Source organism: Gossypium hirsutum, chromosome D08, assembly GCF_007990345.1.
Source record: "Gossypium hirsutum isolate 1008001.06 chromosome D08, Gossypium_hirsutum_v2.1, whole genome shotgun sequence".
In the NCBI taxonomy this organism is placed as follows: Eukaryota; Viridiplantae; Streptophyta; class Magnoliopsida; order Malvales; family Malvaceae; genus Gossypium; species Gossypium hirsutum.
Window position 1 is genome coordinate 61,761,228 of NC_053444.1, and position 70,214 is coordinate 61,831,441.

The window sequence follows — 70,214 nt, forward strand, 5'->3', positions numbered from 1 at the left end:
TAATATTTTTTTGTTATAAATCTTTTATTAATTTATTTAATTGAATCGGACGAATGAATCAGTTGAACCAATTAATTAATTTGACCATATTTCGAAAATTTTGATTTTTACACTAAATTTACTCAAATTATTGGTAGAATTAAAATACAAAGCCTAAAATTTAAACAAATATAAAGTATGATTGAAATATAAATTGAATTCTTCATGAAACAATTTAAAGAAAAGTAGTAAAAAAATTAAATCCCTTTTTTAAAGAAAATAAAACCAACTCTATTAAAAATTAAAATAATGGTCTTTAGTACACCAAAAATTAGTCTAGAGCTCATCATTTTACATGAAATTATTATTATCTTTTAAACAATTTCATTGTAATTTTTAATTCTCGAAACCATTTTTTGAAAACAAAAATTAGTTGTCGACTTTAAAATAAAATAAAATAAAACAAAAATTAGAGTCGCCACCGATCCTTGATTGAGGTGTGATCGGCTCACCTTAAAAACCATTTTGGTCTACGAAATTCAAGAAAATAGGTTCGGGAGTCAGTTACGCACAAGGAAGGGTTAGCACCCTCGCAACGCCCAAAAATCGGTACCGAATTGATCGTTTAATGTTTGGTGTTGAAAATTTAAAAAGATTTTAAAAGAAAACTTTTTATCTTGAATGAATTAAAAAAATAAGACGTTCTTATTTCAAAGAATTTAAACGTCACACCCAGTAAGTTAGGGCGCAACATTTTTTAATCTTCAAAATTAAGTTTGTCTTTTGATTTTTAAAACTCGTGCATTTAAACCTAAGAAGAATATTCGGTTATTTAGGTAAAATGAAGAAAATCGAAACCCAGTAAGTTAGGGCACAATTTCTCAAAATTCCAAATACCGAACATTGCCTTTATTTATTTACTTTTTTTAAAAATTCTTATTTCGAGATGACAAAATGTCATGTCCAGTGAGTTAGGACCCAACATTTTTGAATTCCCGAGAATAAGCTTTTATTTGAATCAGTGTTATCTTATTACAAAATAAATACTCGGCTCTCTAAATTCATCGAAAGAATCGAAGCCCAGTAAGTTAGGACACGATTCTTCTCGAAAAACGTGAATGCCAAATATTTAAAAATTTAAGAAATAAAATGATTTTCATGCTTCAATAAAAAAACGAAACATTTTTTAAAAAACAAATACAATCATATTTTAAAATGCTAAAGAGAATAGCACGAGCACAATCCAATAGAAGATAAAAAATAAAAAATAAAGCAACATAAAATAAAAAACGAGCCAACTAATGTAAAAAAACAGTAAAAAAAACGAGTTGAATTAAAACTTTTGTAATTAAATGGGTATAAGAAGATAGACATTTTGCGAAACAACAAAACCATGAAATGTATGAAAAATTTAATATACATATGTATGTGTATGTACATAAAATATGAGGAATATATGTAGGTATATATATTTTAAAATTATGAAACAAAAAAATATGTAAGTAAGTATATTTATAAATACGGTTACAAAAATTATGATATTTAGAAGTATATAAAAGTATGTGTATTTTAAGATATGTGCATATATATATTTACAAAATATATAAAAATGTATAAGTATAATATATAAATAAACTACGAAAACATGTATATATATGTGTGTAAAAATACGTATGTATATATATAATATATAGAAAATGAATACGTATTATAAAATATATATTCATTTATATGGTATAGTGTATATGCGTATAAATATATGGCTATAATAATAATAATAATAATAGTGTAAAAAAACAGAAGGACTAATTTGTAATCCAAATAGAAATTTAAAGGCAAATTTAAAATAAACATAAATGCGCGAGCCCCATTGAACACACACACAACAGATGGGGACCAAAAGGGAAATTAATCCATTCTCTCTAAACGCTGCGTTTCAGTAAGGACCAAAGTAAAACAAACATAAAACAGATGGTTAAAATTGTAAATATAAAAAATAAACTGCAATGAAAGCAACCCATAAGCAGAGGGACCAATTGCGCAAATGACCCATTTTAAAGAAACGTGCGGACCCCCAGGTCGGATGGGGTCGCGGGCACACCGAACCTTCAAACTTTTTTTTATTCTCTCTTTCGTATTTTCTTTAACTTTCTTTAATACAATATTTTGCTAACCCCTATTACAAATGCCTTAATCGGTTTTTATAGCTGAATCTTTACACATAAAAAAACCTCTTTTTTCTCCCTCTTTCTGTTCTCTGATGCTGTTCGTGGTTTAACTTGTCGCAGGTACATGGAAAACGGGCGTTGTGCAAGGCTGTTGAACGTGGGTGAGGCAACGTGGGGCGACGTGGATGAGGTTGCTGCTGCGGCGCTGGGCAAAAGGGCTAGGGTTTCTGGAAACAATTTTGGGCTGTAATATTTGGGCTCAGTGGGTTAGGGTTTGTAATGGGCCCTGGGTGCAATTTGGGTTTTGGGGTCATTAATTGGGTCTGATTTGAATGGGCCGGGCAAAATGGGCTATTACATTAATTATATCTGTTTTTTATGACATAATGTCTAGAACTAATTATAGTCTCTCTCCAATCCATAAATAGAAGGATAATGCATTTCAACGCACTTCAACGCACTTGAACCCACATCCTCCTGTATTGACAACAATACATATACTAATCGAGTTAAGACTCAATTGACAAATTTATATGAAAACAGCCATCTGATTTTTTGATTTTTTTAAAGATTTACTCCTTATATTTGAAAAGTTAAAATTTAAGTTTTCCTACATTTTTTAATTTAAAATTTTCAGTTCGATCATTACAATCTTAAGTATTTTCTGTTAAGATTTGTCAAATTAAAATTTAGATTAGATTGTTCTCATATAATGATAGCAAGATCAATTCTTATTTTTGATATATTTATTTTTGGCTAATTATCAAATAAAATGCCATTTAATTTGAGTTTTTCTTATCAGGAATGAAGTTGGTGTGTTGAATTCAAACTCTTACAAAGATGGGCTAAATTGGAACAAAAAGTAAAGAGGAGGGCTTGATTGAAAGATTGAAGATTTAAAGATGGCTAGATAAAGATTGAAGGGTTGAAGATTTGAAAAAAAGTGTTTGAATAAAAATTGGATGATTTTTTATATTGTTAAAATTCTGTAATTAGTTTGAATTTAATCTCTAGTTTAAATTTGATTTTTAAATTTTTGATTTATTTAGTGATAATATTTAGGAAAAATCTAGCTAAATTTTTAGCAGTGTAAACATATATAAATATCTAGTGACTACAACTAATTAAACACACGCTTTGACCTTTGGCAGTTAATAAATTTTTTTTCTTTCAGCGTCATATATTAAGACATTTTATTGTTAAAAAATAAACACGATAAATTTTAAATTTTAAATTAAAAAAAATCTAAGGACTGAATTCCAAATATTGTATAAATACATATACTAACCATATATATATATTTAATATATCAGAAATGGGAAACGATGAAATCAAAGAACTTGACTGCCACGGGAACACAGTCTATGAATCCAATTAAAATTTCTTTAAAAAAAATAAATTTAATTAAAAATTATTATAAAGTCAAACAAAGCGAAACACGAGGAACAAGAAAACATTTTTGAAACCTTAACCTAACAGTGCAAAATCCACGTTGTCGTTAATTTAAAAAGGAATAATATAATATTTAGCCCCTAAACTTTATAATTAAATTTATTTTGGTTCTTATATTTTTTCACTTTTGGCACTTGAACTTGACAAGTAGACTTATTTTGGTCCCTGAACTTGAAATATAAAAAAGTTTGATGATGTCGCACGTTAAGATTATTCCACATCATAACTTGAAAAATAATATATATATAATTTTTCAGGTGATGGTGTGGTATAATTTCAAAATGTCACATTTAATGTTTTAATAACTGGACTAGTGGTTGAGCAGGATAGATCATAAGTTCCTGATTTAACTAGTTTGGCTATTGGAACAACAATAATTAATTAAATAATTAAAATTTCATAAAATTTTTAAAAAATTATTAAATCGATTCAACCAGTTCAATTGTCAATTTTTGTCCCATTTTTTTTTACCAATTTCAAGCAGTTTTCAAGCTAACCGGTTCAACCTTTTTATTTGGACCGCTATATCAATATATAGTTTTCAAGTTAACCGGTTCCAATAACATTGATAACATTATCAAATCTTGACATAGTCTAAATTTGGGACCAAAATGGATCTAGTTGCCAAATTTAAATATAAAGATATAAAATGGACCTAAATGCAAAGTTGAAGAGCCGAAAATTATATTATCCCATTAAAAAAATATGAAATTTACGTTAGGAGCTTAAGCTTATGATTTAAGATTTAAGTAAAAAACTCTTTAAAAAAGAAAAAAAAATTAATTGCTTAAAATGAAAAAATATAGGGACTAACTGAATCATTTAACCTAAAATTTTTGTTTGAAATGATAATTTAATGTGTCACGTAAGTTTACCATTATACCGTTAACGTAAGTGACTAAAACGTAACATTTAAAACATAAATTATTAAAATATAACATGAAAAAAATAAAAATAACTATTTTAATAGTTTATCCGAATGTATCTAATCCATCAATTCTAGTAAATTTGAAAACTATATAGTAATATTAATTACGTTATATCTATATGTCATTAATATATTTCCCTTCTTTCTATTCAAAGTGAATATTAATTACGAATAAATACCCAAAAGGTAGAACTTTGAATTTCATCTTTTAATTTGAAAAGTGAATTTTCTATTTTAATTTATCAAAATTTGATCTCGTATTTTATAAAAATAAAAAAAATCAGTTAAATTTTTGTTAAACGCATCAATTTAAACAACTAGTTTTATAAAATACGAGAATCAAATTCTGATTAAAATTTTAATTTTTATAAACTGCAAGAAATAAAATTCTATTTTCCATTTTTATTTCTATAGTTAATATTATAAAGGTTAAAATATTGAAATTTAGTCCTCCTATTTTTAAATTCAATTGCTAACATGATTAATTTTTTTATTAAATTCAAATACATTACAGCGGTTTCTCTTTCCTACATGGATATCAAATAGGTATTTTTAATATTTCAAAAGGTTTAAGGACTAAATTCCTAAAAATAAAAGTAGGACTAATTTTAAATATATGAAAAGTATAAGGACTTGGAGCACATTTTAACCTATGGAAATATACACATATACAGTTTCCTGTTTTCTTGGTATTTGTACTTTGCCCGTCATTTTTTGTTTTCATTTCTTCTTTGATAGCCTTTCTAAAGTAGCACTGAAAATCCAGCATGCTTAAAGCAACCAAAAACATCTGAGAGAGAAAAAATAAATAAATAAAGGAGAGTTCTAGCATAGAAAGATTATTCAGAAATGGGTTGACACAAGAAAAAAGAAGCAGCAAAACCCTTCTTTTTCCTCTTTTTTTTTTTTCAATAAAAGCTGCTTGCTTATTATCAAAAACCAGAACCATACTTCGGTTTTTTTTTTATTTTAATTTTATGGTAAGCCTTTTTTGCTTATAATTATTATTATTCATGTTCGAATTATCATGTCTGTTGAAGTAAATGGTTTTTTTCATATCATTTTCTTTAGTTCTATTCTTTTTTCTATTAATTTGGTGTGCTTTTTTCAGGTAATTTTAGTTGTTGAATTAAGTTTTCTTTGAATAAAAATTTTGACTAATTTTGTGCTGATATGGTTCTTGTTGATGATTTTTGTGCTATGTTGTTGACTGTGAATATACAATTTCCTTTTTGTTTTGTTTTGATTGATCAGATTCCTACCTTTCCTTTTTCAATCACCTGTTCTAAATTCTAATCATGTGTTGTATTGATTTTATTTTTTTGTATACATATTTAGGACCTTTGGATTATCTTGATCAGGTTATTTTGTGATCTTTTTTTCATGTTCTTCATCATATGATCGAAGGTGTATTTTTTCCCTTCATTTTAAAACTGAATTCAATTCTTTGGATTTTTTTGTTTGTTGATATCAGGGATTAAGGCACAAGCAGTGAGAAAATTTTTGAAGATTTTCATATTATTTCTCAACATCAAAAGTTAGTTTGTTGTAGTCAATAAAAAAGCCGGTTCCGTGTTGATCGGTGGCGACTTGTTTTCATAATTAAGATTTTGTTATCGGCGGTCAGAATCGGGAAGCAGTGGTGTCGAGGACTGAAGCCATGGCGACTGTTAAGCGTTCGAATTCGAAAGGCATGTACTCGTGGTGGTGGAACAGTCATATAAGCCCTAAAAACTCTAGATGGCTCCAAGAGAATCTAACAGGTATTTGATCATTGCTATGCAATTCGAAATGGATCCATATTATTGCCATTGTTACAACTATTTGGTTTTTGCAAGAATCAATTATGTGATGAACTGTAAGAAGTTAACATCACTGAAAATGAGCATATAACCATGGTTTAGAAGCTTGATAAGTTATGTGATACCATGTTATACCACCATGTAAAGTGTATATTCATCTTTTTTTGGTGATAATTACTGTGTATTTTCCTCGGGTTTTTATAATATGCCTGATTGCGGTATTGAAATTTTCAATCTTTTGCGCCTGTATTTTGACTACTGATATCTTCTGCTTGAACAGATATGGATACTAGAGTCAAGCAAATGATCAAGCTCATTGAAGAAGATGCTGATTCCTTTGCTAGGCGAGCAGAGATGTATTACAAGAAGCGGCCGGAGTTGATGAAGTTGGTAGAAGAGTTTTATCGAGCATACCGTGCCTTGGCTGAAAGATATGATCATGCAACTGGGGTGCTTCGTCAGGCGCATCAAACCATGGCAGAAGCATTTCCGAACCAATTTGTAGATGATACACCAGGAGGTTCCGCTGCTGAAGTTGATCCCTCTACTCCTGAGATGCAACCATCCGTACGTGCATTTTTGGAGCCTGATGAGCTGCAGAAGGACACTGTGGGACTCTCTTCACATGCTATCAAGAGAAATGGAGCGTTCACAGAAGAATCTGATTCAGCAAATTTCAGAAAGGGTCTTAAACAGTTCAGTGATTTGTTTGGTTCTGAAGAAGCTATAAACCACGTCAAATTTGCAGAAGGAAGGGCAAGAGAAGACCTCAGCTTTAATGATATAGAGAAGAAAGAGAAAAGTCCAGGATACAATGGGGGCTCCAATCTCCGAGAACGAGCGAGTAAAGCTGAGATGGAAATTGCAACCTTGAAGAAGACTCTTGCTAGGTTAGAAGCTGAAAAAGAAGCTGGCTTACTTGAGTACCAGCAGAGTTTGGATAGATTGTCTGCTCTTGAGAGCGAGGTCTCTCGTGCACAAGAAGATTCCCGGGGCCATAGTGAACAAGCAAGTAAAGCTGAAGCTGAAGTTCAGACTTTGAAGGATGCACTCACCAAACTTGGGGCTGAAAGGGATGCTAATCTTGTTCAATACCAGCAGTGCTTGGAGAAAATAAATGATCTTGAGAACAGTATTTCTCATGCTCAAAAGGAAGCAGCAGAACTGAATGAACGAGCTAGTAAAGCTGAAATCGAAGCTCAAGCCTTAAAGCAGGACCTTGCTCGTGTAGAAGCTGAAAAGGAAGATGCTCTAGCTCAATATAATCAGTGTTCGGAGATGATAAGCAATCTGGAAGAAAAATTATTGAATGCTGAAGAAAGTGCCACAAGGATGACTGAACGAGCTGAGAAAGCTGAAAGCGAACTAGAAACTTTGAAGCAAGTAGTTATTGAGCTGACAAAAGATAAGGAAGCAGCTACTCTTCGATACCAGCAGTGGTTAGAGACGATTTCCAGCCTGGAAAAGAAACTTGCTTGTGCCCAGGAGGAGACTCAAAGGCTCAACAATGAGATAGATGATGGGGCTGCGAAGTTAAAAGGTGCTGAAGAAAGGTGTGATCTGTTGGACAGAACGAATCAGAGTCTGCATGCTGAATTGGAGTCTATGGCACAAACAATTGGGGATCAAAATAGAGAACTAACAGAGAAGCAGGAGGAGTTGGGGAGACTTTGGACCTCCGTACAAGAGGAACACTTGAGATTTATGGAGGCCGAAACAGCATTTCAAACTCTCCAGCATCTGCACTCTCAATCTCAGGAAGAACTAAGAGCTATGGCCGCAGAGATTCAGAATAGGGCTCAAATTTTACAGGACATTGAAACTCGTAATCATGGTTTGGAGGATGAACTACAGAGAGTCAAGGAAGAGAATAAAGGCTTGAATGAAATCAATTTAAGTTCCGCAATGTCCATCAAGAATTTGCAAGATGAAATCTTAAGCTTAAGGGAGACTATATCAAAACTTGATGCTGAGGTTGAACTTAGAGTGGATCAGAGGAATGCTCTTCAACAAGAAATTTACTGTTTGAAAGAGGAACTCAATGACTTTAACAAGAGACACAAGGATATGACAGGGCAGTTGGAATCAGTTTGCTTAAGTCCGGAAAACTTTGCATCATCCGTGAAGGAATTGCAGGAAGAGAACACAAAGCTAAAAGATATCAGCAAAAAGGACGGTGATGAAAAGATGGAGCTCCTAGAGAAGTTGAAAATCATGGAGGAACTTAATGAGAAAAATGCCCTTTTGGAGAATTCCCTCTCGGATTTGAATATTGAGCTAGAAGGTGTTCGGGGGAAACTAAAGACATTGGAAGAATCTTATCAATCTCTTTCGGAAGAGAAATCCATCCTTGTTGTAGAGAAGGACACACTCATTTCTCAGCTACAGATTGCTACTGAGAATCTGGATAAGCTTACAGAGAAGAATAACTTTATGGAGAATTCCCTTTTTGATTCTAATGCCGAACTTGAAGAATTGAGGATAAAATTAACAGGCTTAGAAAATTCATGCTTGTTGCTTGGCAACGACAAGTCTGGCCTGATAACGGAGAGAGAAGGTTTGATCTCTCAGTTGGATGTAAGCCAGAAAAGGCTGGAAGATTTAGAAAAAAGATACCAGGGATTGGAAGAAAAATATGGAGGTCTGGAGAAAGAGAGAGAATCAACAGTTCGTGAAGTAGAAGAGCTACAAAAGTCTCTTGAGGCAGAGAAGCAAGAACATGCTAGTGTTGTGTGTCTTAATGAAACCCAAGTAACTGCTTTGGAATCTCAGATCCATTTTCTACAACAGGAAATTCAGCGCTGGAAGAAAGAATATGAAGAGGAACTGCACAAGGCCATGAATTCTCAGGTAGAAATTTTCGTCTTGCAGAAATGCGCACAAGACCTGGAAGAGAAAATTTTATCCCTTTTGCTCGAGTGTAGGAAACTCTTGGAAGCTTCCAAAGTATCAGAAAAACTTATCTCAGAATTGGAGCTTGGAAATTCCGAAAAGCAAATAGTGATACAATCTGTATGTGACCAAATTAGCTTACTCAGGATGGGGCTTTATCAGATGTTGAGAGTTCTTGAGATTGATGCTATTTATGGCTATGATGATGAGACCAAACTAGACCAAACAGTTATTGACTGTGTATTTGGCCGACTCCACGAGATGCTAAATTCACTTATGAAGTCCCTAGGTGAAAATCAACAATTTGTAATTGAGAATTCGGTTCTTATTGCACTGCTCAGGCAACTGAAACTAGATGCAGAAAATCTTGTTACTGAGAAGAAAAAAGAGGTTGAACTTTGGGAAACTCAGGCCATTGCATTGTTTGGTGAGCTACAGATTTCGGCTGTCCGTGAAGTATTTTTCGAACAGAAGGTTCACGAGGTCATTAAGAAATGTGAAATCCTTGAAAGTAGAAGTATTTCCAAAGCTGCGGAGTTAGAAGCGCTGGAAAGAAGTGTTCGAACCATGGAACATGAGAACGGAGGGATTGAAGCGCAGTTGTCAGCATATAAATCCACTATTGTTTCTCTTTTGGACAGCGTTACCTCTTTGGAGACTCGAACTCTCTTGCATCCTAAACTTCCCACAGATTGTGATGAACAAGTAAAGGTAATGACTACAGACTGTTTGTTTGCATATGACTTCATAATCTACTTTATAACTTTTAATAAACGAAAGCAAGATTGCCTTCTTCGTGCTATTTGATTGAATAGCCTCAGTTTTAATCCAACTACATATTCTTGTGACCTGTATGAGCATCCAATGGTTTATTTAAACTAGCAATTGATCTTGCTGCTTTCCATGGTTTTATATTCAACTTTTGACTGCAAATATACGTCTCTAGTTCTCCCAATTCGCATCAGTATGCATTCTTAGTATGATTTTATAAAACTTCTTGTTTCCAATGAGAAAGCTATTTAGTATTTATGTTGAATTAATGTTGGATACCACTTTTGCTGTTACATTTTTGGGGCCCTGTTAGTCACTACCGTGCAGTGAATTTCATGTGCTTTTTAAGTACTTGTTTTCTTGATCTGTGTTAATGGAATATGCGGTTTCGGGTTTTGTTTTTTGCTTCTGCAAGGCCTAGATATTGCGTATAGTATTACCAAGATGTTTTGCAATATAAATGAAACCTCCTTGTCTGTAAATTATTCATTTGTGTTAATAGTACCATGGATCTTGGATGGTATCAGCTGTGATGCTCGTACTTATAATTGTCTTGTTTTCCAGGATTTGAATCTGAGGACTGACTTGCATGCTGAAAACTGTCAACAAGCAAGTGAAGATCAAATTGCCTTGGTTCCGGATGGCTTTTCGGACTTGCAGGGTATCCCTACGAGAATTAGAGCTATTGAAAAAGCGGTGGTGGAAATGGAAAAGGTTGCAATGCTGGAAAACTCGAATCTCAATTCCAAACTAGAGGCTGCAATGAAACAGATTGAAGAACTAAGCTCATGTCAAGAAAGCGTCGGAACAAAGAAGCACATGGATGCTAGGCGAGGAGGGAGGGAACTTAGCCATGGACTCGGTAACAATGTCAGAATGCCGAGACCAAAAAGTGAAATATCTGAAGAGGACAATGATATGATGACAAAAGACATAATGCTTGATCAGATATCCGAGTCCACATCCTATGGGTTAAGCAGGAGAGAAACAGAAGAGACATTCGAGTCATCGGAAACCAACAAACATGATGTTAGAGCTGACTCGAAAGTTGGCAAGGCTCGGAAGGGACACAAGGGCAAAAGTCCTACTGAATCACTTGTGAAGAAGTTGATTGTAGATAAAGTGGGTTCTAAGAGCTTTAAAGAACCGAACCGACAAGGAAGCAAGAGGAACATTTTACAAAGACTCGATTCCGATGCACAAAAGTTGGCTAACCTTCAAATAACCGTACAGGATCTAAAGAAGAAGGTCGAGATAACCGAGAAAGGCAAAAAGGGGAAAGGAATTGATTATGGTACAGTCAAAGAGCAGCTAGAAGAAGCTGAGGAAGCCATCACGAAGCTTGTTGATGCCAATCGCAAATTAATGACGCAAGTTGAAGATGGTTCTCGATACCCTGATGGGAAATCAGCATCAGAATCTGATGAGAGTGGTAGTGTTAGGAAACAAAGAGTATCAGAACAAGCTCAAGGAGGGTCTGAGAAGATCGGGCGGTTGCAGTTAGAGGTACAGAAACTACAGTTTCTCTTACTGCAGCTCGATGATGAAAAAGGAAACAGAGGACAAGCCCGAGTCACTGATCAGAAAAGACGAGTTATATTGCGGGACTATCTTTACAGTGGGGTAAGAAACATGCAGAAGAAGAAGAAAGCACCCTTTTGTGCATGTGTTAAACCCGCAACTAAAGGAGATTGAGCAATGGTTCATATCAGTAGAGAGAATTTAATTGCATTGTCCATAAATATATACCTTTCTAGTTTTGTTGTTTCACATATTTCTTTTGTTACAGAGGCTTCGTTCTATACTTCATAGATTCTACTGTATATTTCAGGCACCATCTAATAGAAACAAATTGCACTTTTATAGTCTACAATTTCTGTTAAAGTTTACTACAAGTCCCTATACTATATCAAGAAGTTCATTTCAGTCCCTGTATGTTTGAAAAGCTAATATTTTAGTTACACGTTAGCCTTGTCATTAATGGAATGTCATGACTTAACAGTGGTTGACATGACATTAAATCAAATTAAAAATGCAAAACCAGTTTCTTATCTCTAGTCACTTTTCAAAACTGTTTGTTTGGTTTTTTAATTTAGTTTAATTTAATATTTGATTTAATGTCATTTTTAAACCAAGTCATTACATTAACATCAAAGTTACTGTACAATGACTAAAATATCAAAATTTCAAACGTACATAGACTAAAAAGTTTATTTTAATAGTACAGGAACTAAAATAAACTTCATGATATGGTACAAGGACTTCTAATAAACTTTTAACCCTAAAATTTCTTAACCTCTTATACCTGGATTTCTGTTTGATATCAATTTGCCATTGTGGTAAACGATACAAATTCATCTTTGCGGCTAAGCTATTACAACGGAAAATAACATTAAGATATGAAATACGAGTCATAGAACAATCATTAGCATGACCAAAATCTGCTCTAATGTCTGCAAAAAACAATGGCAATTTGTATGTGAAGGATACTTCATATTGTGAATGAAAAAAAAATCATAAATTCTTCTGTTTACTTTTGCAACAAGTATTTGGCTAGAGTTTCCCGCACAGTTTCACCCATTGGATCAATCTGCTTACAGCATTGCTCGCCGTAACCGGAATCGTGGTGTCCAGATAAAGCAACATCGGGATGTAACTGATCTCCATTATCAATGATGATATTATGAAGCAAACAACATACCAAAATGATACTTGGCAATTTCCGTTTATCTGGTCTCCACATGACTTTGTTAAGAATTCTCCAGCTACCCTTCAACTGCGAAAACGCCCTCACCCCGAGTGACCTCGCATCTTCATGCTTGGCATTAAAATTAGTACACATTGAAGAAGAGAGGTTGTTGTTTTCGTATGGGGTTATAAGCCAGGGAAGAAGAGGGTACGCACCACCACCGATTATGAATTCTCTCGTTTCTAGTCCTTCTGATAATGTCCTTATACTTCCATTCAAACGATCCCCGGCTTCACAGAGCCTGAAAAATCCTGAACATTTGAGTAATCTAGACACACTCATACCACCAGGCCAACCAGTTACGATATCGAGAAACCGCATCTCGTGGTCAACGATTCCCTGCAAGAACATACTGTAATTGCTCTCTTGGTCACACCAATCATCTGAAGTTTCAACTGCCGGTAGAGTCATGATAATATGTGTTGAATCTATAGCTCCACAACAATTAGGCAACCCGAATAAAGCTTCGAATTTCAATTTAATTTGCTCCATTCTATCGGAATTAGGCCATTTAAGATGGTGCTTAGCACGTTCTTCTAACGCTTCGATGAATCTCCAAGTCACTTGAGAAACTGTAGATTGACCAACACCGAACGAAGCTCCAACCGATACCTGTGACTCGCCGGATGCTAACCTTCGAAGGGCAATTGCAACTTGTTTTTCAACACTTAAAAGTCTTCCTTCAATGTTAATAAGCCCTGATGGTGGCCTTGACACAAGGTCTTCTCTCACAAGGGAACAAATGTAATCAAATGTCTTCTTTGCAACCCTAAAGAAATACTTGAACCCTTCTTCCTCATTTGATGGAATCAAAAGACCTGCCATAAAAAAAATGAACATTTCATTTCTGATTGAAAATCAGAAAAATATCAAATACTAAAAAAATATTTTGAGTAAATTACATCCAAAGTAACTAAACTATTAGGAAATTTAGATTTTCATCATTCTAACTTCAAAAAATTACAAAATAATCGCTCAACTACTCTTCTTCCTCCTTCTCTACGGTTCAAGTTTTTCCTATAGATCTTAAGAAATCTGTGAGCCAAAATTCAAACAACTTTCTTCTCTAATCTCCAACACAGACCATCATATCAACTTGAACTTAAGATATGTTATTTTACTCGTCAATAGCATCCCATTTGCTTAAATAAAAATTTTCAAATAGTTCAACTACCATCTTATACCGTTTGAAAGTTGGGTAAGAAAATGTAACCCAAAAAATTTTCACTATTGCTCAAATATTATCCCTAAATTTCATATCTTAGAACCCATTTTTCAGCTTCAAATAAATGGGAAAAGTAATGCAAGCTGAAAATATGATGCGCAATTCAGCTTCAATCTCACATTTAACCATGTTAAAGATGAGCAATCTAGCTCTAGGTTTGAACACCCATTACATCATAATGACATAAAACAAAAGCTATCTGCAAAATTAAATGAAATTGGAAAAACATAGAGCTTGTTTTTGGGGGTGTTAGGTTGAAAATTTTTTGAACCTGTAGTAGAGTTCTTGTGCCAAAAACTATCCCACCAATCGGGCTCGTTAACTCTGCGTTCCACTGGAACCACGGAAACGCTTTTGTTTTTCTTCAATTTCTTGGACGATTTCTTCGTTTTCTTGGATTTTTTGAGCGGAGCCATCGGTTTTTCTTTGGCTAAATTGTGTACGGAAGTTAACAATGACTGGGTTTCACTGTTTCAACTGACGTTTGGTGCACGAGAAAGTAACAGGAAAATATGTCGACCTCAAGCAAATTACTTTAAATATTTAGATTTTTAATAATTTTATAATTATTTCTAGATTAAAATCTGCCATATGAACCGTTTATAAAATCGAAATTTAATTTCTGTAGTTTTACACTTAAAAAATTTAGTTCTTAATATTTTTTCAGTTTTAAATTTTACATAATTACTAAGTAATTAAATTTTAAAAAATACACTAATAAATTTAATCAAAAATATATATTATATTATTAATAATTGAGCTTAAATTTTAACATCTAAAAAATTCTTAAAAATAAAAATATAAAAATTTATTTTTAAATTTATAAAAAATATAAAAATTTACATGTTTTTTAATCAATCGAAAACTATTTTTACAACGTTACAAAGAAAATTTCTCAAAAAGTAGTTCACGAATTACATCAGTCCATTGTATCAATTTAATTGGTTTCTACAACATTGTAAAATAAATTAATTAAATTCGCAAATTTAAAGTTTTCTTAGCGTAAGTTGGATTTGAGAGGATGAAATTGAGTTTTATATACATTATTTTTTCCTTCATCACTTACAGGTATCACATAACTTTATTATTATTATTTGGATAAATAATCAAATTAATAGTTTAAGTTGCCGTTCGATAATTAAATTTTAAAAAATTCAAGATGATCACTAATGTTATATTTATTATATTTTCTTATCATTTTACTTTTATTATTAACTGATATGTTACGTTATATCATCATTTTAAACTAAAATTTTAAATGTAATAGTACAAACTAATCCTTATACTTTTTCTTTTCGTATAATTTAATTCTTTTTCTTTTTAACTTTCTAATTTTTTCCTTTTGCTCTTTTCCATTTTTTTTCCGTTCTCCCTTCCATAACCCTAACCAAACTCGAAATAAGACCAATCAAAACAGACATAAATTTCCGAAAATTTTAAAATTTGAAGAACAAGCATGTTGCTGGGACTTTCACCAAAATGAAAGTGAGTTCATTTTTGTTAATTTTGTACCCCAAGACAATGTTGCAAAGAAACTTTGGATTGTACAGGAAATGGTAAATAACTTTTTTGGGGGGGAGTTTCAGATGTGGTTTGGGAAGTGTGCACGGACATGCCAGCTTATCCAGGAAGAATAAAAATACCATGAAAGCCCCTATACAGGGGTCAACTTACATTTTGCCCCCTTTACTCAAAAGATGAGTAAACTAGTGATTTTTGCTAAAAATTTCATCTATTTCCACGATTAAAAACTGGCTTGACGTGTACCTCATTTTGACATAAGGACTAGCTTTTAACAGTAAAAATGGATAGAATTTTTAACAAAAGAACTAATTTACTCTTTATCTAGAGTACAGAGACTAATTTGCCCATTTTTTTAATAGAGAGGGCAAAATGCAATTTGACTCCTAATACAAGGTCCTCCACGGCACTTTTACCAACCAGGAAGACATTTACTCGATAACGAAGAGCAGTGACTCTACTTTGGATTGAAGACTGAAACAAGAGGGCTCGTAGAGTTCGAGTGTAGGATTCAAAGAGAATACAATCTATGGACACAAGGAGTCTCAAGGCTACTGTAAATTGTTGCTGAAAGAAGAGACCAGCTGATAAAAGGAATTTGGAGTAATGAATCCCACTTTTGTTCAATATTTTGGATATATAATTCCAAGTGAACTCTCAACTCTTCAATCATATAAGAAGACGAAAAGGAAAGCAAGGAATGGCATATTCTAAACTAAGGAACACACTGCACAACTATTGTTCTAATATAACTACATAGTATATGGTGCTATGGCATTTTCAAATTCTTGCCAGGTTGCCTGTCTGTACCGTTATGTGAACATACAAATGCACATGCATGCATGCAAATAAACCAGTCAACCTACGTTTATACAAGCAAGGAAAATAAAGTACCTTCCACACTTTCCTCTCCATCGCCACCCTGAATGTGAAAGATATTCAAATGAAAACAACAGTAACTCCCGTTCTTCTGTAGTCAAAACAGCCAAATTAGAAAACATGAGCATTGATTTTGATGTCCCATACTAGTTAACAAATAGAAGGAAAGAGTTTTGAGGCAGTGAGACAATGCACAATGAAACGTGCAAGATAAATAAAATGTTCCATTTCAGTCAACTGTGATATGGTTTCAGCTTTACAACATAGATTATGGCTGTTTTTACATCAAAGACATTTACCACCTAAAGGAAAAGAAAAAAGATAACAGCAAGCTTTTCAATGATGAATAGGAATTGCTTATAGGCACCATGGTTTCCTTCAACTATCTGCTGCTCTTAATATAGTAAGCAGTGAAAGGAAGAGATTAATTATGTCCAAATAAAGAGCTACAGCAGCCCAAATATATTCATCATAAGAGTAACGCTTGATTAAGTTGTCGGTGTCATATACGATATAACCGCAGAATATGATCGAGGCTAAGCCCCCATAGATCATCACCGATAATTTGCCGAGTGGGAAGAAAATCTGCACCCATGAAGACAAAGACATTCCAGTAATTAGAATTCATTAACTTGTATAAAATGGAGATATATGAGAAAACAATAGCTAAATAAAAATGGCAAGATCAGAATACCTGGATCAGAGAAAAAACCATGAGAACAATGACAGCACCAAACAAGAAAGGACCAAGGAAGTGGAAATCATGGCCTCTCCTTGCAGCCCAGAAAGTGTAGAGAGTGAGAGCCACAACCACTACAGCCGTAAGAACCACAGATTCCAAAATAACTTTCCCTGGTCACAAACAAAATGCACATTAAGTCAATTAATGCAATGCTACAATCAGTAACATCTAGATAAAAAATTAACTGCACTCGCGAAATATACATTGAGTTTAAGCTCCTCCTAATATATATACTTCATTCTTATTGAGATGCAACATATAAATGGCCTTAGATTAGTCACAGATGCTAAGGTAATCCACTGCACTATCCAAATCCATAGAAATAGCAATAACAGCAATTTATTTTCACAAATTGGAAAGAGAAAAATAAAAAAAATGGCACAGAGGAAACCCATTGCTTAATCTGTCAATGGCTATTGATGTAAGAAGTTACATATAAATAATCAAATAACCTATCTAACATGAATTCAACATGCTAGAGAATTACCATTGTGGAAAATGAGAAAAAGACCATAAAAGGAAAGAAGTAGTAAAAATGCATACAATTAGATGGAACAAAATCCCCAAGAAATACCACTGGATCACAGTGGAAGCCTTGATTAACAAAAACACCATTCTCAAAATCCACTAAGCATTTAACTTACCATTGACTATAATCTGTTTAAGTTCATTGATCTGATTCTTAAAAGAGGCAAATTAACAATCTTCTTATGTGAATATACTAGCTCAAAGATGGAGCAATTGCTATATAAATGAAATAGATGATAATAGTAGCTAGCTCGAATTATAAATGAAAAAAAAATAAAAAATCCAAATCTAACCACTGGTAAAAGCGCACGTCAATCCAACAGCAAACGCCAAAGAAACCGTAAAAACCCCAAGAAGAAGATAATTAACAGGATGCCTCTGGTGATAGTAATACAAAGGACAAAGAGCTGCAAAAAGCAGATCGAAAATTGTTCTTTAGTCAACCAAAAGTCAGAAATTAATATAAAGGGGGAAAACAAAAAAAGTACAAGCAGAAACGCACTGATGAAAGGCGTGATGATTAGGACTATGTAAAGTGCAAATCCAGTTCCAGTGCTGACGAAGAAAAGAGCAATCGGATGGACAGTAACCACCGTGGCGGCCACCGCGATTGTGGCTAACAATTGAATGGCGACGATTGAGTAAATTTTCCGGATAAAAGCCCATCTCATCTCCGGCGGCTCTAACATCATGGGGTACAGGGGCCTTGCTCCTGCCTCCGCATCGTCGATTTTCCGGTACGCCTGATTCCACATCGTCCTAAAAGGCTCTACAAAATCAAAATTCAAAGGGAAATTTGTGAACTGGGATTGAAAAAGGAATGAAAGGGGATGGATTTAGGGTTCTGAAATTTTCGAATTTTGGGTTCGTTTTTTCGGTTGGTTGTAAACCCGGCGGTTTTTATGGGGGCGGAAGTCACAGTGATAGGTCTTTGTAACTGCTGTAAAAACGGTGGAACTGAACCTGATGTTGACACGTGGAAATTAGAAAAAAATTAGATAAAACGTGGACAGTCCGAAATAATTTATCCCAATCACGGTTTGATTCTAAAATGCATTTTAGACCCGAGCTTGGGCTCAGTTCCAGTATATTCGTTTCAATAATTCGTTTTACTATTTTAAAATATATTATAATATAATTTTTGGCTGACAATTAGATTTATCTTGATATTTAATTTCTTTATTTTGATAATAAATTTATTTTAGTTTTTGAATTTGGATTCTGCTAAAATTTGATGACATGACTAGTGTTGTTGAAATATGATTAGTGTTACTTTTATATTTTTTAAGTTTAGGGACTAAAATAGAATTTAGTTATCAAGATCAATTACTAAAAAGAAAAAAATATATCAAAGTGAATCTAATTACTAAGTTTAGGGATCATAAATTATATTATCCTAATAATAATAAAGCTTAGACATTTCAAAAAAAATTATTTGTGGTTTGATTCTAAAATGCCTTTATCCAAACTTAAGCTTAGCTCGAGTATATTTACTTTAATGATTCATTTTACTATTTTAAAATAATAACATAATAAAAATACATTTTATATTAATGCTAATATTTTTCAATTAAATCTAATAAATATTTTTAAATTATTTAATTGAAATTTGACGTCAAAGTTGAGATAAACATATTGGATTAAAGAAACCATTCAACCAAGTAACAAGTTTACTAATAAATTATTCTTTTTGATGGTTTCTAATAATGACGTATGCATGCAGATAGAGAATTCAACTCTTAAATTTAGTGATACGAAGTTATCTTTCAATTATTTTAAATATATTTTAAAAAGTGAAATTTATTCGATTTGAACGGGATAATATAATTTTTGGCTCCTAAATTTGGCAATTAGGTCTACTTTGGTACTTGTATTTTTTATTCACTTTGATGCCTGAACTTGATAATCGGATTCATTTTGGTCCCTAAACTTGTATTCCGTCAAGAATTGATAATGTGACTAGTGTTCTTGGAACATGATTAAATTGACTAGTCAGACAGATTGGACCAAGAATTGACTAGTATACTGGTCCAAGTAAAAGAGTTGAAAACTATTAATTTGAGAACAGCTCAAAATCGATAAAAATAAAAAAAAATGAGACAAAAATCAATAGTAGAATAGGTTGAACTAATTTAATTTTTTTTATAATTTTTATGATTTTTAATTATTTATTTAATTATTATTGGTCTAGCAATTGAACTGATCAAACCGATTGAATCATGAACCGGCTGTCTGACTAGTTCAACCACTGGCCAGGTCTTTAGAACATTGTATACGGCACTCTAAAATGGTACCATATTTATCTAAATTTTTTAATTTTCAAGTGATAATATTACACAATCTCAAAGTGTCACATCATTAATTTTTTATATTATCAAATTCAGATACCAAAATGAATCTTATTATCAAGTTTAAGTACCAAAGTGGATAAAAAAACTATAAATACTAAAATAGACTTAATTACTAAATTTAGGACCAAAATTTATATAATTTGTTTTTTTACAATAAAAATTATATAATCCCTATTTGAAAATAAAAGGGTGGCATTTCATCGGCGGGTGTTATGGATTAACGAGGTCCTTTGAAAGTGATATCAGCAGGTGAGCCCAAAAATAGTAAGATCAACTCTCAACCATGGGCCATTTGGTAGAAACCATGCTGCACTGTTGGAGTTTTTTAAGCTATATTGGAAATAAATAAAAATGAAAGTGAATTTGATTTAATTATTTTCAAGCTGATTTTTTTTTTGGTAACAAGAAATAAAAGCTTCAATTACAAGCTAACAATAGTATCTATGTTGGATATTGTAACTTGTCTGTCTGTTCGCAATTGATCTTCAACCTGTGGAGGAGCATCATGGAATATTCTCGAGCTTATAGGAGAACCTTTCATCAACCTAGTTAAAATATCAACAGTCAATTTCACATCTTTTGGTACTTGTTTAAAGAGCACTCTCCATTCGCGATTGCAAAGTTTCTGAATGTGCACAATCAAATATCTATTAGAATGTCCTTTATGTTTTTCATGAACATCTATAATAGCTTGCGCACTATCAGTTTCAATAATAACATTAGCTCATTTAGCTTTCCAGGCCAGTTGGAGGCTACCATAGATGGCTCAAAGGTTAGCTTGTAGTACCCTAATATTTCTTCCTATTCCCCACATCCAATTACCATGCTCACCTTCTGCTACCGCTGCAGACTAAGCAGACCCCAACTTCAGGTTGCGAGCACTATCAATATTTAATTTAAAGAAACCGATGGATTGAGGGGCCCATCTTTGGTTTCTTATTTGATTCCTATTACTCCCTCTCGAATTTATCTGCCGTTGCTTAATGGACCTTGCCCATAACCATGAAGAATGAATCACATTGGTTATGTTGTAATGGCCACCTTGAAACACGCACACATTCCTCTATTTTCAATTTTTCCAACAAACAATCCCAAACAAAGATGACCAATATGCATCCTGAAGAGTGACCTCAAGTTTATTTACCAAGTTAGTAGACAACTAATCCTCCAAAGAGTAACTGAAAAACCGATCTGAAATTTTCAATAGGATTAATTGATTCCACACTTCTTTTGCCTTAGGACAATCACGTAATACATAGAGGCTAGATTCTTGTAATAATATATCAATTATTGAGCTATCTGAATTCAATTGTTGTAATAATATATCAATTATTGAGTTATTTGAATCCAATTGTTGTAATAATAGATCAATTCAGGCACTTCACAAGCATAATCAACGATGATAGATATTGACATTGAATTCTAAGGGATCTAATCAAAATTTTCAAAATTTTTGAAGATTTAATTAAAATTTTTAGAAAATTTAGAAGGGTTAATGAGAATTTTCAAAAAATAATGAGAATTTTCAAAAAAAGATAAATTAGAAATTTTAATTAAAAAATTCAAAAATTTTAAGAAGCTTGATAAGAATTTACCAAATTATTTCGGGCCAAGGGCCCTAACTCTTATAAGTGTCTGTCTTTGATAATCAATCCTTTTTTTAATTTTAATTTTTTTTTGTGGGGGTGTGCCTCACATTTATCAGACTCTTTACAAGCACTTAGAAAAACGATTGACGACCAATTGAAGAATGGCCAAAACAAGCCCTACATCATGGCGAGGAGCGTTGGGACGACGCGATGGAACCCCAATATGAACATGGCATTGATGTCAACAATGAGAGCATGGGTGTCATGACGTCATGACATTTTCCCAACTTATGCAACCCGTTTTAACAGCTCAGCAGGACTCCTTCTCCCAGTCGAACTCTGATTACTCCAGGGATATTATAGTATGATTAGAACTCTAATCTTAGTCTATTTAAAAGGGTCATTGTATCCTTGCTTTGAGAGGCCAATCAAAAGGCAACTAAAAATGAAGTATTAGAGGGCTTTTCTTTTGGGGGTAACAAGATGTAGTCATAGATGAGTTTTGGTGAGAGTTTTCGTGGTAATTATGGAGAGAATTTTGTACCCTTTTTGAAAGAACTTTATGAGAATTAGGGTTTTATTTTCAGGTTTGCTCTATGAGAGTTAGGGCTTTATTTTCGAGGTTTGAGTTTGTACGTTTAGGTTTATTTTCTCCATATTGTACTTTCGTTTGTTTACTCATTTAGTGAAAAGTCGAAATCTCCTTTGCCTGTAGTTTTTATCCACTTCAAAGAAGTTTTTCATGTAAAATTTGTGTTCAATTTCTCTACCTTTTCTATTTCATTGTTTATACAAGTCGATCGCCAACATTTTAAATATTTTAATATTAAATATTTTACCCAAAAAATTTGTATAGGAAATGAGTTTGAATATATAAATCATATTAGTGACCTTGATTAAATTCAAATAGTTTGATTTTTATTTTTAGTTGAATTTGAACTTACACAATAATATTTTATTTTGTATGATGTAATATGTTATAGTTAAAATAGGGGAAACAAATTATGAATACCATATAAAAATTATTTTTCAAAAGAAATATATGTGTGTATATATAAGAATTATTGATTATTTTTTATTTACTTGGAAAAGTATTGTTTTTACAAATATTTATGAAAATTATTTCAAAATTTTACTGAATAATATGCAAAATTCGTAAAATAAAAACTCCACAAGTTGAGTTAAAAATGTGATATGTATCTTTATATATATTTATAATTTTTTAATTTATTTTACTATATTATATAGGACACATGTTAGGGACTATTAGGGGTATGCTTTATCCCCTCAAAAGAAATAAGGAAAATTATAATTTAGTTTCTTAAAAAATGATAAATTGATAAGTTAATACAGAGTAAAATTATATTTTGACCTTTAAAAATTTACAATTCAATTCCTCTTCCCTAAAAAAAATTTGGATTTGCTTCTGCACTTGTCGAATCTAAAGCCCCATAACTTATGTAATGATGTGGAAGTTTGAGATTATATTCTAAGAGTCCGTCCAATCTCCTTGAAGGTTTTTTACTCTTTCTTGCAACCTAAGTAGCTTCTTGTAAGAGTAGCTTTTAGGCCAAAGTTATTGGATTTAAATTTGAAAGTTTCCAATAATGATTAGAGGACAAATCAATGGAAAAAACAAAATATGATAAAAGGTGAATAGTGTTGATGACAAATAATTGAATAGATAGCCTAGCCTCGTTCGGAAAATTTGTACAAACAAAAAATTATATTGACTTTTAGTCAACCCTCTCAATTGACTTTAATTAAATAAGATGGAGTTAAGATGACCCTTCTCTACAATCTTAAAGAATTGAAGCAAAAGTTTTATCAAAAAAGAAATTAATCTTGTAAGAAATTTTTTCATCAAACAATTTTATTATTAAAAATAATCAATATACAATATGTAATGTGATTATAGAAGACAAAGTGTGATATATATATATATATATAGAGGGAGAGAGAGAGAGGCCAAAGATAAAGTAGTAGGAAAGCAATGAAACGACTCTTCTTTTGTCTCCGTACAATTAACTTAGTCATAATCTTACTATTTAAGCTAGATTAAAATAACAATTCGTAATAAATAATTCCTTAAAACAAAAGACTAAATAAATATATTATTGGGATTATATATAATCAAATTTAAGCATTTGAATTGAATTTAATATGATTAAGAAGCTAAACAAAATTCAAAACTCGTAATTCACGTTTTAATCACATCTAGAAAATGTTGTTCACACAATCTTCACTGAAACGACCATATCTCGAGCTCTCAAAGTTGAAATGATGTGATTAAAAGTGTGTTTTGAAGATAAAAGACAATACTTTCATTAGTCAAAAACATCTCAATCCAAAAATAATTGGGTCTCATTTAAAAATACATTTTGGCCCTTTAAAATTTTTAATATTTTAATTTAATAAGGGTAAAATTACACTTTGACCTCCCTAAAAATAATAAAATTTTAATTTAAATATTTAAAAATTAAATTTATACTATTATAAAAATTACAATTTAATTTCCACCACTAAAATGTTTTTTTAACGTGGCGTCGTTTGTGTTGCAAATTTTTCAATTAAAAATGTGGAGCTGAAATGATTGATAACATGAGGTGAACACAAATATCTTATCATCATGGAACCAATCAGAAAAATGTGGAACCAAGAAGAAATTTCCACGACGGAGAAATGTCGAAATATTTCATGAGAATATCGTTCTTTTTCTAATATATTAAAAAATACTTTAAACTACTATATTTTATTTAAATAAGTCCTTGTATCATCTTTTTAGTTAAATAAGTTTTAAATCTAAGATTTTTATCAAGGAAATTAGTATTGCATCGGTGAATATAAATCATTTCATATCTTGATACAGGTATTATTTCGATTTTATCGATTTTTTAACATATTTTTTCACATGTATATTTATCGATTTTTTCACAAATATATTTCAATTACATCCATATAAATGTAAGTTTTAAAATTATTAATTAATTTAATTTAATAAATATTAATTTTAAATGTAATTGTAAAAAAAATAAAATAGTTAAGATAAAAAAATCTAAAAGTTGATTTAAAATATCAAAATTTTGTAGTAATTGGTACGGGCCATTAAGCACTGATACAAATCGATATTGACCAAAACAGGCTGAAATACACCGAAATAGTCGAAGCACACCAAAATTTTGACTCGAATGAAACATAAACTACTTGATATTGGTTTGGATCAGGACGATATGTACCGGCCTATATAATTGGTATCATCAACTACCATAATTTTTACCCATGAAAACTTTTGATTTTAATATTAAAGTAAAAAATATTTTAAATTTCTAATTAATTTACATTTAATGTTGATGTAAATTTAAATAGTTTAAGAGCTTATATACATAATTTAAATAGTTTAAGAGCTTCTTTAAAAAAGTTGTAGTACTTTAAGGATTTTATATCTCTAGGTAAGATGATTTCACCTATATCCGGTAATTTAATTATTTAATTATGTTTAATTTTTTTTATATTTTATAAGTATTTTATACAATATTAAAGATAGAAAATGAGATAATATGGTTTGAATCCGTGCTAAACAGATGTCTGACAATAATTTTAACTATCGCTCTATTCAAGTCATACTACGATTTTATTTTCATGAAACATTAACCATGTAAATTTTTTAACATTAACAATGTAGATTTTTTGAGTTGAAATCACGTATTCACTACACCAAAATAGGTTTTTAGCGGCGTTTGGATAAAAAACGTCACTAAAAATCAAGCAATAGCGGCGCTCTTCTAAAAATGCCGCTAAAGATGGAGCATTAGCGACGCTTTTTAGAAAACGCCGCTAAAAATAAGCATTAGCGGCGTTTTTTGAAAAGCGCTGCAAAAAACCTAAGACTAACGAGGCCGTTTTCTGAGTTTTTGGGGCTTTTAGCGTCGTTTTTGAAGAAGCGCCGCTAATGCTCGGGCCTTTAGCGGCGTTTTTAAAAATGCACCACTAATGCTCGGGCCTTTCGCTGCGTTTTTGAAATAGCACCACTAATGCTCGGGCCTTTAGCGGCGTTTGTGAGAAAGTGCCGCTAATAATAAAAAATCTACTAACCATTTCAATTATCTCATTCTTTGATATATTCTCAAGTAATGTTTCAATTATATTTTTTTTATTATACGTTGAAAAAATTAATATTTCGTTGTATTTATTATATAGTGGTCAAATTTACATTTAAATGATAACAAATAATATTGTTAATACAAAATGTTTTTATTAAAGAGAAGTCCTAACTCCTAACTATTTTTTTATTATTTTTCAATCACTGTTTATTTAAGCTACTTTACTAGAAAAAATATATTAAATTATGAGTAAAATAAAATATCATAAAACTTAAATTGTATTTGTGTTGTAAAGAATAAAAAATAGAATAAATTTTTATAAGAATATAAAACACCAATTTATACAAAATTTTTAACTATTAATTATTGTTTAATCGATTTGAACTATATTTTATGATTATTAAAGATTTAGGGATTTTTTTTGGATGGTATTTTAAGGATCGAGTAGGCCAGGGTATGGATTTAGGGTTTGAGATTTAAGGTTTAAGGGTTAGGGGTTATGCTTTAAGGGTTAGGGGGATTTAGGAATTAGGGGCTATGCTTTAGGGGTTAGGGGGATTAAAGGGTTAGGGGTTTAGGGTTTCAACGGTCAGGTTAGAGTTTAAGTTTAGATTAATTAGTTTTATTAATTTTTATATTAAATATGTTCTTATATATTTATAAAATAGATAATAATAAATTTAATATATTGAAATTATGAGTATAGTTTATATTATTTAAGAGATATGTAATAGATAGATGATCACTTTATGCATGTAGATTGATTGGTTAATTTAGGGTCTAAGCTGGCTTATAATTTGAGACTTGTAAAATGATACAATTAATTAATACTTGTATATTTAAAAACATTTAACCCTAACCATTTCATATTTTTGATATGGATAATATATATATACAAGTAATTAATTATTTAAATTGGATTGGACCAAAATATAAGAAAAAATAAAATAAAAAATATAAATCAAATAAAAAAAACTAAAATTTATACATGTATCAAATACTTTTAAATATTACTTAAAATTTTAATAATTATTTACGTAAAATTTAAATGAAAGATACAAAAAATAAATAAATAAATAAAATATGTGAGATTTAGCGGCGTTTTTAACAAAAACGTCGTTACTATATATTAAAATTTCCCAAAATGGCACCATTTCGATAGAGAAATTTAAATTTATTAGTGGCATTTTTATAAAAAACGCCACAAACATTTATTGCATTTTCTGATACGGCGTCATTTTAGTTTAGGGATTAAATTTGAGTTCTGACGTTTTTCCAAAAAACGTCGTAAATGATATTTAAAAGTTGGCAAAACGGCGTCGTTTCAATGGAAGGATGGAATCTTTTAGTGGCATTTTTTGGGAAAACGCCAGAACATTGCTTTATATTTTAATAAAACGGCGCTGTTTCTTTCTGTACTTGAAATTTTAGTGGCGTTTTTTATTAAAACGCCGCAAATTTAAAATTACCTTAAACGACGCCGTTTTAACTATATTGATAATATTGATTATTGCTACTTTGTACAAAATTTTTAACTATTAAATATTGTTTAATAGATTTTAACTATATTTTATGATTATTAAAGATTTAGGGATTTTTTTGGATGGTATTTTAAGGAGTAGGGGTGTGGATTTAGGGTTTGAGATTTAAGGTTTAAGGGTTAGGGGTTATGCTTTAGGGGTTAGGGAGATTTAGGAGTTAGGGGCTATGCTTTAGGGGTTAGGGGGATTTAAGGGTTAGGGGTTTAGGGTTTTAACGGTGAGGTTAGGATTTAAGTTTAAATTAATTAGTTTTATTAATTTTTATATTAAATATGTTCTTATATATTTCTAAAATAGATAATAATAAATTTAATATATTGAAAGTACGAGTATAGTTTATATTATTTAAGAGATATATAATAGATAGATGATCACTTTATGCATATAGATTGATTGGTTAATTTAGGGTTTAAGGTTTATAAATTGAGACTTGTTAAATGATACAATTAATTAATACTTGTATATTTAAAAATATTTAACCCTAACCATTTCATATTTTTGATATGGATATATATATAGGTAATTAATTATTTAATTTGTATAGGACCAAAATATAAGAAAAAATAAAATGAAAAAATATAAATGAAATAAAAAAAACTAAAATTTATACATGTGTCAAATACTTTTAAATATTACTTAAAATTTTAATAATTATTTATGTAAAATTTAAATGAAAGATATAATAAATAAATAAATAAAATTTATTCAAATTTTAGCAAAAAACAGCACCGTTTAGATAGGAGAATTTAAATTTATTACTGGCGTTTTTAGCAAAAATGCCACAAATATTTATTGCATTTTTCGATACAGCATCGTTTCAGTTTAGGGATTAAATTTTAGTTGTGACGTTTTTTCTGAAAAACGCCGTAAATTATATTTAAACTTTGGCAAAACGGCGCCGTTTCAAATGAAGAATGGAATATTTTAGTGGCGTTTTAATATAAACGCCGCAAGGATGTTTTAATATTTTGTGGCGTTTTTTGGGAAAATGCCAGAAAATTGCCTTATATTTTAATAAAACAGCGCCATTTCTTTCTGTACTTGAAATTTAGTGGCGTTTTTTTATTAAAATGCCGCAAATGTTAATGCAATAGCGGCATTTGTTCTCAAAACGCCGCAAATGTGAATTAAAATTACCTTAAACGGCACCGTTTTCTTAAGAGGACATTTAACTTAAATCTTTTAGTGTCGTCCTTTACCAAATCGATCTTTGCACGATTGTTGGGCAAAGCTGCGAGATTTGTGTCCCAGGTAATCCGTTTCTGTCAATGGTTGCTTAAATTTTTAGGGTTTTGTTTCAGTCCTAGCTATTTGGGATTTAGGGTTCCGATTAAACTAATTCAACAATGTATTGAAGCTAATTACACTGGGATTTAGGGTTCCGATATGTTGGATTTGTGGTATCCATGATTTCTCAAAAGTTTCATTACACTGGCATATTTCTTGAGCACCATCTTTTAATCGCTATAAAGCATGACTTTATGAGATAAATCCTTCATATTGCATGTCTGCAAATGCATTGTCTTCCAATTTGTCATTCTACTATAATTCATGCCTTGTCTTTTAATCGCTATAATTCATGCCATGTCTGCAAATGCCTTGTCATTCTGCAAATGCATGAATATCTAGCCACATCTTATTGGACATTGCTATCCTATGCTATGGGGGAACTCATTATTCTGCTACTATTTGATTTAACTCTTGTAAAGCAGTATCAAACTTCACGGACTGCAATTCAGCTTAAAGACAAAAGCAACTGGGGTTATCTTCCTTAATATTTACTTAGACGACTGCAATTAAATGTGGTTCTTTGCTTTTCTATGGCTAAGAATTCTTATAAAAAAGCTTGATTAGGTATTTCTTTAGTTAGCTAGAGGTCTTCTATCTTGAATGGAAAAAAGGTAGCAATAGTGTTACTTGTAAAACCGGCCTTGCCCCCCTAAGGGAGCTCTTCTAGTTTGAATATGGTTCTTTGAGCATATATGTTATCACAACTAATAAAATTATGGTTTAAAGATAAAAATTTTGAGAAATCATTATTAAAATTATGGTTTTGGTTTAAATATATTTTCAAGTTAAAATCTCACTATTTATAAATTTTTATTTAAAAATAAAAGAATTCCTTATTTACTTGTTCCTAAATTTTGCATTTAGGTTGTAGTTTCTGTGTTGCGTTGCTTTGAGATCCTTAGCTGAAATAGTGGCACCCTCATGAAGGCCTTGTTGCCTTGTTGTCTTGTTGCATTGTAGGCCCGAATGACTATGGCTCTAATATTTGTTCATGTGAACTTGTTTGCGCATACTGCTTTCGCATTTAGGCTGTAGTTGTTGTTCACTTTTGTCTTCTGTTTATTAGCGAAATTTACTTCTGTTGCCTCTTGTTTTGTTTTTCTTACTTCTGTTTTTTCGGTAGTAATGTACTTCTGTTTTTTTTTCCAAGATTTGCTTCGAAATTGAGGAAATATAAGGTATTTATTCCTATGTTTCCCTAATTAGTTTTCTTAAAAAAATGTCCAATTGTTTAATTTTTTGTATGGTTATATCTTAGCTTTATAGTTTAATTATTAATTTTGATTTTGATTTTTAGAAGGGAGTTTTAATTAAAGCAGAGGTGGCAGCGAGGGAAGTAGAGCAGAGCAGAAAGTACGATGAGCTCCAACAGCAGCTTGATGGAGATGTTTCAGCGGTCGCAACATCCGCCGTCATAGTATATTGTATAAATATTTTTATCATTTTAACTTTTAACATTTTTGTAAAAATAATATGATTTATATTTGATTTATTGATATTAATATTATTTTTTTCGTTTAATTTGAAATAATTATATAAATTTATTGCTTTTGGCTGGTTTAGATTGGGTTGCTTTTGATTTGTTGCTACATGAGGGCTGAAAATATGAAAAATTTTATTTTACAAAAATCCCAAATTAGTGGCATTTTTAGAAAAAGCGCCGCTAAAGGTCACTAAACTGGTGTTTGTTGGAAAAGCACCGCTAAAGGTCACCAAATAATAGCGGCGTTTGTGAAAAAAGCGTCGCGAAAGAACATGACCTTTATCGGTGTTTGTGGGAATAGTGCCGCTAAAGGTCAGGAAAAGCGCCGCTAAAGAACATGACCTTTAGCGGCGTTTGTGGGAAAAGCACAGCTAAAGAGCATGACCTTTAGCGCCAAATGTTAGCGACGTTGTCAATAGCGACATTTTTTGCGGCGCTTGCCGCAAATACTTTTAGTGGCGCTAAAAAGCGCCGCTAAAGACCTAAAAAAAGGCCGCTAAAAGTCTGTTTTGGTGTAGTGATTCATCGTCAATAATAATGATCAATCCCCCAGTAAAAGGCAAAGTCGGAAAAATATTTCATAAATTTTACAAACATTTCTCTCGCTCTTGCTCTTGTCATGAGTAGTCTCCAAATAGATAAGTAATTGGTCATAAAATGTATTCTATAAACGGAAATGAAATACTATCACCTTGTAGAACGTTATTTTTTTTTTCATGGGACCATTTGGCAGAAACCATGTGATCGACTTGGTTTTTTCCCCTTATAGTTAATGCTACAAATTGATGGTTGTTGTTTTTTTCGGTACAAAAAGACAAATTGATGGTTGTTGAATATTTGTGCTGAGCTTATTTTTCTCGTGGATTTGTTTTTTAGCCATGGCCGCCACTTAGGTTTATTCACAATGAAATCTTACACGAGTTTTGCATGCGATTTAATTGAATTAGACGGCTCCGCCAGCTCACATTTTATGAAGGAAATGGAATGATTGGTGAACATTAATTTCTTATCATCTTGGAGAAGGTGAATTCTACTATCGTGTTATTTATATATTTTATATTATAAAATTTTAAAAATAATTTATTGAATTATTAATATATTAATAAAAAATTGTATTTAAAAATTCAGTTGACACCCTCAATGGATTATTGGGCAAAGAAATCATGAATGATAAAAGACAAACAAATCATATGTATTTATTTGTACTAATATATATTTATATTATTTATGTTGGTTTTAAGATATATTTTAAATTTAGAATTTTTTATTTAATAATATTATTTTTAAAATTCGAAATTATATTCTCTTCTAAACTAACCATAACGATTGAAAATAAAATTTTAATTCCATTGTAGCAAACCTGAGTTTCTTTTAATGATAACATTTGAGATAAACATTTATGAAAAAAAGAATATAACATTAAAGTATTTTTATTGATTCAGTCTTAATTCGATTGGTATGGACATCATTGTCAATGTAAGAGGATATGAGTTCGAGTACGTTGAAACGCATTATCATTCTGTTTATGGGTTGAGGATGAACAATGGGTAATTTTAAATATTATGTCAAAAAAATAGATATGATAAAAAATTATAATAAAATTATTAGAAAAAATTAGGGCACTTTTACTTTAATAGTGATATTACTAACTCAAATGACATATTTACTATCTTAGCGACACATGTCACTTATTTAAAAATAACAAGGATAAAATACATTTAAGATCATTAAATTATTAATAAGTTTACGTTTTGATCATTTAATTTCAAGAAGTTAAATGATTATTGAATTATTCGAAAGTTTTCATTTAAAATATGATATTATCTATTTGCATCGTTTGCACCAATCAAAATATTCCATTTATCTTATTTGTACAGTTCAAGCTTTTTTCATGAACCAATTTTGAACGCCATGAATCTGTGAATCAAAATCCAAACAACTTTCTTTTTCAATCTCTGGCATTGGTTGTCAAATTGATTTGGATCTAATGTATGTTCTCCTACTTGTTGACAGGTATTGTTTCATCATATCGATCGTCGAATTGTCGCTTGGAACTTACAAGTCAGGATTTAAAAAAAAACTTAATTGCTTAATAATTTAAATGAAAACTTTCAAATAGCTTAGTGACTTAAATGAAAACCTTCGAATAATTTAATGACTATTTTATAACTTTTTAAAATTAAATGACTAAAAAATATTTTTTTTTCTAATAATTTAATGATTTTTAATCTACAAATGCCACGAATCACCGTTAAAAGAAGTGTTCTAATTTTTCTTAAAATAAGAAATTAAAAGAATATCGTATCATCTTGAGGTGACAATATCACTTCCCCAAAAAAAACTCAATTGTCTCTTATTTTTTAAAATATGGGTAAACTATAAAAATAGTCACTTTTATTTGTCTCAAATTACATTTTAGTCATTATGTTTGAAATGTTAGATTTTAGTTACTTAAGTTACCGTTTTGTTACGAAATGGTCACTCTACTGCTAAGTTCTGTTTCCTCCCTAACGGCGGTCCTACGTGATAATCCAAATGAGTTTTAAATGCTAACTTGGATGTCCTACATCACAGTCCAAATTAAATTTATTTAATTAATAACCTATTTTCATCCCAACAACTGGACGTCCAAGTTGGCATTTAAAACTCATTTGGACTGCCATATAGAACTGAATTAGGGAGGTAATGAATTTTAACGATAGAGTGATCACTTCGTAACAAAATGATAACGTAAGTGATTAAAACGTAATATTTCAAATATAAATAACTAAAATATAAAATGAGTCCGACAAAAATAAATAAATAATTTTTAGTTTTCCTATATCCTTATAAAAAAGATTACAGATCCGGACACGAAAATCAGAGTATAAATACGGAACCTATTACTTAATTTTCGTATCCCAAGTTGTGATAAAATAAGTACCACCATGGCACAGATATTGGAAACGAAGCCTGTTTCATCAACAGTGTTGCCGGTTTTCCTCGCCGGAAAATACCAGACACAAACCATATCCGTGGATTCATCATCAAGTTCAACAACCCAATCTCCACCTCCAAAGCCATTGTTGATCGTCACACCTTCCGATGAAGGCACCTACCCTGTCATCTTGTTCTTCCCTGGCTTCATGCTTCGCAACATCTACTACACTGACCTCCTCAACCACATATCTTCCCATGGTTTCATTCTTGTCGCTCCTCAGGTACTCCCTTCTCTCTCTATAAATTTTGAATTTGTAATGATTCAGGTTTAAGTAAGTTTTAGTTTAGACTGTTTTTTTTTTCCGGGTCATCTAGGATTCGATGATTTTCGAGTTTAGGGCTTGGATAATTTTAAGTTATTTTTATTCAAATCATTTTGGGTTGATTGTGTTTGGGTTGCTAATGACTATGGTATTGCGAAACCAAAAAATTTTGGTTGAGGTATAAATATAAATTGTTGCGGTAAACATACAAATTTTGTGCTAAAAGGATTAAATTTAATTAAAAAACTTTAAGAGGGTCTATAGTAAAAAATAACCATTTTGTTCGGTCGGTTGAATTTTTTGAATTTGGGTTAGAATTTTGCATATACTTAAATATAATATAAGTCAAAATATACTTTAAACTTTTAACTTTTGTACTCTGTCTAAATTTGGACCAAAAAAAGAAAAACGAGATAATGAACCTCAGTTTAATGAAAAAAATTAATTATATTAACAATTGAACTTTCCATTTTGAAATTTAAAAAAATAAAGGGATTAAATTTTAAATATAAAAGAGTACAGTGACTTGGAACTTATTTAACCTATAATATATATTTCTTTTAACAGTGTTGTTGATTTGGTTTTTCAGCTGTATATATTGCCTCCTAAGGGAATTAGAGAGGTTGAAAGTGCAGCACAAGTGGCAAATTGGTTACAATTAGGCCTTCAGTCTGTACTCCCTGAAAATATTGAACCAAACCTAAAAACTGTTGTTCTTTCAGGCCACAGTAGGAGTGGGAAAACAGCATTTGCGCTTGCACTCGGATACGGTGACCCGATCCAAAAATTTTCCGCACTAATTGGCATTGACCCTGTTGCTGGCAACAATTTCGGCACTACTACCCCCCACATCTTAACCTACGAACCCAAATCTTTCGACATCCCATTTCCGATTACCGTCATCGGTACTGGCTTAGGTTCCGAGTCCAAGGGCTTGATATCATGCCCTTGCGCTCCTAAGAAGTATAACCACGAGGAGTTTTTCAACGAGTCCAAGCCCCCACGAGCTCATTTTACTGCCAAAAATTATGGTCACATGGATATGTTAAATGACGATCTGTCAGGAGTTATCGGGAAATTGGCGGATTCTATGTGCGTAAACGGGAAAGGTCCTCGAGATCCCTTGACGCGATGCATCGGTGGTATCGTCATTGCGTTTCTGAATTACTATTTTCAAGATAATAAAGAGGATTTTAATACTATAGTGAACGAACCTGACGTTGCTCCCGTGGTACTTGATCAAGTTCAGTTCGATGCTTCTTAAGGCGGAACTTGGATTTGGGCATGTGTAAGATTTTATGTATGATAGAATAAATATTGGTCAAAATATGATTTTGGTCCCTCTATCATACTCGAATTAGTGATTTAATCTCTTTAAACCACAACGCTATACTTTAATTTGGTGTAATTTATTCTATCTATTTTTACAATGCTACAAATAGTTTCAATTAAAATATTTATGTGAATTTAAAAAAATATTCCTTCAAACATTAAAAAAATAGCATATAAGCATGATGAGTTGAAATTAACGATTTTAAGATAAACTTATGTTAGCATTACTTTACTACTTGCACATTTTTTTTGTTCATTTTGATACTTGAATTTAACAATTAGATCTATTTTGGTACGTGAATTTGAATTCCGTCAATATTTGATGATATGATCAGTATTTTTAGAACATAATTGAATTGGTTGGTCAGACTGATTGGACTAAGAATCGATTGGTATACTAGTCCAAACAAAAGAGTTGAATCGATTGAATCGAAAATTATTCAAAATTGATAACAATCGAAAATTGGGACAAAAACCAGTGGTTGAATAGTTTGAACAAATTTAATATATATTTTTTACATTTAAAATTTTTTATTATAAAATTTTAATTATTGTTGGTCTAGCAATTGAATTGATCAAACCAATTGAATCCGAAACTAGTGGTCTAACTGGTTCAGGCATTGATTTGATTATTAGAACATTATATGTGAAACTCTAAAATTTACTATCCTATCAGTTGAAATTTTATATATATATTTTTTAATTTTCAAGTGCTAATATGACATAATCTCTAAGTATTACATTATTAAAATTTTTATATTTTTTAAATTTAGAAATAAAATGAACGTAATTGTTAAGTTAAAATGCCAAAATATAAATGTCAAAGTGAATCTAGCTGTCCAAGAGCCAAAAAATTATATTATTCGTTTATTTTCATATATTCTTCTCATGCAAAAACTATGCTTGAAATTATTACATATTCATATTTAGTGTTAATATTTGATGCCCTCATGGGCGAAGACAATTAGCTTTCAAAAAAAATGATAAATTTGTCGATTAGACCCTTTAAGTTTTAGAAAATTTTAAGTTAATATAATAGTAAAATTGTACTTTATTTCTTAATAATTTTATAATTCATCTTTCATCTCTTTAAAATAATTTTCTAACTTTGCTGTTGTAGTAAAAAAAAAACTAATTCCATAAACAAGGTGTCTTATTTAGAAAAAAAAACTTAAATTTTATTATTTTATTACATTTTAAACTAGTATGTGTTACCACTATACCTTGCTTATGGTATTTTCAAACTTTACTAAAAATTATAAAATATATTTTTTTTAATTTTAAAATATTAACAATGCAAATAAATATAAACATTACAATTTACATGCTCTATCCATTTTTTACATGTCCTATTAAAATTATCATTTATAACCACTATATAAAATTTAAAAATTTTGAATCAAGTATCGGGAGAATGGTATTGAATTGATTGGATAAGAAACTAATTTTTAAAATTTTTAATTTAATCGATCAAACTAGGAACCAATAGTATGACCGACCACTCTAGTTCTTAAAATATTAATTTCTTAAAAACAACATAACTCTACTTGTGGAGTTAAAAGGTTCCACCATGTACAAAAACACTTAATACTTTTCATGAGGGTTAATATTTATTACACTAGTAATATATTTATTTATTCCAAAAATCATCTTTAAAAAAATTGCCATATGTATTTTTTTAATTGTTTTTTAATATTATACTTTTTTTAATATTTTACTATATTCTAGAATACTTTTCAATGCCTAACCCTGTTTGCAGGGATGTAACTAGGGGGGCCATTATTCATTAAATTAAATTTTTTTTATTTAAGCTCTTTAAAATTTTTAAAATTTTAAATTAATAAAGATAAAATTACACTTTGATCCTTTAAAAATGATAAAAATTAATTTAATCTTTTAAAAAATTATAAAGATATAAGTTATTAAAATGATAAAATTATAATTTTACTATGATAAAAGTTACAATTTAATTTTACCGTTTAAAAGAATTTTCTGACTTCACCCTATTTACTTGGCTCGTGATTCGTGAAGCTTAAAAATTCTAGTAGCAAATATTTTCTTTTTTTATAAATATATTTTATTTTATTGTTTGATTTCTGAGTAATTTACGCATATTATTATAGATATTAAAAATAAATAAATGAATAAGCCTTAATTAATTAATTAATTGGGGAAATTAAAAAAAGAAAGGCTGCAGAGAAGAAAGATATATATGGCGAGAAAAAAGGCGCGAAGTGGCCGTCCAAAAAAACACCAGAGAAAAAGAGAGAGGGAGAGAAAAGAAAAAGAGAGTCGTTTTTGAGAGATGATGATGATCATCATTTTCTTTTTCCTAACCGAAATCTCCTCTGTTTTAGGGTTAAAAAATACCAAGTTCACATTTCCTTCGAAAAAACAAACGACTGCAAATTTGAAAATTAAGACGACCAAAGGAAAACAGAAGAAAAGAGAAAAGTATAGATTAATCGCGAATTTCGTTATGCTATTTGAATCGATGCGTTAATTGAAATTCATTTGATTTTTTTTTGTAATTATTTCATTCTCCAAATTTTGATTTGATTTGCTTTGGATTTGATTTTTTAAAAATCTTTTTAAAACTTTTTTGGTGTGGAGTTGGATTGGGGGGAATAATTGGAGGTGGAATGATTGTAGACGCGATTTCTGGAACGTAATGATCTGGTGTTTACGGCGGCGTAGGATGAGAGGAGGGAGGCGCGATCGTAAATGATTCAAGGATCGGAAAGGAAAACGATGAAATGGGCATCATTGCTTAAGGACATCAAGGAAAAGGTCGGTTTACCTCCTCAATCTTCTACTGCTGCTTCCATTGCTACCACAGTTGCTTCTTCTTCTTCTTCGTCTTCTTCTCCTCCTCCTTCTAATCGTGACGCCAATGCTTTCTCAACTCATTACGACTTCGCTTACTCCTCTTCTTCCAGGTTTGATTTATTATTTTCATCTTTTTGAATAATTTATATTGTTTTTTTTATCTGTTTTCATTTTCATCAGCTAATGATGATTAACTTATGAGGCGAACTGGTAGAATCATAGTGGTTTGCTTTACTTATTTTCATTTTAAAAAAGAAATTCTGTTTGCTTTACTTGCCGTTGACTGCCTTTAACGTTTATCTCCGATTTATTTCGGGCAATTAGAAGTATGATTTCAGTTATGGCGGCTGCTTTATTAATTTATTTAGTTTCTGATAAAGTAAGCCTAGGCTCCGATGAGATTTTCTAGTATTTTGTTGCTTGTTCTACAAGGAAGAAGATTTAAAGATATAAATTTTGTTGGAAGAGTTTTTTTGGTACTGTTAGATGTATTGTTATGCATGGAGGAACCTAATTTTAAGGTGCTAATGTGTAGTCTTGTGGTATCTAAGTATTGCTGATTGTAGGCTAGTACTGTATCCGCTAGGGCAACTATTACTCCATTAATAAAGTTGGTGATCGAGCTAACTCATGCAAGATCTGGTAGCTCTGATTAGCTGCTTCTCCTAAAAGATCAAAAGAGACCAAAAACATATGATGAAGCAGAAAGGAAAAATAGGAAAAAGATGAGCTAGAAATGATCTTATTGAAGTCTTGGAGCTACATACGATGTGTTCTATTAGAAAAATGAATAGCTAGGTGTATTTTAACTGAGAATTGGACCAAGCTTGTGGCGAAGTTCTTATTAATGTAATGGGAGGAGCTATAGGAATTTAGTTGGCAATTATAGAATATAGGATGAGTGCCTGAATAGGATAAATGCCACCTCTCTATTTACTAGTTGGGGGATTTTCTTTCTCGTCTTTTTTTCCATTCTCGGGAATCTGAAGTTTTGTTGTGTCTTTGCTAAAGGTTCACTTACTCCTGAAGTCCATTCGTAAACTCCATTCCCTGGCATTTTGAGAATAGTTGACACTTCTGGTGTGGGATTTAAATGATAGGTGATTTTGAAATTAGTCTTAGGTGTGAGCTTGCATTTACATTTTGGAGTAGTGTGGCTGTTTGGTTTGTCAATGCATGGATGTTTTATTTACTGAAAATTTAAGTTTAAGCAGTAATAAAACAGAATGTTAATATCATCTATCACAGGGATCAAAGATGTTGGGATGCTCTTTAGTCACAAAAAAGGTCCTGCAATTTGTCCTTTCTCTCTCTCTAAAAAATTGTTTTGCTTTAGAATCTATTTATAACGGAGCAAGATCCTTTTTTGTGCTACTGCATCCTGTTCTCTTTAAAATTGGGAGTTTAATAGTTTACTGGTAATATGCCTTTTTGTTAGTCCATTATACCAATTTGTAGTGTACGAGATTATGTAAAATATTTGGTGTTCAAGATTTGGTTTAACTTTCAATTGTTGGGCTACTTTTTCTTTTGTTTTTCTAGTTGTGCAACATCTAATCATATAATTATACTTGTAAATTCCCCTCTATCTGATTGTGATTTAAGTGGATACATTTGTTTCTTATGTTTTCTCGTGTCTATTTATTTAATTACATTTTTAAATTAAAAAACTGTGATAATGTGTCTTCTTTTTCGGATTCCACTTCTTTTGCTCTATGGATGCAACATTCCTTCCAAATTGACATTACCTTTTTTCCCCCTTGTTACAGCAGAGGCAAACATGAATTGGAATTGGACTTTAATAGATTTTGGGAAGAGTTCTGCTCATCCAATTCTGAAAAGGTTCATTCTCCTTGATATTCTAATTCCTAGCAGTCTTTTATGTACCATTACAAATTCCCTTATGTTTGTATTGTCTTTGCAGGAGAAAGAAATGGCCTTGAGTTTGACTGTAGATGCCTTTTGTAGATTAGTCAAGCTGCACGCTAATGTAGCTCAATTAGTCACCCAGTATGAATGCTCATTGTCCCGTCTATTCTCTTATATCACATGGTTTTTTTTTGTATAAAGTAGTTGTCTACAATTTTTGCTGTTTTCTGATCATCAAGCAAAACTTTCCCTTTCACATTCACGTTGTTAAGCACTGTTGCCACGGTTGCTTTGTTCTCTCCAGTGTTCATCAACTTGTTTGAGTTGTTAAGAAACTCTACTTCAGTACCATTATAACCTTACATGTTCCATCATAAACTATTTTGATGTGGAGATAGCCGAACTTGACAAAGTTTGGGCATCTAAATTCATGCTCCTGTTATTTATGTTGCACCGCATCTTCTGATATTTGGTCATACTTTTTTATTCGTTCTTGTTGTGACTTGATCTCGTTGCAGTTAGAATAGTTTTGTTTTTCTATTATCTTACTTGATTTATGCTGGCTTTTATTATTAGCTAAGATCCATTCTAGGAAATATAGTAGAACATTTGATTATCCAAACTATATAGACGGTGGCCTTTTAGTTGATACAGTTTTCTCCTTCCAAAAACTTACTTCTCATCAAGATTTTTGTAATTAAAGTTAGTTCTTTGTAAGTGAAGTTTTCATTTTCTTCAGCTTCAGATCCCATAGAGAAATCATCAATTAATGATTTTCTTTGTATCATTTGAATAATATTAATCAATTTTGCATTTCTACTTAGTGAATAGTTTGATTATTTCTGTAGTACTGCACATCTCTAGTAGTATGAATTGATTGTCTGTATTCTTAATTCAAATGGTATTGCAGCTTTCTGACTTTCTCCAACTGTGAGCATGTTGACCGACATTTAGAGGTTTAATTCATTACAGGTTAGTAGAAACACATATCTTCTCCTTCGTTGTGGGAAGAGCGTTTGTAACGAATGTTGAAAAGTTAAAACTTAGCAGCAAAATAAGATCTTTGGATGTATCAAAAGTAATACAGTTTTTCTCTGAAGTCACCAAGGTTTGGCTCTGGGATCTAAGTGCTTTATATCTCAATGTATATTATCCATATTGTTTTCCGGGTTTCTCTTTTGGAATTAGCTCTTGTATGCTGATCTGCAGGATGGCATCAGTACCGGATCAAATTTGTTGACCGCCGTTGAAGTCCTTGTGTCTGGGGTATATTTCATTCATCTTTAATAACATAATATGATACTGTAGTTGGAACCTTGTCATTAAATTTATTGCTTGTGAGAAGCTCATGTCATTTCCACCTGAAGATAGATAGTCCAACCTCTAATGATTATTGAATTCTGTTGTAAAATAACTAACCTATACACTTTGATCTTTTGAAGTAATGTGATTGATTTGGATGAGTGTTTGTTATAATTTTGCACCACAATTGATATCCCAAATTCTGTTCTTTTTTATATTTAAACTGTTAATTGTTGTTATCATTTCTGTTGTTTGCAGCCTTTTGATAAACAAGCTCTCCTTGATTCTGGGATATTTTGCTGTCTCGTTCAAATTCTGAATGCACTTTTGAGTCTTGATGAGGCTAATCAGAAGCCAAAAATTACTGATTCTGAGGAATCATTGCCAGCTGAAAAGGATTCAGTTGCTGATGGACAAGCCTGCCGACTTGAGGTGGTTATTTTATGAATATCTACAGCACTATCTGTTCACAAGTTGAATATTTTGAACAGAGGTGACTTGGATAATGTCTTTTGGGTTGACTGTAAACTTATTGCTATTCATTCAGGTAGAAGGAAGCATTGTGCATATTATGAAAGCATTAGCTGGTCATCCTTCAGCAGCACAGAGTTTAATTGAGGACGATTCTCTGATGTTGCTGTTTCAGACTGTTGCCAATGGATCTTTAACTGCTTTCTCAAGGTATAAGGAACGTTTTGTTTCAGTGCACGTCATACAACTTCATAGACATGCTATGCAGGTAAGCTGTTGTGTTTTAATATAAATGTTCATAACCATAAAGAGGTCCGTACGAGCTTCATTTGCCAAATTTTAACTGTTATAATTTGCTTGTCCCATCAGATCCTTGGACTGCTTTTGGTCAATGATAATGGAGGCACGGCCCAATACATACACAAACATCAACTGGTATGCCTTTGTGGAAAATTTTAAAAGCATATCTGAAGAACATAGGTTTCTTGCTGCATGCTGTGTCTTTTCTTTCTTCTTCTTTAACTGTAGTCTCCTCTGCTTTAGAGAATCTTTAGTCATTGGATGACGTTCTTGTCTGTACATTTAAGGCTTGTTTACAGTTGATTATGGGTGAAACAGTGAAGAATTATACAGGCAGCAAGATATGAACTATTCACCAACTTGGATATTTACCAGAGCAATTTAGGCAAAAAATTGGAAAGCAGTGAATTCCATGATTTAAGTGAGGATAGAATCTCTGTATTGACTAAGAGTGGAATCGTTGAGGCAACTTTTTTTGGGAGTTACTGCAGGATGCTTCCTTAAGTCCCTTTGTCTGGGCATCAACTAAAGTGCAGTGGCAATGGTCAACTCATTTAACAGGCTTCTTCACTGTTTTAGAGTTTTAAGTTTTTTTGTTAGTTGGAATAACTGTTTCTAAGACATTGATTTATCAGACAGAAAGATCTTGGTAAGCAAAGAACAATGTTGATTTGTGTCTAGTCACATTATCTTTGATGTTAGTCCATCTAAAGACAAAAACTTAAGGAAGCCGGAAGGATTTAAACCTTCAATACCTGTTTGAATTTATCTTTTTTCATGAGATCATACAGTTAGAGTGCTATTTCTTCCTCTTATTCTACTTACTTTCTGAATCTTCAGTACATAATTTCAATATATTGTTGATTGCTTACATTACATGTCGTTCTCTTATTGGCTACTTTTTGTTTAATTGCTGCATCTTGTTGTGTAACTTCTATTAAATATTATTATGAAGGATTTTTTTATTGTAATGTCTTATATGATGGTTTTGAGAATAGTTCATCCTGTACCTGTGCTCTGGATTTTAACTAAGTGGAATAGTAAAGCTTTTGCTAAGATGCAGTGGGTGACTTGTGAGAGTTTGAGATATGTGTTTTTGACAAGCCTTAATGCAGTCTGTTATATGTCTTCTCTCTCTCTCTCTTTCGCTTTCTGCATTATGTGGATTCCTTTTTTATGACTATAGACAGAAACAGTTCACATTCATCTCACCAGGGTTAGGGCAACCTTAATAACGTAGTCTTAGGATTTTAGACACTAGTGAAGGCATGTCTTTGGAAGCCTTATTTTTACCTTTGATTTGTGATGACATCTCTTATTCTCACAATGCAACCAAGTTTAACTGTTAACTTTGTTTTGTCTTGTTCTGTTTCTTTCAGCAATCTTCATATCTATATTTTTCTCAGCTATGTATTTGTTCTAATTACTTGTTTCCTTGTCATTATTAAATATGTCCTATATACACTACACATCCTTTTGTGCAGATAAGGGTTCTTCTAATTGCTGTCAAAGATTTTAATCCAGATTGTGGGGACCCTGCCTACACTGTTGGCATTGTGGACTTGTTACTTGAATGTGTGGAGTTGTCATATAGACCAGGTAATTGGTTCGTGATTTTCCCTAGTTGAATTCTTTAAGAAGAGTATGATTACAGATTTTGTTTATGTATCATAAAGTTCTTTGGTCTTGGCTCCTCTGTTTAATGATTCTTATTTGAGATTTTACTTTGTCATGAGTTATTGTTGATATCATGCAACTTTGATTTGTAGAGGCTGGTGATCTCAGTCTTAGGGAAGATATACATAATGCCCATGGTTATCACTTCCTTGTTCAGTTTGCTCTAGTTCTTTCCTCCATCCTACAGAATCAAGGCATTGAATCTATTTATTTGAAGCACCAGGCTGACAAAGATAGTGGTTCAAATAGTGCTCAAGTTTTTGAGGACACAGCAGAAAAGGATTCCGTAGGAAAGGAGGACTCTTCTTCTGAAAATGTCTCACCCACTTTGAGTAGGCTACTTGATATTCTTGTTAACCTAGCTCAAACAGGTCCTCCTGATGAAAAAAAATCCAAATACTCTCACACCAAGGCCGGTGGCCATGGCAGAACCCAAACTTTATCTACAGACAGTCTTGGTGATGAAATTTGGGAACAGGGAAATACTAAAGTTAAAGACCTTGAAGCTGTCCAGATGTTGCAAGATATTTTTCTCAAGGCAGAGAGCAGGGATCTGCAGGCAGAAGTATTAAACAGAATGTTTAAAATATTTTCAAGTCATCTTGAAAACTATAAGTTGTGTCAGCAAGTGAGGACTGTTCCTCTCTTGATCTTAAACATGGCTGGATTTCCTTCATCATTGCAAGAGAGAATCTTGAAAATTCTTGAATATGCTGTGACTGTAGTGAATTGTGTTCCTGAACAGGAACTGCTGTCTCTATGTTGCTTATTACAGCAACCAATTACATCAGAGTTAAAGCTCACCATCCTTTCTTTTTTTGTAAAGCTTCTCTCCTTTGACCAACTATACAAGAAAGTCCTTAGAGAAGTAGGTGTGCTGGAAGTCTTGTTGGATGGTTTGAAGCAACATAAGTTTCTTTTAGGACAAAACCAACATGATGGTAATGCCTATCAGTTGGAGGAAAAATCCAGCTCTAGCAGCTTGAAGAAGCACTTCGACAGTGAGGTTCTTATTGTTACTTCGCCCAAGTTTGTGGAATCTGGTTCAGGGAAGTTTCCTATTTTTGAAGCTGAGGATACAATCGCAATTGCATGGGACTGTATGGTTTCCTTAGTGAAGGATGCTGAAGCTAGCCAAGCTTCATTCCGATCTGCCAATGGTCTGACCACTGTTCTCCCCTTCCTGGTGTCCAATGTTCATCGTGCTGGGGTCCTCCGGACATTGTCATGTTTGATCACTGAAGATAATGTGCAGGTTTGTTAAGATGCATGTTTTTCTGTTTGATAAATCTAAATTTTGATAGATTTTACACGCAAGAATGTTGTTTCTCCCCTGTTTGCCTTTTTCTCCCCTACCATTATGAGAATTCGCGATCTTCACTTCCAATGGTGTAATGCTAAATGTCCTTGTTCCCTTGCATGCTTTTGTGCATGAGTGAACTGCCTGTACAGCTGTTAACACCAATTGGATACTCTTTCCTTTCCAGGGTCATCCTGAAGAATTAGGAGCCATTATTGAAGTTCTAAAGAGTGGAATGGTTACAAGTTTTTCAGGACATCAATACAAGCTTCAAAGTGATGCGAAATGTGATACAATGGGAGCGTTGTGGCGCATTCTAGGAGTAAATAGTAAAGCTCAGAGAGTCTTTGGTGAAGCCAGTGGGTTTTCTCTTCTGCTGACCACCCTCCACAGTTTTCAGGGTCATGAAGGACGCTCAGAAGAATCTTCTTTGTTAGATCACATCAAAGTGTTCAAATATTTATTGCGCCTTATGACAGCTGCAGTGTGTGGTAATGCCATTAATAGAACAAAGTTGCATGCTATCATATCATCACAAACCTTTAATGATCTTCTCTCTGAGTCTCAGTTGCTGTGTGTGGATTATGAGAAGCAAGTGATTCAGCTTTTGTTGGAACTTGCTCTTGAAATTCTCCTTCCACCTTTTGTAACACCGGAGAGTGCCACATCAGCAGATATGGCTGAAAATAAGTTCACTAGTTTTTTGGTTAACCCTGATAAGGAACGAGTACACAATGCTGGTGCCATTAGAGCTCTGATCCGTTCATTGTTGCTTTTTACTCCTAAGGTGCAGTTAGAAGTGCTGAATCTTATTGAGAAGCTTGCTCGTTCTGGCCCCTTCAATCTGGAAAATCTCACCTCTGTAGGTGAGATAGAATCTTCTATTGCCTTTATAGTCTTGATTACTAGACATTAGCTTCTTACTATTTGCTTTTCCAATGTATTTAGGTTCTGTGGAACTTTTACTGGAGACAATTCACCCCTTCCTTTCAGGCTCCTCACTCTTACTTTCTTGTGCTTTGAAGATAGTTGAGGTTCTAGGGGCATATAGGTAGGCTTTGTGTTCATGTCTAGGAATCATTATATTTACTCAAATTATTTGATTTTTCTGTCTTCTGTTATTTCTCAAATGAGGCTTGAATTTCTGGTAATAGATTGTCTGCATCAGAACTCCGAACACTTTTAAGATATATTCTACAAACGAGGCTGATGAAATCCGGTCATACAGTTGTTGATACGATGGATAGGTTAATTCTCATGGAAGATATGGTTTTGGAAAATGTTTCTTTGGCTCCATTTGTTGAAATGGAGATGAGCAAGGTTGGGCAAGGTTCTTTTCAGGTGTCTCTGGGAGAAAGATCTTGGCCGCCTGCTGCTGGTTATTCGTTTGTCTGTTGGTTTCAGTTTAAAAACTTCTTTAAAACACAAGTAAAAGAAACTGAGCCTGCCAAATCAGGTCTTCCCAAGAAGAAAACTGGCTTAAATGGGCAGCATCATGATCAGCATGTTCTCTGGATATTTTCTGTTGATGCAGTTGATGATGACAGCACTTTCTATGCTGAACTTTATCTTCAAGAGGATGGTGTTCTTACCCTTGCGACTAGCAACTCTTGCTCCTTATCATTTTCCGGATTAGAACTGGAGGAAGGCCAGTGGCATCATCTTGCTATTGTTCATAGCAAACCAAATGCTCTTGCTGGATTATTCCAAGCTAGTGTTGCTTATGTTTATCTTGATGGGAAGCTAATGCAAACGGGAAAATTGGGATATTCACCCTCTCCCATGGGAAAACCTTTGCAGGTAAATATTGGGACTCCAGTTACGTCTGCAAGGGTTAGAGACTTGACATGGAGACTCCGCTCTTGCTATCTTTTTGAGGAAGTGCTCACGCCAGGTTGTATATGTTTCATGTACATCCTTGGTAGGGGGTATAGAGGGCTTTTCCAAGACGCAGATCTTCTTCGTTTTGTCCCCTACCAGGCTTGTGGGGGTGGTAGCATGGCTATCTTAGACTCCTTAGACGCTGACTTGTCTGTACCTCCTGGAACACAGAAGCTTGACAGTGCAAGTAAGCAGGGAGACCCTAAGGCAGATGGAAGTGGAATTGTTTGGGATTTGGATAGATTAGGAAACCTTTCATTCCAGATCTCAGGTAAAAAGCTCATATTTGCATTTGATGGAACTTGTACGGAGGCTGTTCGAGCATCTGGGTCATCTTACATGCTCAATCTGGTTGATCCCCTGTCAGCTGCTGCTTCTCCCATTGGAGGTGAGTGCCAATTTCTCACTTTACATGTAATCATAGTGAAAATTAGTTATCTTAATTACTCTTTTTTTGCTGTCTATGCAGGTATACCACGGTTTGGACGACTTCATGGGGATATCTATATCTGTAGGCAAATTGTTATCGGTGATACTATCCGCTCTGTTGGTGGGATGTCTGTCATTTTGGCCCTTGTTGAGGCAGCTGAGACTAGGGATATGCTCCATATGGCCTTGTCCCTTCTTTCTTGTGCACTTCATCACAACCCTCAAAACATAAAAGACATGCAAACATACAAAGGATACCATTTGCTAGCTCTATTTCTGCGTCAAAGGATGTCATTATTTGATATGCAGTGTCTTGATATATTTTTACAGATAGCTGCATGTGAAGCTTCATTTTCCGAACCAAGTAAATTGGAATGTATTCAAACTTTTGCATTACCTACTGACACAATTCATGAAACTAGCTTTGAGGATCTTAATCTCTCAAAGTTCCGTGATAAAACATCTTCAGGTGGAAATCAATTTGACATGGATGATTTTTCTTCCCTGAAGGATTCGTTCAGTCATACTTCAGAGCTAGAAAATGCTGATCTGCCAGCTGAAACTTCAAATTGCATTGTCTTGTCAAATGCAAATATGGTAGAACATGTTTTGCTGGACTGGACACTGTGGGTAACTTCCCCAGTTCCCATTCAAATTGCACTGTTAAATTTTCTAGAGCAACTTGTGTCTGTTCATTGGTATAGGAATCACAACCTTACAGTTCTTCGTCAAATCAACCTTGTTCAACACTTATTGGTGACTTTGCAGCGCGGTGATGTTGAAGTTCCTGTTTTGGAAAAATTAGTTGCAGTCCTTGGGGTTATATTGGAAGATGGGTTCCTGTCGTCTGAACTTGAAAACGTGATTAGGTTTGTTATTATGTCATTTGATCCACCTGAGATGAAACCACATCATCAAATAATGCGTGAGCCCATGGGGAAGCATGTTATAGTTAGGAATTTGCTTCTGGAGATGCTTGTGGATCTTCAAATTACCATCAAATCAGAAGAAATGCTTGAACAGTGGCATAGAATTGTTTCTTCTAAATTATTGACTTATCTTCTTGATGATGCTGTTCATCCTACTAGTATGAGATGGATCATGACTCTCCTCGGTGTACGTCTGGCTTCTTCTCCCACTTTTGCTCTTAAATTCCGCACTAGTGGAGGTTATCAAGGCCTTATGCGTGTGCTTCCTAGTTTTTATGATTCTCCTGATATATATTATATCTTATTCTGCCTCATATTTGGGAAGCCAGTTTATCCAAGATTGCCAGAAGTTCGTATGCTGGACTTCCATGCACTCATGCCAAGTGATGGGGGTCATGTGGAGTTGAAATTTATAGAACTATTGGAATCTATAATTGCTATGGCAAAATCCACCTTTGATAGGCTGAGCATGCAGTCAATAATTGCTTGCCAAACAGGAAATTTTTTCCAGCTTGCGGCAGAACTGGAGGAAAATGCAGACATGACTGCGGAGCTTCAGGGTGAAGCTCTCATGCACAAGACATATGCTGCACGCCTAATGGGTGGGGATGCATCTGCTCCTGCTGCTACAACTGCAGTTCTGAGATTCATGGTTGATTTGGCAAAGATGTGTCCTGCCTTTTCAGCTGTTTGCAGACGGACAGAATTTCTAGAATGTTGTGTTGACCTCTATTTTTCTTGTGTTAGGTTTGTCTTGAGATACATTCTCATTATATGCTTCTAATTTTCTACAATTTTATTCGCATTAATTGTATATCTCATTATAATGCTATATGTTCTCTAATATGACTTAAAAGTAATATTGTTCTGTTTGTATTTTGGCTTGCAGGTCTGGTCACACAGTGAAGATGGCAAGAGAGCGTTCAAAAGAGACAGAAGAGAAGAATTTGAAAGATTGTGATGATGCTAGTTCACAAAATGCGCCCTCTAGATTCCCTGTGGAGCAGGAACAGTCTGACAAAACTTCTATTAGTGCTGGAAGCTTCCCTCAAGCTTCAACTTCTAAAGATATGCTTGTCTCTTCAAATTTCAGTGCTGAAGATAAAGAAGAGACGAAACCTAATACATCCCAAGAGGAATCGAAGAAATCATTGCAGGAAGATGTCCAAGTTACTCAGAGCAAAGATGGTGATAGTGTCAATCAGGTTACTGCCTCAAGCACAAATGAGTTCACCTGCCATAATACCGGCAATCTGGTTATTCAACCACCAGATTCACAGAGTTCTGTAGCTCTTGCTAGTCCAGATTCTTGTATTTTCTCTGAGAAATTAAATCCCAAAAGCCCCCTCTCTCCTTCTCCTTCTCCATCTCCCATTATTGCTCTGACTTCGTGGTTAAGTTCAACTTCAAACCATAATGAATCCAAAAATCCCATGGAGCCTTCTACGTCTACAAGTGTTGATCAATCCTCTGACTTGAAGTCTGGTTCTCCAGGATCAACAAGTACAAATACTGCCTTTCCAGTTATTCCAAAGCTTCTTCTGGAAATGGATGATTCTGGCTATGGTGGTGGCCCTTGTTCAGCTGGGGCAGCTGCTATGTTGGATTTTATAGCTGAAGTACTGGCTAACCTTTTAACAGAGCAAATAAAAGCAGCACAATTTGTGGAGAGCATCTTGGAAATGGTTCCACTATATGTTGAAGTTGAATCTATGATGGTTTTTCAAGGTTTATTTCTAAGCAGACTAATGAACTTCATTGAAAGGCGTCTCTTGCATGACGATGAAGAAGAAGAGAAAAAGTTAGATAAGACCAAATGGTCCTCAAACTTAGATGCATTATGCTGGATGATTGTTGATCGTGTTTACATGGGCGCTTTCCCTCAACCTGCTGGTGTACTGAAAACTCTAGAATTCTTGTTATCAATGTTGCAATTAGCAAACAAAGATGGTCGAATTGAAGATGCAGCTCCTACTGGAAAGGGTCTTTTGTCTATTACAAGAGGTAGCAGACAACTTGAGGCTTACGTACATTCAGTTCTTAAGAATACAAATAGGATGATACTGTACTGCTTCCTACCATCATTCCTGATTAGCATAGGGGAAGAAGATCTCGTTTCCTCCTTCGGTCTACTAACAGAACCTACGCAAAGATCACTCACAAACTCTTCACAAGATGATCCAGGAATTGATATCAGCAAGGTTTTGCAGTTATTAGTTGCTCACCGACAAATAATATTCTGTCCAACCAATCTTGATATTGATCTAAATTGCTGTCTTTGTGTAAATTTAATTTATCTTATTCGTGACCAAAGGCGAAATGTACAGAACCTGGCAATTGATGTTGTTAAGTATTTACTGGTTCATCGAAAATCTTCTCTGGAAGACCTGCTTGTCTCCAAACCTAACAAAGGACAGCGCCTAGATGTACTGCATGGTGGTTTTGACAAATTGTTGACTAGAAACTTATCTTCTTTCTTTGACTGGCTTCGGACATCTGAAGAGATGATAAATAAAGTACTGGAGCAATGTGCAGCCATAATGTGGGAGCAGTATGTTTCTGGCTCAGCAAAATTTCCTGGAGTAAGAATCAAAGGCATGGAGGGCCGTCGTAAGAGGGAAATGGGAAGAAGATCACGAGATACTTCAAAGTTTGAACAAAAACACTGGGAGCAAGCAACTGAAAGGAGATATGCAGTGGAGGGGCTTCGTGATACAATGTCTACTGAGTTGAGAGTTGTCCGTCAGGATAAGTATGGGTGGGTTCTCCATGCTGAAAGTGAATGGCAAACCCATCTCCAACAACTTCTACATGAACGAGGAATATTCCCAATCCGTAAACCCTCTGCTTCTAAAGATCCTGAATGGCAACTTTGCCCCATTGAGGGTCCATACAGGATGCGCAAAAAGCTTGAGTGCTGTAAATTAAGAATTAACAGTATCCAAAATGTTCTTGATGGGCATTTGGAATTAAGTGAGACGGAGCTTTCCAAGGTAAAAAATGAGGATGGTCCAGATGTTTCTGATTCTGGTTCCAAAGCTATTTTCAATCTTTTGAATGAAATTGAACTATATGATGAATCATTGTATAAAGGATCAGATGACGTGAAGGATGTAACTTCTGTTAAAAATGGCTGGAATGATGACAAAGCTAGCAGTGTAACTGAAGCTAGTCTTCACTCAGCTCTTGAGTATGGCACAAAATCTAGTGCAGTTTCTGTTCCTATGTCGGAAAGCATACCAGGAAGATCTGAAGCTGAATTTCCTGGGCTGTCACCTTCTGTTAGGATTGATGAAATCAAAGTTACTGAGGATAAATTAGATAAGGCGCTGCAAAATGATAGTGAATATTTAATCAGACCTTATTTAGAACAACAGGAAAAGATTCGATTCAGATATAACTGTGAGCGAGTAGTTGGTCTGGACAAACATGATGGTATATTTCTGATAGGGGAACTTTGTTTATATGTAATAGAGAACTTTTACATTGATGATACTAGCTGCATATGTGAGAAGGAATGTGAAGATGAGCTCTCTGTTATTGATCAGGCATTGGGTGTTAAGAAGGATGTTACTGGCAGTATGGATTGCCTATCAAAAGCAACTTTATCCTGGGGCACAACACCAAAGGCATTGATAGGGGGAAGAGCCTGGGCCTACAATGGTGGTGCATGGGGAAAGGAGAAAGTGGTTGCCAGTGGTAATTTACCTCACCCTTGGCGTATGTGGAAGCTTGATAGCATTCATGAGATTTTAAAGCGTGATTACCAGCTACGTCCTGTTGCTGTTGAGTTGTTTAGCATGGACGGATATAATGATCTCCTGGTGTTTCACAAAAGAGAAAGAGATGAAGTATACAAAAATCTGGTTGCCGTGAATCTGCCAAGGAACAGCATGTATGTAATCTAGCACTCATCTACTTTTAGTTCTGTTTTTAAGGTAGCTTTATGGTGTGGTATTAGCTACTTCTTGAAAATGAAGGGCGATATAAAGGTACAGAAAAGGCTGTATCCACTAGCCTTTCTGTTTATCCCAAGCATCTATCTTTGCCAATGACAACTGTGCCTTGCTGTGCTTATGCTTCATTACTTTAAGTGCTTGTCTTTCTTCCTTTATCTTCTGAATCTTGAAAAAGATTGTTTACTTTGTAGTTCTTTTCCTTGCATCAGGTTGGACACAACAATTTCAGGATCAACAAAACAGGAAATCAATGAGGGTGGTCGTCTCTTTAAAATAACAGCTAAATCTTTCTCAAAGAGATGGCAAAGTGGAGAAATCAGCAATTTCCAGTACCTCATGCATCTCAATACCTTGGCAGGACGTGGATATAGCGATCTTACTCAATACCCAGTCTTCCCATGGGTTCTTGCTAATTATGAGAGTGAAAATCTGGACTTGTCAGATCCCAAAACCTTCCGCAAACTTGAAAAACCAATGGGCTGTCAGACACCAGAAGGGGAAGAGGAATTTAAGACCAGGTTAATCCCAATATTTATTCAAGATCATACTATTATATGAAAGATCATATTGATGCATTTGTGCTACTTTCTTTAAAATGGTCTTTAAAATGCATGTATTAGGTTGTGTATCTATGCTATGCTTTACCATTGCCATTCTCTTTTATTTTTCAGATATGAGAGCTGGGATGACCCAGAGGTCCCAAAATTTCATTATGGTTCTCACTATTCTAGTGCTGGCATTGTTCTCTTTTATCTCCTTCGCTTGCCACCATTCAGTGCGGAAAACCAGAAGCTACAGGGTGGCCAGTTCGATCATGCTGATCGTCTTTTCAGTAGCATAAGAGACACCTGGTTGAGTGCTGCTGGGAAGGGTAACACATCAGATGTGAAAGAACTGATCCCAGAATTCTTCTACATGCCTGAGTTTTTGGAAAATCGCTTCAGTCTTGACTTGGGTGAGAAACAGTCAGGGGAAAAGGTCTGTCTTGGTTAATTTTTTTTTAAGTTGTATAGCATGATCTATAAATTCTTCTTTGTAATTTGCCAAATTTTGTGGTTCGTTAAGACTTACAAACTTCTCATTTTCTCTTGTTTCATATTTCCCTAGGTTGATGACGTTCACCTTCCTCCTTGGGCTAAAGGAAGTGCTAGGGAGTTCATTCGGATGCATAGAGAGGCCTTAGAATCCGATTTTGTTTCGGAAAATCTTCACCATTGGATAGACCTCATTTTTGGATATAAACAAAGGGGGAAGGTAGGTACTGGCATTCTCTTGAAGCACATTTTCAACACTCAAACACACATTACTTGAGAAAGATGTTGAAAATTCTTAAGTTTTCCGGATATTGTTGTTACAATTGACAGGCTGCTGAAAAAGCTGCTAATGTTTTCTACCACTACACATATGAAGGGAGTGTGGACATAGATGCAGTTACAGATCCTTCAATGAAAGCTTCCATTCTAGCTCAGATCAATCATTTTGGACAGACACCTAAGCAACTATTCCTGAAACCACACGTGAAAAGGCGGTCTGATAGAAAGCTTCCTCCTCATCCACTGAAGAATTCAACTCTTCTTGTTCCACACGAAATACGGAAAAGCTCTTATTCCATTACTCAGATCGTCACTTTCCAAGAGAAAGTTCTTATTGGGAAGGCAAACACTAAGCTTAAACCTCGAATGTATGCCAAATATGTCGCATGGGGTTTCCCTGATCTCAGCTTGAGATTTTTGAGTTTTGACCAAGACCGACTCCTTTCAACACATGAGAATCTTCATTTAGGAAACCAAACTCAGTGTGCTGGTTTTAGCCATGATGGTCACATTTTGGTTACTGGCGCTGAAGATGGTCTAGTTTATGTTTGGAAAATCAGCGAGGAGCATCCGCGTGCCTCCAGTCGTTTGATGTTAGAGAAAGTGCTTTGTGCTCACAGATCCAAAATCACATGTCTTCATGTCAATCAGCCTTATATGTTGATCGTGAGCGGATCAGATGACTGCACTGTTATCATATGGGACCTCAGCTCCTTACGATTCGTTAGGCAACTTCCCGAATTCCCAACATCAGTTTCTGCAGTCTATGTGAATGATTTAACTGGTGAAATTATGACTGCTGCTGGAACTCTATTTGCTGTTTGGAGCATCAATGGATGCTGTCTAGCAGTAATTAGCACATCCCAGGTGCCATCTGATTATATAATCTCTGTGACAAGTTCAACCTTCTCTGATTGGCTGGACACAAACTGGTATGTAACAGGTCACCACGATGGGGCTGTTAAGGTCTGGCATATGGTTCACTGTACTGACATAGAGACGATAAGTAATTCGACTAGCGTTGGAACCACAGGAGGGTTGCCTTTGGACAAGTCACCAGAATACAGATTGCTCCTCCACAAGGTATTGACGTTTCATAAGCACCCTGTTACTTCCCTTTTCTTAACTACTGATTTGAAGCAGTTGCTGAGTGGTGATTCTGGTGGCCATTTGCTGTCGTGGACGTTACCGCCCTGAAAGATCTGGCAAATCAGGTGTGCTAATTTTAAAAAACAAAGAACAAACAAACTATTGAATGATTTTGGTAAAGTACTAAGGAGGCTTCAGATTACATTTTGCCCCCTCTACTAAGGGGCAAATTAGTCTTTGTACATTAAATTAAAGAGCAAATTTATCATTTCTATTAAAAACTCTAGCCATTTATAATAACTGGCATGGCTAACAAATTAACTTGACAACCACGTGTACCTCATATTGACGTATATGGACTAGTTTTTAATAATAGAAATAGATGAAAATTTTAATAAAAGGAACAATTTGCTTTTCTATCTAATGTATAGGGACTAATTTGTCCACTTATTGAGTAGAAGGAACAAAATGTAATTCAACTCTTAGTATAAAGACCTCCATGATACTTTTACAGATGATTTTCATCTATATCAGTTCCTGATTTTATGTTTGTGTTAAAAACACCTTATTCCGATTTCTTGTAACAGAAATACAGATTCTCTCTTCATGATAGCATGAAAGCCAAAAAGCAAAGACAACAAAAGCAGCTTGGATAGATTTTATAGAGATTATAAAGGTAAAATCTCTTGAAACCTTCCCATATTTACAAGCATTGAGGCTTTTTTTATTACAATGCATTTGCATGGTGGCTTCAACTCTCTCCATTTTGAACGTGGGAATGACAGGCTATACGCTTTTCTCGTATGTTTTTTTTAAAAGTGGAGGATATATGGCTTTTGAAAAACATAGCCACTACTGGGTTTGGCATGTACATAGAGATGGATTTTGCTAACTGTTTGTAATCAAGTTGTATAGCTGAAAAAGAAAAAGTGCATCGCACCCAAAATCAATTTTGCTAATGAGTGTTCTATTAGCTTTTTTTTTGAAGTTAACTAATTAGGTTTATAATAATACCACTAAATTATATGAAATTTTTTTATAACTATTCAACATGCATAACATTTCAGTGAAAGTTTAACTGCCTAACTATTTGATTGGTTTCTCAATTATGGAAACTAGATTAAATTAATCTCTCTACTATTAAATGAATCGGCTTAGTTTTTGTAAAAAAAAATTCATTTATTTCCCAAAATTATTATTTTGAAAAATTTTATGCTTTTGTAAATGAGATATTTTATTGAATTTTGAACTACAAATTAAAAACATCATATCATTTTTTAATAACTCTATTATAATTTGGCTTTATTTGTTTAATGATTCATAGATTATATTGATCCATTTAATAGTAGAGGGTCTAATTTGATCCAATCTGCATGTTCTTCACTAAAATTTAACAGTATTAAAAACCTAAATTTCTAGAGCTAATTTCTCATGGCATATGCTATTGCAAAATACAGTATAATTATTTCTAGCCCAAAATGTTCTAAATTTTTTACAAAATTCATGAGACTTTAGTTTTATAAAATAAAAATTCATGTTAAATGCAGTATAATTTTTTCGACGTACGGAGCATTTGGTCAGAAAAGAAAAACTAGAGCGCAAAGGACATCCATAACAATGGTCACTAATATGCCTGCAAAGCTCAAGTGCTTAGAAAAGTATTATGTATTTGTGAAAAGCATGCAGTTAGAACCTACTGCCGAATTGTGCACTACTCGGGTCATAATATGGAAGAAAATGAGAAAGTTTAGATGCTATATGCCTATATGGGCACAGTCAAAGATTGGCCATTGCTTATATTCTACTGAAAGAGCCCATCTTTCGAGTACATTTCACCTTTTTGAAAACTGGGATTTTATTCCTATGCTATTTCTTATTTCTGTTGAATGTTGTATCCAAAATTCTTTAAAGGGTCTCTTTTATTGTATGACAAAAAAGTCAACACATTGTGTATGCATTTCTAAAATAAGATGTTTCTAAATTCTACCCAGAAATTCAAAGCCAATGTTCAAGTTAAAAAACCTCTACAAATTGTCAACAAACAAAATTTAACATACCTTAGCCTGGTGTTTTGCTTATTACAACACGCAATTGTCCACTTTAGAATTGCCACTGCTTAAAAAAAAAACCCGACTGAAACTCCGGACCCATGTGACGGTTCACATTTGAAGTTGAGAACCAGGGACCAAATACTGACTAGCTCTGGAATTAGTCACCCTTGGTTTGGACCCTCCCAAATTATCCGACCCGATAAATAGGCCCATTTGCTTTCCTCCTGCAACGATGCTGCGTGTACCATCCTCTCAACCCGTTTATTCATTATCTCCTTCTCCCCCACTGCGATTCTCGCATCCAAAAACGGCGTCGTACACTTTACCTTGGCGAAGCCGACGCATTTTTCCTTAGCGGCAACCAAACAAGCTTCCATTTCGATATCTTCGCACCGCTCTCTTTCCGTCAAGTCCATTGATTTCCAACCAATCAGGGACTGCCACCAAGCGGGTTTGCACTTGTTGGAAGCAGTGATGGCGCACCCAATTCGTGCGCCTTTCTCGCATTGAAATATGATTTTTGATTCGCAGGATTTGTAAGCGGCAGCCCAAGAAGGAAGGTCTTTGAAGGCAAGGATGTATGGACCGGACGATGGGTCGTCCGAAGTTCCGGCCGGGATTGGACCACGGAGTAATGGGAGGGGGCGCCCGAATTTTATGGTCGTCGAAGAAGCGGAATATTCCTCCGGGTTTTGGGGTAATGAAGGGTCCATGCCTTTAAAAGACCGACTGAGAAAAAATATAATCCAGCTACTTGAGCTGATTTAAGCTTTGATAAAATAGTCAAGTTACACCACAATGTTAGTTCATAAAATAGTCTAATAGATTAATACATAACAAAAAAAAAGTTCACTTTTTGATGCATGTGGAACATAAAATTCTACTCCATTCTCACATATCAAACATACAAGCTTCTTCAAGAACAATTCTTTCAACAAATTTTGTGAATAAAATTCCCTATAGAAGAGCCCTAAAATTTAAAGATGTGTAAACTCCAGATTCACTCACATACACCCTTTCAAGCTACAAGCGATGCATATCCTCTAAAACAGACCAATGCTACGAATATGATATGCATTCGCCACTATGTTTATTACTAAAAAACAGTCTAAATTACAACTAAATAATGTAGCGTTTAACAATGTAGTTAACGCATCGCGACAAACCTACTGTAACCGCAAAAACCCTAAACCCTAATTTTCACACTTAAAAACTCTTGTTATTCTTCTTTAAGGAGAAAAGAAGCTTGAAATTTAACTGAAATGCTTAAACTTGGAAGGTTTAAGATAGCTATTTACTGCTCACAAAATCAGAACGGATCAAACTGATACAGAAGAAAAAGCCGAAAAAAACAAAAAGATACAGAGTATTGAAGGAAGGCAACAGTTGGGAGGGCCGCGAGTCGAGCTGAGTGAACTCGAGCTAGAGTTCGAAAATGGCGGCGATAATTACCGATTCACCAAAGAAAGTGTTGGCGCGTGCTGCACTGCTAGCTGCTTGCTTATGCTTATCTTCTTTGTTGAGAAATTTGCCTAGTGCTAGTAGTTTCGCAAATATCTCTTCTTCTTTTTTTAATAAAATAGAGCTGAATTACAAATATAAAGCAGTTGCTATATAAATTGAATTTCCATCTATACGAACTTGCTCAATGATTTCTGTTGGGATTTCCTTGATCCTGATAGAATCATATGGAATCTTTTGCTTTACACCAGTCAAGATGTTCTTCTGGAAAATCGCTTGTCACTTCTTTTTACAAAGTTCCTTATTCTTATCGCGGAATCCCTGTTTGATTTATCACGACACTACATCTTCTGATATTTCTACCCACACCTCCAAGCCATCTAGCCTTAACATCTCTCACCACTACTGCAGTTGATGCAAATCCCAAACTCGGGGATCTCACTCCATCCGTGTTTAATTTAATGAACCCCGACGGTGGAGGTTTCCATTAACTGCAACGGCTAAGACTCCTAGAAGACCCAACAGATGAAATAAGACTACGCTTGATAGAGCGAACCCAACTCCACGAAGAAATAAGAATATATTTTAAATCAACATCCACCCTTTGGAAGATCCACAGATTCTTTTGTTTCCACATATTCCAATAAATTATATCAAACAAAGACTGCCACTCTACCTCTATATAACCTAGATCAAGCTCATTCCTTAAATTTAAAATGATCCAGTCTAATAGCGGGATGGAAAAAAACTGCATAGAACACCTTTCAGGGATAAATTGTTTCCACATAACACAAGCCTTGCTACAGTCTCGCAAAACATGGATGAAGTATCTCCTTTTCCAGCTTAACAACTATTGATGATTTTTTTCTAGAAAAAAAAATGTCATAAATCCCTATACTCTTAGTAAATTTAGAAGTCCTTGTACATTCTTTTCTAGAAATTTAGTTCTTTTATTGTTCAGATTTCAAAATTCAAGTCTAACTGCTAACACTATTAAGATTATTTTTATAACAGCCCGATTTTGGGCCTAGTCGGAACAGTGATTTCGGGACCACAAATCCGACGAGAAAAAAAATTATTTTTATTATATTTTTATGGTCTACGATTTCATGGAATGATTTTGTGAAAATTTCATTCAAAAATTTCGACGTTTGGGCACTCAATTTAGTAAAAATGACTAAATTGTAAAAAGTGCAAAAGTTGAGTTCTTCATGTTAAAAGTGTCCAATTGTTATGAAATTTTAAATTAGAGGTCCTTAAATGGAAATTAGACCATTGGTTAACTTATTGGACAAAAAATGGATATGAGATAAGTGAAATAGGATATTTTTAAGTTGGGGGCATTTTGGTCATTTAGTAATTAAAAGAATTAAAAAGGTCAAAATAGCCAAAAATTTGTCCATCTTCAAGCCTTGGCCGAATTTGAAAAAGATTAAGAAGAAATGGTTCAATCCTCTTATTTTGATTTCTCGGACCGAGAGATCCATGAATCGGGATCCTAATGTATATAGATACAAATGGTCCAATGGGAGCAATAATTTCCAGGAGCATTTGGAACATTTCGTTTCTGAGCAGAAGAGTCGTTTTCAAGTAGTGTTCGATCGATTACGTATTAATCAATATTCGATTGATTGGTCGGAGGTTATCGACAAAAAAGATTTGTCTAAGTCACTTCGTTTCTTTTTGTCCAAGTTACTTCTCTTTTTGTCCAAGTTGCTTCTCTTTTTGTCTAACTCACTTCCTTAGGGGGGAGAGCCATAGTTAGGGTTTTCAAGCTTCCAAGCTCCATAGTAAATGATTCCAAGCCCCGTTTTTAACGTTCTTTAAGTTTTTGGAGTCTTAGTAACTTGATTTAGCTTATTCTAGCAATAATTTAACTTAGGGTTTATATTTGAAAAAATACTCATAGGTGAAATATGTTTATTTTGATGCCATATGGTAGAATATAAAGCTTTAAATTATGTTAAACAAATTTTGCTAAGCGATTTGAAGTGAAAACGAGTAAAACGACATAATTAATAAAAATACCTAATGCTCATAAGTAAGTGTTAGAGTGGAAATTCGATGTTGCCATAGAAGGGAAAAATGTTTAGCATGTCATAATAAATAAGAATAAGGGATGAAGTTTAATTTACGAGCTTTGGGGAAAAAGTGTAAATATGCAAAAGTTTAAGGGCAAAAGTATAAATATGCAAAAGTTTAGGGGCAAAATAGTAATTTTTCAAAAGTTTGAGTCAAGGACTGTTTTGATAAATGTGAGTATTAAATAAGTCAAATGTGTTATTATAGATCAAGAAAGAAGTGGAATCTACCTTGATCGGAGAAAAGAAAAGATTAAAGACTAAATTGCTAAATTTTTATATTGTTGCACCAAAGTAAGTTATGTGTAAATAATAGCAATATATTTTTTATAAATTGTGAATTATATTTGATATGTGAATTAATATTGAATGTGGAAGGAAAATTGTTCATGAATTATTCAAGTGATAAAGTGTTTAAAATAAAGTGTTAAGTGTAAATTCCCGGTTGAACTTAGGAATAGAAGTGGATACAAGTGACATGTCACTAGAGATAAGTGTTACAATGAGTCCCGGGTGCTGGGTGATCTAGCATGTGTTGCAGACACCTGATAGCTTGTGTGAGCAGGCCCGTGGACATTTCCAGTGTTATTGATCAGTGCTAGCTTCGGCTACATGTTAGTGGTAGCTTCAGCTACATATCAGTGTGGCACTTATGTGCTAATTCTCTACGTATCCGTGTATGTTCCAAGTGTTCAACGGGAAATTGACTAAGTGAAAATACATGAGATCATGTAACAATTAAGTGTAATTGAATGATGAATATATGTGTGCAATTGAATTGAATAGTGATCGAAAGTGAAAAGGTGAAATTATGAAATAGTAGAATTAGCAACAAAATAGTTTTTGACAGAAACAGTTGTGTGACTTTTAAAAATCACTAAAAATGGTGGAAATTGAACTAGAGAGTGAATAAGATATGAAATGAAATATTAATGAGTCTATTTTTACATAAAAGAAATAGAGAAAGCAAAAGACTTATATATTTTGAGATATTTTAAGTTTAGTGAGACAGGGTCAAATGAGTTTGGAATCCCCTGTTCTGACTTTGGAAAATTGTTAAAAATTGCACAAAAATAATTACGGGCTAAACATTATATGTTTAGAACCCTGAATGAGTCTATTTTCAAGTGGAATAAATGTAAGTACCATACAAATTCTTTACAGTGAGATAATTATTTTTTAGTGAAGAGAGGTCAGAACTGTCGAGCAGTGAAACAGGGAAAACTTTAAAGAATAAACTGTACTTATTGGCTAAGCCAAAAATTATTAAAATTTTATGGTAAGAATATATGTGAATCTAGTTTCAGGAAAAATTAAAGGATCTTAATTTGGAGCTTTTTAGCTCTGGATAAAAATAATTTAGTGACTTTGACTCGGATAGACAACTTTGAATATACATGTGAGTGAATAGTAAAATTATAAAAAAATGTTATTTATAAGAGTGTTATGTACATTAAGGATGTGGAATGGAGAGGAGGAGGAGGAAAATAAAATATATGAAGGATTTTTATATAAATTGGTCATATGCCGATTATATTTGATAAACGTTGAATTAGAAATGACATAATGTTTCATTTCAATTAGTTATTATGAATTGAATTGTAAATTCATATGGATAAAACCAAACAATAATTTGTTAGTATTATGCATGACATAATGTATTATTCTATATATATATTCATGGTTGAATTATGATTGTTGAGAAAGATAGATAAATTGGAAAGAAAGTTCAAATTGAGTAGAACGCAGGGTTGAGTACTTTCGTTCAGTGATAAAGATGAATTGACGAAAAATACCATGGATGGACCATGGCAAAAAGTGATATGTAATTCCGTGTAAGACCATAGCTGGGCTATGGCATTAATATTATGTGATTACGTGTAAGACCATAGTTGGACTATGGCATCGAGAAAATAAGTACTCAATTCCATAAGACATTCACTAATTTGACAAAGTTGGTAAGTGTTACATGGACTCACACTCAAGTGATAGATTTATTGTGATTGTTGAAGTTGAATTCAATTAAATGATTTCACCAATTGGATATTGTATATGGCAAGATGTGTTAGTGAATTACATATTTATGAAATGATATTTGAAGTTCAGTAAGTGATGTATGAAATTAATATGAAAAAGATTTATGATTGTTATTAGTATTGTTTCTGACATAATGTGGATTCTTCGATGTTGAAATGATTTAACGAATTTATTGAGCATATGAATGAGTATGAGACTCATACAAGTTAGTATAAATATGTACATGTGTCTTATAAGCTTTGAAATGATAAAACTTGTGAATTGTGAATTAATTTGTGTGAAAGTATATGGGATAGATTAACAAATCTTTACAAGATATTGAATATTTCATATATTACAATGGTTTAATAGGAAAAATATGATGATACGAGAATATGAAATGATACAGATCAATTCAGGTACTTGCGAGAAGCAAGTAATAATTGATAAATTCATATGATGAGAAAGTGAAGGATTATAAGTTCATATGTGGCTATGAAATGAACAAATGGTGATAGCTATAAGGCTTGGATCGAATGAGTATATATATATATTGGGCCTTGTAAGCCCTAATTAGCGATTCGAAGATAATAATTTGAAAGTTTTAATTTGTATGAAATTTTATAACTCAGTTTAATATGTTTATAAATGTATGTGTTTTGGTGATGCCTAGTACCCTATTCCGGTGTCGAATACGGGTAAGGGGTGTTACAATATGACATCGCTAGATTCGGTCATAACGTTTAGGCCGGGTTTGGGATGTTACAGTGTTGTTAAATTCAGGTTCATTATAATGTTGTTCTTTTAGTTACATTGCTACTAAGTGAGTATTTTTTAGAAATTTTCAAAATATCATACCAACAAATTTAACAAAGAAAATAATTGTGTCAGCAATTGTAACTGAATTTTAAAATTTGGAAAGAAGAGGAACTAAATTCTTAAAAATAAAAATATAGAAACTAAATTTCAAATTTAAAAAAAATGCAGAAACCTATGACATATTTTAACCTTAAATTAATAGAATAAATAAAACTATACAACCATTCAATTCAAATATTTTTTTTACACAAAATTTTAATTTATAAAATAATAGTTCAGATTTATTGAGAATTATCCTTACTAAAATCCTTAATGTTCTTTCCAAAAAAATAATAAATCATGTTTAGTACCTTGCAATTTTTAATTCTCAAGGTTTTATCATGTTTCCGGACAAAAGCACGAAACAATACTGGTTAATGCCAAAGAAATATTAGAACCGCTTGCTGATGGTTGTAGTGCCGCTCTCTGTATGTGAAAATCCATTGGATGGTAGCCTGTTCGTTCCTGTAGTTGGATATGCATTAAGATAGTGCAAATGTCTTCCCATAACGACTTTATCTTCCAGTGCAAGATGGCCTGCCTAGAGATAACTGAAGCCCATTTTTTGTCAGTTCTTCTCCATGGGTAATTCGGATCGATTCTAGTTTTACCTGAGGTGGCGTAAAAAGAGCAGTCTGTCGTGGAACTTGGAATCCGTACGTAGACACATACCCATGATGAGAGGGGTTGAATTATGTGGCCCTTTTATTCCAATGCCTCCGCCAAGCATTCTCGTAGTGCGATTGACTTAATATTGCATCTACTCTAAGATTCAACGTCGAGTTTATCTCGAAAGTTTGAATAGCTTTTATTGCCAATTTACTATCGGACGAGGTGCTGGTGTTTGCTTATTTTTGAGAGTCTAACTTGTTGAAAAGTCGACGCCCTCGACAATTAGATTTGTGTATGGGCTAAGCCGGATGATCCAGTCCAAAGGCCTGACTAAAAAATGAGAGAATTTAAATAAAAATATAGACTTGAAAAATAAGTTTGGACAAAAAAAATAATGCATGTTTTCTAAACAGGTTGGCTCTCGGATAAGCTTTTTCGGCCTATGCCTAGCTCGACCCGAATTTACAAAAAAAAAATACTGTTATTTTGTTACTTTTTTGCCACTATTTTTTTATTGTTTTGTTATCATTTCGCTCTCGTATTGCTACTATTTTGTTGTTATTGTTTGGATACTGTTTAACTCTTGTTCTATTATTAATTTTACTACTATTTTAGAGGTATTTACTTGTTAAGCTGCATTTATCTTAGTGTTATTTAATGATATTATTTTTTTTCATTTGGTGGGAAACATTTATTTTAATGTTTTTAGTGTATTTGAAGTATTATATTTTTAAATTTATTTTATAAAACAATAATATAAAATATTTTAATACAACAGATTAGACTTTGATTTTAGCATTTTTATTCTGACCGGGTTTGAGCAAAATTTTAGACTTGTTTTTTAGGTTGAATCTAGAAAACAGACCTATATTTTTTACTTGACCTGATCCAACCAATGAATAACTCTACTAATACTTTCATGGGATCCGATTATTGACCGGAGAAACATGCCTTATAATCTTATTTTATACATAAAAATATTTGAATTGAATGGTTGTATAGTTTTATTTATTAATTCATTTAAGGTTAAAATATGTTTTTTTCTAAATTTGAAATTTAGTCTCTATATTTTATTTTTAGGAATTTAGTTTCTTTACTTTTCAAATTTAAAAAATCAGTTCGAATTGCTTACACAGTTATTTTCTTTGTTAAATTTGTTGGTATGACAATTTGAAATAAAAAAAAATACTCATTTAGCAGCAATGTAACTAAAAGAACAACATCATAATGAACATGAATTTAACAAAATAATCATAATAGTGTTAGTAATTGGACTTGAATTTTGAAATTTTAAAAGTAGGGGAGCTAAACTCCTTGAAATAAATATACAAGGACTAAATTCCAAAATTACTAAGAGTATAGGGATTTATGACACATTTTAACCTCCATTGTTTAACGTTTCTTATTTTATTATTTTAAAAATATTAATTCCTTGCTTTCCAAAATCCGTTGTAGTCTAGGTGGTTAGGATACTCGGCTCTCACCCGAGAGACCCGGGTTCAAGTCCCGGCAACGGAAATTGCTTTTCGTCATTTTTACTTTTCTTTTTGGTTAAATTTGTTGTCAATCTGTATACTTTGAAAACAATTGAAATTTAGTCCTGCTACTTTCTTCATTTAAAAATTATTTTCTCACTTGGTTTATAATCATTAAGATTATAAAATATCTCTCATCAACATTTATCAATTTCACACTTGGCTTAAAACTAATTGATGTTTAAATATTTTCAAGTAGTTATTTTAATTAATGTGCATGGAAAATTGATGTATATATATAAATTTATTATAATCCTACAAAATAGTGAGAAGATTAACATTTGGGCATTTGGGCACTTTAGGCACATGATTTAAAAATAGGAAGCTAAGTGTCAATTAAATAAATTATTCGTAACCTTGTAATATTTTATATATATATATTTGTAATTTGTTATTATTAAAATGAATCGTATATAAATTTAACAAAAATCTTTATTAATTAAATCTTAATTTTTAAATCAAAATAGCAAAGGATTAAATTATTCCAATCAAACGTAGAAGAACTAAATTTTAATGGTATAAAAGGCAGAATAAGACCTTAAAAACCATGGTTTTATTCATAAAATTAATCCTTGAACTATACCGTAGTTGTCAAATGAATCCTTAAAAGTTTTTAATAAAAAATGGTACATAAACTATCAATTTTGTGTCATTTTACCCAAGAAAAGTGTACAAATGTTTTGGGGTAAACTGAGACAAAATTGATAATTTAGGTATCATTTTGGCAAAAAAAATTAAGGACTAATTTGAGGATTGAATATAGTTCAGGTATTAGTTTACTAATAAAACAAAACAAACTCATCAATAGTTGTTAAGCTCGAAAAGGAGATATTTGCGAAACTACTAGCACTAGGGCAAATTTCTCATCAAAGAAGCTAAGCATAAGCAAGCAGCTAGAAGTGCAGCACGCGCCAATACTTTCTTCGGTGAATCGGTAATTATCGCCGCCATTTTCGAACTCTAGCTCGAGTTTACTAAGCTCGACTCGCTGCTCCTCCCAACTGTTGCCTTCTCTCAATTGTTTTTTTAGGCTTTTTCTTCTGTATCAGTTTGATCCGTTCTGATTTTCTGAGCAGTAGATAGCTATCTTTAACCTTCCAAGTTTAAGCATTTCAGTTACATTTTAAGCTTATTTTCTTCTCAAAGAAGAAGATCAAGAGTTTTTGAGTGTGAAAATTAGGATTTAGGGTTTTTGCGGTTACAGTAGGTTTGTCGCGATGCGTTAACTAAATTGTTAAACGCTACATTATTTAGTTGTAATTTAGACTTTTTTTAGTAATAAATACAGTGGCGAATGCATATCATATTCGTAGCATTGGTCTGTTTTAGAGGATATGCATCGCTTGTAGCTTGAAAGGGTGTATGTAAGTGAATCTGGAGTTTAGACATCTTTAAATTTTAGGGCTCTTCTATAGGGAATTTTATTCACAAAATTTGCTGAAAGAATTGTTCTTGAAGAAGCTTGTATGTTTGATATGTGAGAATGAAGTAGAATTTTATGTGCCACATGCATCGAAAAGTGAACTTTTTTTTTTGTTTGTTATGTATTAATCTATTAGACTACTTTATGAACTAACATTGTGGTGTAACTTGACTATTTTGTAGTTTGAGGAGCGATGAGTAAAAAAAAGAACCCTATGGTATTCTTCGATGTTTCAATTGGTGGAGATCTGGTGGAAAGAATTATTATCGAGGTAAGCCAAAAACCAGCTGCTGGCTTTTTTTACTCCGTTTTTGTTCCCTGTTTTTTGTGGGAACATATTTGGAAATGAGTCCAACTTCATTTTAAGGATAAAGATAAAGTTCTTTTTTTTCCAAATTTACAGCTTTTTGCAGATGTTGTTCCTAAGACAGCTGAGAATTTCCGGGCACTCTGTACAGGTATCCCTGAAAATGTTCCATATTTTTGTTAGTGGCAGGTGACTTAATTTTGGTGCTTGCACCGATTGTCATCTTTTTGTTACTGTGTATCATTATTGATGGACCTATTATTAATTATTAGTTTCTGGTCTTTCTAGATTCTTTAATGTCTCCTGTGTCATAGTCTATGAATGCAAGATTTAATTATCTCATGAATATTTTTTCTTTGACTAGGATAAATCACACAAAGCCTTGCTTCAAATTTTATCGTCTTATAAACTAATTGTCTGCATTTGCAAACAAGTTTGTCAGGCTTTTTGATTATATTGAACTGTGTTAAACTATAGGTGAAAAGGGCATTGGCAAATCTACCGGGAAACCCTTGCACTATAAAGGAACTTTTTTTCATCGAATAATCAAAGGATTCATGGCCCAAGTATGTTACTCATTCTTTCTACAAATCATTTTAATTAATCAGAGGAATATTTGCTATGATGATTCTTGTTTCATTTTTTTTCTCCTATGTCCTACCTTTTGCAGTGATCCAAAGTTTTTATTTCTAAGCTGTAATTTTAGTTTGATTAGCATCTTACTTTTCTATCATAATATCTTATTCGGTCGATAGGATTCAGATTTCTTGTATCTGCAGTCAATTAAACATGGATCTCTTTGGTCTAATCGTATATAATCATTCTAAATGACCTTTATCTGAAACAGTAAGCTCAGTACTTAAACTTTGGTGCCAATTAATCACTAGGAAAATATTTCAGTTATCTTTAAATGAGTAAGTTCTCTGCTGAGTATTAATTGATGGATCTTAGTGCTGTAACCTGAACTTTTTGAGCTTTGTTTTCACCTCCTTGGTGCTACTGCTTGTTGTTGCTGGTGATTAAACTGGTTAGTCATCATGGGTGTCCGCAGAGTGACTAAAATTAGAGAAAAGCTCAGTACTTTTATTTTTTTGCTTTGTAGGGAAGGTGAGGGGAGCTAGTATCTTTAATTTTACATGTAAAAGCATGTACTCAACGGCACTAAAATTTTCCATTTTTTATGTTTTACTTTTTTCTACAGGGTGGTGATTTTTCAAAGGGAAATGGTATGCTTGCTCATTCCAATGCATGGAAATTTTGTTCTGTTATTTTTGAGAGATTGCAGACTCTCTGCTTGACATCTAAATGTATGCCCAGACTTGTAAGGAAAGAGCTTTAATTGATTTGCAGGCACTGGTGGAGAAAGTATTTATGGAGGGAAGTTTGCAGGTAGGCCTTTGCATGTCAGCACTTAAGTATCTTACGATGAATCAAGTCAAAACTTAATCATTAAAGTTTATGTTTCCTTGCAGATGAGAATTTTAAACTGACTCATGACGGACCTGGTGTTCTCTCTATGGCAAACAGTGGTCCAAACACAAATGGATCTCAATTCTTTATAACCTTCAAGCGCCAACCTCATCTTGATGGGTATTTAATGTTTGCTTATTACTTATTTACCTGTTATGACTGTAAAGATGGAGCTTTTCTATGTTGCTTAGCAATGGATTTGTCATTTCTTGAATGCTTGGCAGCAAACATGTTGTTTTCGGAAAGGTAATTAAGGGAATAGAAGTTTTGAAGAAAATTGAGCTTGTCGGAACAGGTGATGGAAAGCCTGCGCAACCTATAAAAATATCTGACTGTGGTGAAACCTCCGAAAGTAAAATTCAGGATGCTCTTGGAAAAGCAAAAGGTACTGTTGCTGCAGTCTTAAGCACCACTATAGCGATTTCTGGATTTGTTGCCAACTTTTCATTTTACTTTTTTCACTACGGTTTTAGTTTCTGGGAAAGGGAAGAAATCGGGAAAAATTCCTTCATCGGACAGTTCAGATGATGAACATGCTAGAGGAAGTAAAAAGTCTTTGAAGGATAAAAGGAAAAAAAGAAAGAGGAGATATTCTTCATCTGATTCATACAGCTCTGATTCTGGTTCCGATTCCTATTCTTCTGATTCAGATTCTGATGTCTCTTCATCTGAGTCAAGTTCCTCAAGTGATGGAAGAAGACATAGGAGAAAGAAGTCAGCCAAAAGAGGCAAGCATCAACGTGGGAAAAAGAGGAAGGATGGGCGAAGGGAGAGGAAAAAAAGTCGGCAAGGAAAAAGATCAAAGCGCAAATCCAAATGGTCTGGTTAAAACCTTGTTTCAAGGACAATCCTCCAAATATTTTCCCTTTTTTTTTTTTTTTTTTTTGGTTATGTTTGTTGATAATGGCTTTATTGCAGGAGTTCAGATAGTTCAACTGACAGTGAAAGTGAGGGTACAAGCACAAGCGGTGGCAGTGATGATGGAAAGGCCAGTTTACGTCGTAAAAAACCCATCTCCAGATCCCAACCTGCTGAAGATGAATCTCCACAGAATATTGGTAATTCCATCCTTTATTGTTTTAGCCTCTCTCTATTTGTCTTCACATGCATATATATATTCCAATTCTTGATTCTAGCTTTCTTCACACTACCATACTGGAATCTAGTGGCACTTGAATTTGGGCATTATTAGCACAGGCGACTTGCAGCAATATATATAATATAGGGAACAACTAATGGCTGATTCTGATGTAGGACTACAAAGGAATAAGTTGAAGGTAACCGAGGACAACTCACATGAAGAAGGTGAATTGTCACCTAAAAGTGATGAGCTTGCCAACAATGGTCATGGCAACAAGGCTGCTGCTACTAACCTACATACCAATGCAGATGGCTCGGATAGATTGAGGTTTTTATGTTATCATTTTGTCTTCTCTTAGCTGAAATCTACACTATAATTTCATTGACAATGTTTCCTTTCCCATATGCTTCACAGAAGTGTGAGCCCAACCCCTAAACGGGGGCCAAACAACAGCCGCAGAAGCAGTCGAAGCATGAGTCCTCCAAAAGATGATGTTAGAAGCTCTCCCAGGAAATCTGGTGCAAGGACTTCACGTAGCCCATTGAATAGTCCTTCAAGGAAAGCCCCTGCATCCAACCAAGGGTGTATTGCCTCAAGAAGTCCATCTCCGGGTGGCACATCAAAGCGCATAAGAAAAGGCCGTGGCTTCACTGACCGTTATTCCTTTGCACGTCGGTACCGTACACCTTCTCCTGAACGTTCCCCGCCTAGATCCTATGCTTATGGTGGAAGAAATGTTCCAGAAAGAAACCATGATAGGTAAATCCATTCTACTCAAAAAATGAGAACAATAGTCATTGCACGTTAGATCAAGAGCAAACTGGTCCTTTTGTTAAAATTTTCATCCTTTTCTACTATTAAAAACTGGTCTTGTACGTCAGCATGAGGTACACATGGCGTGCAACGTGTAACTGTCTAGTTATTTTGTTAGCCATGTCAGTTTTTAACAGTAAAAATGGATGAAATTTTTAATAAAAAGGGATGGGTTTGCTTTTTATCTAACATACAAGGACTAATTTATCTGTTTTTTGAGTAAATGTCTAGTTATTTTGTTAACCATGCCAGTTTTGATCTAACCTCTGGTACTTTTCCAGTGTTTCCCCCTTAAATCTTAATATCATATTATTCTTTTGGTGAAGATATTCTAGCTACAGAAATCATTCTGATCGATCAACACGAAGACGTTATAGAAGCCCGCCAAGAGGCCGTAGTCCCCCTAGGTTTATTTTCAGATACAAATGCAGATTTTATTGAATTAGACTGGAAAATAGTTTATATATACTTTTATTTTCATTTGCAGATATGAAGGCAGAAAAAGTAGGAGTCCTTCTCGCAGCCCAGTTCATTACCGGAGAAGATACAGAGATCATAGTGAGAGCCAGAGTCCTGTTCGAAGTCCTAGTCCTA

At 33.3% G+C, this 70,214-nt stretch overlaps 7 protein-coding genes and 1 non-coding gene across 20 annotated transcripts in view; 5 read left to right on the forward strand and 3 right to left on the reverse strand.

Annotated features, from left to right (window-relative positions):
* Positions 1-5,222: 5,222 nt before the first annotated feature.
* LOC107940225 (protein NETWORKED 1D) lies at positions 5,223-11,918 on the forward strand. Its single transcript, XM_016873662.2, has 4 exons — positions 5,223-5,507; positions 6,002-6,290; positions 6,610-9,932; positions 10,557-11,918. Exons 2-4 carry the CDS (start codon positions 6,188-6,190, stop codon positions 11,685-11,687), a joined length of 4,557 nt encoding a protein of 1,518 aa, XP_016729151.1. The 5' UTR covers positions 5,223-5,507; positions 6,002-6,187; the 3' UTR covers positions 11,688-11,918.
* Positions 11,919-12,364: 446 nt separating this feature from the next.
* On the reverse strand, positions 12,365-14,493 carry LOC107940231 (protein ANTAGONIST OF LIKE HETEROCHROMATIN PROTEIN 1). 2 transcript variants are annotated; one of them, XM_016873672.2, is made up of 2 exons: positions 14,238-14,493; positions 12,365-13,559 (listed from the first exon to the last, which is right to left on the reverse strand). In XM_016873672.2, exons 1-2 carry the CDS (start codon positions 14,380-14,382, stop codon positions 12,523-12,525), a joined length of 1,182 nt encoding a protein of 393 aa, XP_016729161.1. In that variant the 5' UTR covers positions 14,383-14,493; the 3' UTR covers positions 12,365-12,522. The 2 variants fall into 2 exon arrangements, with proteins under 2 accessions (XP_016729161.1, XP_040954614.1); XM_041098680.1 differs by lacking the exon at positions 14,238-14,493 and adding an exon at positions 14,086-14,205.
* Positions 14,494-16,570: 2,077 nt separating this feature from the next.
* On the reverse strand, positions 16,571-18,734 carry LOC107940222 (protein LIFEGUARD 2). The gene is made up of 4 exons (XM_016873661.2): positions 18,139-18,734; positions 17,930-18,043; positions 17,061-17,218; positions 16,571-16,951 (listed from the first exon to the last, which is right to left on the reverse strand). The coding sequence occupies exons 1-4, from the start codon at positions 18,389-18,391 to the stop codon at positions 16,745-16,747; spliced, it is 732 nt and encodes a 243-aa protein (XP_016729150.2). The 5' UTR covers positions 18,392-18,734; the 3' UTR covers positions 16,571-16,744.
* A 14,159-nt stretch (positions 18,735-32,893) lies between these two features.
* LOC107940220 (chlorophyllase-1) lies at positions 32,894-34,686 on the forward strand. Its single transcript, XM_016873659.2, has 2 exons — positions 32,894-33,190; positions 33,822-34,686. Exons 1-2 carry the CDS (start codon positions 32,918-32,920, stop codon positions 34,494-34,496), a joined length of 948 nt encoding a protein of 315 aa, XP_016729148.1. The 5' UTR covers positions 32,894-32,917; the 3' UTR covers positions 34,497-34,686.
* Positions 34,687-36,815: 2,129 nt separating this feature from the next.
* Positions 36,816-55,906, forward strand: LOC107940230 (protein SPIRRIG). 6 transcript variants are annotated; one of them, XR_001695394.2, is made up of 22 exons: positions 36,816-37,503; positions 39,163-39,235; positions 39,318-39,403; positions 40,235-40,370; positions 40,472-40,528; positions 40,823-40,996; positions 41,112-41,303; positions 41,405-41,470; positions 42,820-42,934; positions 43,105-44,267; positions 44,500-45,178; positions 45,261-45,363; positions 45,467-46,581; positions 46,663-48,298; positions 48,441-51,446; positions 51,720-52,028; positions 52,182-52,488; positions 52,618-52,764; positions 52,875-53,906; positions 53,967-54,037; positions 54,500-54,588; positions 55,460-55,906. XR_001695394.2 is itself a non-coding variant. In XM_016873671.2 (20 exons), exons 1-19 carry the CDS (start codon positions 37,289-37,291, stop codon positions 54,018-54,020), a joined length of 10,725 nt encoding a protein of 3,574 aa, XP_016729160.1. In that variant the 5' UTR covers positions 36,816-37,288; the 3' UTR covers positions 54,021-54,037; positions 54,500-54,871. The 6 variants fall into 6 exon arrangements, 2 of the variants coding, with proteins under 2 accessions (XP_016729160.1, XP_040954615.1); XR_001695391.2 differs by having other exon boundaries at positions 52,875-54,037; XR_001695393.2 differs by having other exon boundaries at positions 39,166-39,235; positions 52,875-54,037.
* Positions 52,818-58,236, reverse strand: LOC107940221 (uncharacterized). Of its 3 annotated transcripts, XM_016873660.2 has the most exons (3): positions 57,327-58,236; positions 55,970-56,732; positions 52,818-54,016 (listed from the first exon to the last, which is right to left on the reverse strand). In XM_016873660.2, the coding sequence occupies exon 2, from the start codon at positions 56,674-56,676 to the stop codon at positions 56,125-56,127; it is 552 nt and encodes a 183-aa protein (XP_016729149.1). In that variant the 5' UTR covers positions 56,677-56,732; positions 57,327-58,236; the 3' UTR covers positions 52,818-54,016; positions 55,970-56,124. The 3 variants fall into 3 exon arrangements, with proteins under 3 accessions (XP_016729149.1, XP_040954616.1, XP_040954617.1); XM_041098682.1 differs by having other exon boundaries at positions 55,970-58,236; XM_041098683.1 differs by having other exon boundaries at positions 52,818-54,025; positions 55,970-58,236.
* Positions 58,237-64,436: 6,200 nt separating this feature from the next.
* On the forward strand, positions 64,437-64,509 carry TRNAE-CUC (transfer RNA glutamic acid (anticodon CUC)). The gene has a single exon. It is a non-coding gene; the product is annotated as a tRNA-Glu (tRNA).
* Positions 64,510-65,323: 814 nt separating this feature from the next.
* Positions 65,324-70,214, forward strand: part of LOC107940228 (peptidyl-prolyl cis-trans isomerase slr1251) — a 5,473-nt gene continuing 582 nt past the window's right edge. Inside the window, exons 1-14 of one of the 5 annotated variants that reach the window (XM_016873668.2) lie at positions 65,324-65,460; positions 66,132-66,220; positions 66,353-66,407; positions 66,734-66,822; positions 67,458-67,482; positions 67,607-67,645; positions 67,729-67,846; positions 67,951-68,111; positions 68,200-68,545; positions 68,645-68,784; positions 68,981-69,134; positions 69,222-69,566; positions 69,947-70,027; positions 70,108-70,214. The exon at positions 70,108-70,214 is cut by the window's right edge and continues 582 nt beyond it. In XM_016873668.2, the coding sequence (XP_016729157.1) occupies positions 66,143-66,220; positions 66,353-66,407; positions 66,734-66,822; positions 67,458-67,482; positions 67,607-67,645; positions 67,729-67,846; positions 67,951-68,111; positions 68,200-68,545; positions 68,645-68,784; positions 68,981-69,134; positions 69,222-69,566; positions 69,947-70,027; positions 70,108-70,214 (1,738 nt within the window). In that variant the 5' untranslated portion in view covers positions 65,324-65,460; positions 66,132-66,142. Of the gene's footprint in view, positions 65,461-66,131; positions 66,221-66,352; positions 66,408-66,733; positions 66,823-67,457; positions 67,483-67,606; positions 67,646-67,728; positions 67,847-67,950; positions 68,112-68,199; positions 68,546-68,644; positions 68,785-68,980; positions 69,135-69,221; positions 69,567-69,946; positions 70,028-70,107 lie in introns of those variants that run through there. The other 4 variants (XM_016873670.2, XM_016873669.2, XM_041098684.1 and 1 more) reach the window with 4 other exon arrangements.

Coding starts and splice junctions, on each gene's coding strand:
- LOC107940225 (XM_016873662.2), top strand. CDS start 6,188: ATGGCGACTGTTAAGCGTTCGAATTCGAAAGGCATGTACTCGTGGTGG. Junction 6,291..6,609: donor GCTCCAAGAGAATCTAACAG/GTATTTGATCAT, acceptor CTGCTTGAACAG/ATATGGATACTAGAGTCAAG. Junction 9,933..10,556: donor ATTGTGATGAACAAGTAAAG/GTAATGACTACA, acceptor CTTGTTTTCCAG/GATTTGAATCTGAGGACTGA.
- LOC107940231 (XM_016873672.2), bottom strand. CDS start 14,382: ATGGCTCCGCTCAAAAAATCCAAGAAAACGAAGAAATCGTCCAAGAAA. Junction 13,560..14,237: donor GCACAAGAACTCTACTACAG/GTTCAAAAAATT, acceptor TTTTTATGGCAG/GTCTTTTGATTCCATCAAAT.
- LOC107940222 (XM_016873661.2), bottom strand. CDS start 18,391: ATGTGGAATCAGGCGTACCGGAAAATCGACGATGCGGAGGCAGGAGCA. Junction 18,044..18,138: donor AATCATCACGCCTTTCATCA/GTGCGTTTCTGC, acceptor TGCTTTTTGCAG/CTCTTTGTCCTTTGTATTAC. Junction 16,952..17,060: donor TGGTTTTTTCTCTGATCCAG/GTATTCTGATCT, acceptor TCATGGGTGCAG/ATTTTCTTCCCACTCGGCAA.
- LOC107940220 (XM_016873659.2), top strand. CDS start 32,918: ATGGCACAGATATTGGAAACGAAGCCTGTTTCATCAACAGTGTTGCCG. Junction 33,191..33,821: donor TCATTCTTGTCGCTCCTCAG/GTACTCCCTTCT, acceptor TTGGTTTTTCAG/CTGTATATATTGCCTCCTAA.
- LOC107940230 (XM_016873671.2), top strand. CDS start 37,289: ATGATTCAAGGATCGGAAAGGAAAACGATGAAATGGGCATCATTGCTT. Junction 41,304..41,404: donor TTCATAGACATGCTATGCAG/GTAAGCTGTTGT, acceptor TTGTCCCATCAG/ATCCTTGGACTGCTTTTGGT. Junction 48,299..48,440: donor CTCTATTTTTCTTGTGTTAG/GTTTGTCTTGAG, acceptor TTTGGCTTGCAG/GTCTGGTCACACAGTGAAGA.
- LOC107940221 (XM_016873660.2), bottom strand. CDS start 56,676: ATGGACCCTTCATTACCCCAAAACCCGGAGGAATATTCCGCTTCTTCG.